General features: G+C 33.9%; 5 protein-coding genes across 7 annotated transcripts in view; 2 read left to right on the forward strand and 3 right to left on the reverse strand.

The window, feature by feature from the left end:
• msrb3 (methionine sulfoxide reductase B3) overlaps positions 1 to 3,783 on the reverse strand; it is a 19,848-nt gene extending 16,065 nt beyond the window's left edge. Inside the window, exons 1-2 of one of the 3 annotated variants that reach the window (XM_073838700.1) lie at positions 3,673 to 3,778; positions 111 to 269 (exon numbers count right to left, since the gene is read on the reverse strand). In XM_073838700.1, the coding sequence (XP_073694801.1) occupies positions 111 to 228 (118 nt within the window). In that variant the 5' untranslated portion in view covers positions 229 to 269; positions 3,673 to 3,778. Of the gene's footprint in view, positions 1 to 110; positions 270 to 3,672 lie in introns of all 3 variants that reach the window. The other 2 variants (XM_073838701.1, XM_073838702.1) reach the window with 2 other exon arrangements.
• A 2,150-nt stretch (positions 3,784 to 5,933) lies between these two features.
• On the reverse strand, positions 5,934 to 19,719 carry lemd3 (LEM domain containing 3). Its single transcript, XM_073838046.1, has 13 exons — positions 18,099 to 19,719; positions 12,751 to 12,791; positions 12,575 to 12,644; positions 12,406 to 12,482; positions 12,179 to 12,258; positions 11,043 to 11,188; positions 10,852 to 10,953; positions 10,662 to 10,764; positions 10,391 to 10,569; positions 9,368 to 9,449; positions 9,132 to 9,237; positions 7,522 to 7,600; positions 5,934 to 7,436 (listed from the first exon to the last, which is right to left on the reverse strand). The coding sequence occupies exons 1-13, from the start codon at positions 19,399 to 19,401 to the stop codon at positions 7,273 to 7,275; spliced, it is 2,532 nt and encodes an 843-aa protein (XP_073694147.1). The 5' UTR covers positions 19,402 to 19,719; the 3' UTR covers positions 5,934 to 7,272.
• A 1,356-nt stretch (positions 19,720 to 21,075) lies between these two features.
• On the forward strand, positions 21,076 to 44,658 carry LOC141333372 (wnt inhibitory factor 1). The gene is made up of 10 exons (XM_073838354.1): positions 21,076 to 21,324; positions 21,445 to 21,584; positions 24,247 to 24,355; positions 24,630 to 24,770; positions 28,705 to 28,800; positions 34,986 to 35,081; positions 35,397 to 35,492; positions 40,427 to 40,522; positions 40,763 to 40,858; positions 43,833 to 44,658. Exons 1-10 carry the CDS (start codon positions 21,186 to 21,188, stop codon positions 43,961 to 43,963), a joined length of 1,140 nt encoding a protein of 379 aa, XP_073694455.1. The 5' UTR covers positions 21,076 to 21,185; the 3' UTR covers positions 43,964 to 44,658.
• An 8,749-nt stretch (positions 44,659 to 53,407) lies between these two features.
• vhll (von Hippel-Lindau tumor suppressor like) lies at positions 53,408 to 54,882 on the forward strand. Its single transcript, XM_073838048.1, has 3 exons — positions 53,408 to 53,588; positions 53,660 to 53,794; positions 53,877 to 54,882. Exons 1-3 carry the CDS (start codon positions 53,408 to 53,410, stop codon positions 54,047 to 54,049), a joined length of 489 nt encoding a protein of 162 aa, XP_073694149.1. The 3' UTR covers positions 54,050 to 54,882.
• Positions 54,883 to 55,021: 139 nt separating this feature from the next.
• Positions 55,022 to 60,739, reverse strand: LOC141333118 (protein lifeguard 4-like). Its single transcript, XM_073838047.1, has 7 exons — positions 60,286 to 60,739; positions 58,997 to 59,105; positions 58,774 to 58,879; positions 58,648 to 58,681; positions 58,429 to 58,546; positions 57,834 to 57,879; positions 55,022 to 56,578 (listed from the first exon to the last, which is right to left on the reverse strand). The coding sequence occupies exons 1-7, from the start codon at positions 60,374 to 60,376 to the stop codon at positions 56,372 to 56,374; spliced, it is 711 nt and encodes a 236-aa protein (XP_073694148.1). The 5' UTR covers positions 60,377 to 60,739; the 3' UTR covers positions 55,022 to 56,371.
• Between the last annotated feature and the right edge of the window lie 4,626 nt (positions 60,740 to 65,365).

The raw sequence follows: 65,365 nt of genomic DNA on the forward strand, positions 1-65,365 counted from the left end.
TTGGTAATATCAGCTGTACTACCCAGAACACTTGCAAACCAATACATGACACAACAATCTAGTCTGCTTCTCATGTAATTAAACTTCTCATTAAATATATATTTAAATACCTAATGCATTGGGTGGAATCAGTGTTAGAAGTGGCCTTGCGGACTTTTGGGAGCGACTGCATTGGAGCAGGGCCATGGATGCACGAGGTGCCATGGATCGGAGGAGACGGGCAGCCATCTAAGACCTTCTCAGAGCCTTCTTGTAACTAAGATAAAGACCTATGAAAAAGGTAGCTTTAAAAATGTTAGAGCTCAAAGATTGTGGGAAGTTACAGCTGAACTACGGGAGCAATAACAGGCGAAGCCACAGAGCGCTGCTGAGTGTAAAAGTGAAGCTGTGGTTTATGAGGAATGAGGTCCATCTAGTGGTCATGCAGGTTGTTTGGGGAAAAAGGAGAGATTTGGTCATCTACTGCAACAAGGATACAAGAGAAGAATAGAAATGACTCCTTTTATTATGAGAAAGAGCTTTTTGTCTTAATCTTATATATATATATATATATATATATATATATATATATATATACAATATATATATATATATATAAGTACTATATATATACAATATACTTATTTTGTGTGACATTTTACTTGGAAATTAAAATAAACCAGCTTGGTTTGATATTTTGTTGTCCATTTATATTGGCCTGATTTTAACTAAATTTCTGCTCTGTAGATTGGTGTATTAAATATTCAGATAAAATCCAAATAAATCCTATATAGTCAAACATTTGAGATCAGCAAGATGTTTTCATGTTTTTAAAGAATTGCCTTATTCTCATAAAGACTGTATTTACTTGATTAAAAATACAGAAAAAACAGTAATATTGTGAAATATTATTACAGTTTAAAATAATGGTTCTCTATTTGAATATATTTTAAAATATAATTTATTCCAGTGATGCAAAGCTGAATTTTTATTAGCTATTACTCCAGTCTTCAGTGTCACATGATCCTTCAGAAATCATTCTAAATTACTTTTATTGTCAATGTTGGAAACAGTTTTGCGGTTTAATATTTTTTTTGGAACCTGTAATAATTTTTGCAGGATTCTTTGATGAATAAAATGTTAAAAAGAACAGCATTTATTCAAAAGAGAAATCTATTTTCTCTAGTATTTGTGGTAGTATTTGCTATCACTTTTTTTTAATCAATTTTGGTGAATAAAAGTATTAATTTCTATCCAAAAATAAAAAATAAAAATTTACTGACCGCAAACTTTTAAATGGTAGTTTATATTGATATAAAATAATCAGATTTTAAATAAATGCTGTTTTTTTAACCTTTTTATTTATTAAAGAATCCAGAAAAAGTATTACAGGTTTCAACATTGATAATAAATCAGCATATTAGAATGATTTCTGAAGGATTATGTGACACTAAAGACTGGTAAAGTAATGATGCTGAAAAATTCAGCTTTGTGTCACAGGAATAAATTCTATTTCAAAGTATATTAAAGTAGAAAACAACTATTTTAAATTGCAATAATATTTCACAATATTACATTTTTTTCTGGATTTTTAATCAAATAAATGCAGCCTTGATGAGCAGAAAAGACTTCTTCAAAAAACATTAGAAATCTTACTGATCCCATATATTATATACCCATTTTTTTACCATTTAAAAGTATGGAAATTGTCTGTGTCTTTAAAATAAATTCAGCTTGGTTTGATATTTTGTTACACATTTATTTTGGCCTCATTTTAACTAAATTTCTGCTCTGTAGATTGGTGTATTAAATATTTAGATAAAATCCAAATAAATCCTATATAGTCAAACTATACTGATCCCATATATTTAAATTTTTTTAGAATTCTTTGATGAATAAAAAGTTAAAAAGAACAGTATTTATTTAAAATAGAAATATTTTCTAACAATGTAAGTCTTTGCTATCACTTTATATCAATTTAACACATCCTTGCAGAATAATTAATTTATTTTAAAGAAAAAAAATTACTGACCCCAAACTTTGAGCGATAGTGTTTATTGTTACAAAAGATTTCTGTTTTAAATAAATGCTGTTCTTTTTAACATTTCATTCATCAAAGAATCCTGACATAGTATCACAGCTTCCAAAAAAAAAAAAAAAAATTAAGCTGCACAACTTTTATTAATAATTATTATTTATTTAGTTTTAATATTCATTTATTTTATATGAATATATAAAAAAATACTATATTTTTTTTTAGAATATTTTGATGTATTAAACATATTTTATATTTAAATATTCCACATAATGATATATTATTTTGTCTATATCTAATACCTAAATTAAGAATTATTATAATATACGAATACAACAGCATTCAAACACTTGTTGGCATTCAAGTGACTTTTTACCTACGATCAGTCTGTCTGGCAAGAGTGGTTTTAACACATGAGATACAGACACAAGCAAGGCCACATTTTAAAAATACCCAGCAATCACTTGCAGAGACGACTATAAATAGAGCTCGATTACAGCTCTGCAGAATCACACCCTCGCTCTGTGATTGTCTGCAGCTTGACGTTTACATCTCTGCCTTCCAGAAAGTTCTCTTTCAATGATTTGAACACGATTCAGTTTCTCCAATCTTACTGCTTGTGTATTTCATTCATTTATTTAACTCTGTTAAGCTGTACTGATGAATCACTATAGTTGGTACACGCATATAAGAAGAGCCAAATTAACTAAATTTGCTTAATTTCTGTAAAGCCGAACTGAAAGGTTCGAAAAAATAAGAGCATTTCAAGCCTCTACTCACCAAAAAACATCAAGTGCTTGGAGTTTCAATGCAGTTTATAAATAAAGCATGCTTGATACTTAGGGTAGAGAGACATAACTATATAAGGTCATAAAGCGATAGAGGAAAAGTGAAATGTTTTAAAAGCTGCCTGGTTTTAATGGTTGCAGAGCCATTGTGAACAACAATGAATAAGTGAAGGCTGGCAAACTGAAAGCACATCAGAATGAGCTGTGCGTTTTGTTCGGCAACACCCAAATTGCCTGAAGTAGCTAATAAGCTTGTTTTGTTAGCAACTTCATCATGATTCACAAACACAAACATTATATAATTTCATTTATAATAATTACATTAAATGTCTGAACATCCTGACAGGCTTTTAGAAGTTCATTAGTAGGCTACTTCAGAAGGGAAGTAAAGAAACATGACATAAAATATTAACGTCTTTGAATGGTCTGCACTTACAAAGAATTGGAGTTTCATGGTAATACTGTGATGTTTACACCATTGTATCAGTAGCATCACAGTAATTTTTGTAAGGGTGTGGTTTGCATAAACAAAGCGTTACGTAATAAAACCTCGCTGCTGTGACCTCACATGTGGGAGGATACATAGTATATACATAGTATACAAAGTGTAACTGATACGCTTCATATAGTTATAAAAGACTAACGTTACTGGCTATTTAACTAATATTCTGTCATATTAAAATATAAGCATAAAAACAGATGGAACAAACGCATACAATGTCACACATTTCAACTGCGTCAATTTTTAAAGTATAACGGTGTTGTGTTACACATTCAACGCGTAGTCATAGAGACCCTGTTGCCTACATTAAAGTCACTGAAAAAGTGCGTAGTTAAAAACATAAACATGTAATAAGTAGTTAAACGTACCGGACAGGAGAAATAGCGTTAAAACCGAGTGGAACAGCAGACTAGAGAGTGAAGGGGGGCCGCTGGGAGAGCAGTGCATTTGTCAAACAGCGACACGACCGTGTACTTCTTAGGTAATGACAAGTGCATTCTGGGAAATTCCTCTCGCCGCCGGGGCAGCAGAAGAGTTCCAAATATGAGCAATGCGTAATTTGCGCGCATAGATGCTCAGCGTGAAGCAGTTTGTGAGGTTTGGTAAGCTAATTACGTCATTAGACTGTGCCAAAATATAGATTATGGCTAATTTGATTAATAGCATAATGTTGATAATGTTTTCGGGTCTAAACAGACCGAGTAGGAGGAGAACCCTTAGTGGATTTTGGGTTGTGTGTTATCATCACATCCAAAATAAAGCTGCGCTTCTGTTCTGGGATCAGCCAACTAGTGGAATGCGAAAAGTTGTGGTTTTATTATAAGATAATATTATTAAAATTGTACGACTAAAGAATTTAAAACATTAAAACAATTTGATCATAGAATGGGAAGTGGTGTAATCATCCTAATGTTCATTTTTAATGAATTGAGCATAGTCATATTCTAGATTTAAAATACTTTCTGTTAATGATTCAAAGTAAATGTATATTATAATTTACCATTGAATGTTAAGCAATTTATTACATATTCAAGTCTACATTTGCAGGCTATAGGATATGTGACCCTGGACCACAAAACCGACCAGAAGGGTCCATTTTTGAAATTGAGATTTATACAGCTGAAAGCTGAACAAATAAGCTTTCCATAGATGTAGGTTTGTTAGGATAATGCAATATTTGGCCCGAGATACAACTGGAATCTGAAGGTGCAAAACAATCAAAATACTGAGAAAATTGCCTTTAAAGTTGTCCTAATGAAGTTCTTAGCAATGCATATTACCAATCAAAAATTACATTTTGATATAATTATGGTCTTTTTTTGGCATAAAAGAAAAATCGATTACTTTGACCCATACAATGTATTTTTTAACTATTGCTACAAACACAACCGTGCTACTTAAGACTGGTTTTGTGGTCCAGGGTCACATATTTAGTGGTGCTATTTATTATTACATCTACTTTAAAAGAACAAACCTTCTTCAGGCCAAGAATCCCTTTAGACTGGTTAGAAACTGGGAATAAAGCATAGACTTAACTATTAATAACTATTTAGTGTGATTATAAAGTTGAAAATGGGTGTATTTTCAATAGCTTTGAATTTTTGACTACTACATTAGTTTAATAGAAATAACTGTTGTTGTTGCAAAATAGGACTGAAATGTCCAGTTGCATTTGAAAAATGCGATACTTATTGTTTAAATCTTACATTTAGTAAGATATACTACCAGTCAAAAGTTTTTGAACAGTATGATTTTTAATGTTTTTTTAAAGAAAAGGCCTGCATTTATTTGATCCAAAATACAGTAAAAGCAGTAATATTGTGAAATATTTGTGCCATTTAAAATAACTGCTTTATATTTGAATATATTTTAAAATCTAATTCATTCCTTTGATCAAAGCTAAATTTTCAGCATGATTACCCCAGTCTTCAGTGTCACATGATCCTTCAGAAATCATTCTAATATGCTGTTCAAGAAACATTTTATATCATCAATATTTAAAAGTTCAGTGCATTTTTTTAATTCTTTTTTGATTCTTTAATAAATAGAAAGGTTTTTTTTGTTTTTTTTTTTAGTGTAACATTACTATACCATTCAAATGCTTGGAGTCAGTATAACTTTGGGGGGAGGAAATTATAGAAATTAATACATTCATTTAACAAGGATGCTTTAAATTGATCAAAAGTGATCATAAAGAGATTCATAATGTTACAAAAGATTTCCATTTCAGAAAAATGCAGTTTTTCTGAACTTTCCATTCATCAAAGAAACCTTAAAAAATCTAGTCAGCTGTTTAACAAATGTTTTTTGATCTGCAAATCAGAATATTAGAATGATTTCTGAAGGATCATGCGAGTAATGAGGCTAAAAATTCAGTGTTTAAAATCACAGAAGTAAATAACATTTTAAAACAAATTCAAATAGAAAATAGTTATTTTAAAAACACAAATTCCACCATTTTGCTGTACTCTTACTGTTCAAAAACTTTTGACTGGTAGTGTATAAATTAAGATCAATCTCAAGAGACTTTATATAAACGTAGATGCCAGTCTTTTTCGCGAAGCACAAGCTCAAATGTGCTCATGCGGGTTATGTAATGTATCTCAACAAGGAAGGAGATAAACATGAGTAATAAACAAGTACATTTTATTTACCTCATATCCACCCGAACTGCATCTAAACAAAAGCTGATAAATCTTTCTGTGATCCAAAATAGACATGACCGCAGCATGACAGACATGCTGTGTTTATCAATGTGTCCCGATACAAATTAGAATTAGATTGCCATATCAGGCTGCGACCGTTGCACAAGTGTGTACAAGAAAGTCAAAAAAAAAACAACAACTTGCATCAAATACGTCTCCTTTGGAAATTTAGTAGGGTCAGGGACAGATTAAAAACAGCAAGAGGGTGGCATTTAAAATTTGCCGGGTGATGCGTGAGGGGGAAAAAACAGAACATCCAACCGCACCAATTATAATGGGAAAAGCATAACTTTTAAAATATAAACAAAAACAACAGTAAATAATTATATACTTGAATATAATCAGGCTGTGACAATTAAGACTAGTGTTCAGAAACATGGCATTGAAGGGGAACGCAATTGTTCATTTCTCTCACAAAGCCATGTAGACCCTCCACATGACACGTCTCTGAATGCAGCAGTGTAGTTATTCTGTTGGCAAGAAACAAACAAGAGCTTATGACGATTTCAATTTCATACAGATGATTTCAACCACCACCATTCAATGAGATATTTACAGCACCCCTTTCTGAGTGTGTGCATGCTGTTTCTGGACTAAAAACTACAACAAAAAAACTAAACAAAACAAAAAAGGCAAAAAAATAATAATAAAGGGAATACATCAGCTAAAACATCATCAGGGAAATAAACATCCACAATATATGATACAATTCAAAGCTTAAATATAGGCATACTTTAACCAGCACATGCAGCTATGTATAGCCCAACAGAGCTCCTTGGAATTAAGGAGGGGAGTTAGTTACGTAAAAAAGGGCCGGAAAACTCTCGTTCGTGTTGTGTAAAGTTGGAAGCCATTTTTTCAAGATGGTTTATCAAAAAAACAAAGAAAATAAGAAACAGAATTTTGTGTCCACTTGCACCAGATATGAGGACAGAGGATTGCATTGTCCACCTTTCCTAAAAGTTCTCACCGGACCGAGCAACTCTCTCTCCACCGGTTTTCACGCCAGTGTGTGCATCTCCTTTGCTTTCCTTGATACCGAAGGACAGGAAAAAAGAAAGAAAAAAAAAAACACAGCAGCTCACAGGTTTAAAACACCATTGCTTGCATATGGCTGACAAAACTAATTGGGCGTCCCAGGTCGCCCAATTGTAAAAAGCTCCCAAACGCAGTTCTCTCTGGTAAAGAGGACGCAGGAGAAAGGAGCCTCGTATATAGCGAAAGAGAGAGCGGAGAGGATGGTGGTGGCTGTTAGCGTGTCCCTCAAGAGAACCCCAGTGAGCTGGACGTGCTGGATCGCTGGTTCAGGCGAGACATGCTGTTCATGCTGGAGCTGGAAGGCTTGAGGGGCGTGTTGCAGCCCAGGGCTTGTGGGAAACGCTGGTGGTAGCGATCCAGGCGTAGGTACTTGACCGTCACCAGCTTACCTGTAGATAGGGCAGGATGAGTTAAAACACTGAAGAATGCCTGATTAATTCTGATTAGTTGAGAATAAATGAAACATTCGTTTACCATCAAACCAGGAGCCATGAAGCGCTTTGAAGGCTTTCCCAGAATGCTCTGCTGAAAGGCACTTTACATAAACGCAGCCCTAGACAAAAACAAGATTATACGGGTATTAGGTAACACTTCTATGAATATTACTCTGTTCCAAAGCAAAATGACATCCTTAAGCAGAATCATATAGTTTGTGAACAAGACAACTCCAAAATTAGGGCTGTTCAACGATTCATCGTGATTAATCGCATCCAAAATAAAAAGTATGTGTTTATATAATACATGTGTGTTTGTATATTTATCACATATATACACACACACACATATATATATATATATATATATATATATATATATATATATATATATATATATATATATATATATATAAAAATACAAACACATGCATGTATATATTTAAGAAAAATTGTTTTTATATAGTAAAATATTTATATATATGTAGTGTTCAAACGATTAATCATGATTAATCGCAACCAAAATAAAAGTTTATATATGTGTGTGTATACTGTGTATATTTATGTATATATAGTCACAAAGTATATATTTTGAAAATAGTTACATTTTTATGTAAAGCTCTTTCTGATTCTGGTATATATTTATATTCATATATAATTGTGATTAATCATGATTAATTGCAATTAATCGTGATTAAACATTTAACACCCCTGCCCAGAATGCACTGCTAAAAATGTAATGAAATTTAAGATGAGGTGGAAAAAAAAATACCCAATATTTGTTTATCCTATTAATTTTGCTCATTTCAATATCAAGTACCTTTTACCTTAGCAACATGCTAACATCAAAATCCATTGGAATCAAATGTAAGTAAAGTCAATTTGCGCGAAACAGTCGAAATGGTGGGAAACAATCCAATATGGTGAAGGAGGTGAAAAATAATGTACTTAAAACCAGATTATTTTACCCAATACTTGTGTGTTCTATTCATTAATGGCCTATTACAATCCATAGCATCTGTTAGCTTAACAACATACTAACATGAAACTACTGGATTTAGATAATTTCATATGGGCAACAATTAATTGCATCCAAAATAAGTTTTTGTTTATACAATATATAAGTGTGTATTGTGTATATTTATTATGTATATATAAAGACACACATATACAGTATATACTTAGAAAATATTTACATGTATACATTTAATCATATAATTTATATTATATATAAATATATTTAATATATAAACATTTTTTAAATATATATACACACATGAATGTGTCTATAGTTATATATACACATAATAAATATACACAGTACACACACACACACATACACACATACCTGTATTATGTCCACAAAAACTTTCATTTTGGATGCGATTAATCACGATTACTCATTGCCCAGCACTACAATTTTTTTTTAATTATTATTATTATTAACAGTTTTAGCTAATAACAACCCTGATTAAAACTTGACTGCTCTGTGCATTTTATGCTTCTTATCACACTGTTAGCTTAGCAATACTATAACATCAAACTTCTAGCGTATACCAAGTTGAAGGCAGCAGGCAACTCATTAGCTTTCGGACAAGAGCTTATAAACCCAAACTGGATATTTTGTAATGTTTCACACTAGATCCTCACCTCTCTTGAGTTTTTGTCAACAGCTATGTGAACGATTCCATCGTTATCGCTGCACTTCTCCAAAATGGCTTCTTGAATGGCGAGGTGCCAGTTTTCCCCCACTTCCCTGTTCAAGAGGGAAATATTGAGTGGTGAGAATACTTTAAAACATGAATATCAGGCAAAATACATCATATTATGCGAGTAAACCACCAATTCATTGTGAGGTCACATGCGAAAGTCTTTGAGAAACTTACATGACAGGATCAAACATGTTGCGAATCTTCAAGCATGGCGTTAAGCTGTTTGGTGGCGAATTTCTTCGGTCCAACGGAAATGCTGAAGAACAAAACAAGCCACTTTAGGTGCGTGAACATACTCGGTGTGTCCAAAAGAACATGAACATTATGCATAAATGTGTGTTGAATGTTTATTATCAATAACATGTGCATTAACAGGAAGTTTGTTCTCCAAACAAGTCATTTAGAAGGTGGTGTCAACATGCTTATGACCATGGATGAATCTAAAAAAGTAAAAACGCAAAAGTTTGGTTTAAAAGGAAAGCCCAGTTATTAAGACTTCTATAGCTTAATATAAAGTAAATGATGTCTCTTACTAAACTTTGTTGTAGGAAACCCATGAAAGACTTGTTTAAAAAAATCCACATTGTTTTATACACATTTTGGACTATGGGTGGCGCCATTATTTCAATGTCATGAAATGGTTGCACTCAGTGAGCTACTAGTGCTACCTGTAGCTTTTTTTATCACAACACAACTCAGAAAATAAAATACTGATATGATGCCACATTGTGCGGCTTTTGTTGTAATTTTCAGCCAAAGGGCAACAAGAGAAGCGATGCAAGTCTTCACTGCTTTCCTAGCGAAAAGAAGAGAAGAATGGGAAGATGCCTGTGGACTTTCTAAAGACTTCCTAAAGATGCACGTCTTTGTTCTCTCCACTTTAGTCCTGATGCCTTTGAGGCTTTTAGTCGACCACAGCTACTGAAAGAGCTTACAAACGGCAGAGACAAGAAACGCTAGATGCCATTCTGGGAGGATGTAAACATGCTGACACTTGTTAAGACACCGTGGCCACTAAAGGAGTTTCGATATTCGAAATTCAGAGGCGTTTAGACTCCGTGTGGGGAAAAATCAATGGTACGGCATTTGGTTTAAGGCTATGCTTATATCCATCGCCACCTGAAAGCTCTATATGTCTTAATACCCTGGGTTCTCTTTAAAATGCAGATGCCTGACTCCACTCGGAGTAAGTGTTACCTTGGCCTTGCCACACTTTGGAGGGCATGCTAGACATCTTATCAGGTGACATTGAGGGCTGAAGCCACCTCCACACCATGAAGTCCGCCCCTCCAATCCTCTGCGTTTCTGTCCGGATGCGGGACTCGTTAGCTGAGAGGAATGCGACGGCTCTGTCCCACACCTTCTTCATTTTCTTTCTGAGAGAACGACACAAACATGCTCTTCAGAATACACTGGACCAGGAAAAGAGTGAATTAAACCTGTATTAAAAGCAAATTTGACACAATACCTGTCTTGAGGCTGGACAAGAGAGTCACGGACATGAGGGATGGGCAGGTACTGTTGCAAATCCTTATTCTCCTGAGAGGCTTCATTGTGGCTCCTCATTACATCTGTAAAGGCACAGGTATTTTAGACGCTTCACACACACTTGTGTAAATTCTGAGCTTAAAATACAGCCGAATGATGAGACGCCTTACCTATGATTCTCTCCACCATGTCATACATCTGTCTAGTTTCCTCCTCTTCTTTGCGCCACCTGTATTTCATGTAATAGACCAAACCCAAAACTACACCGATGCCTACAGGAAAACACAGGAAAGGTTAGTGAAAAGACTTGGATCATTCTCCATGATGAAAGAACCAGCTTGTACAGAAAGTAGAAGCCAACCTGCGAGGATGAAGAGAACTCTGTGGATCACAGTGAAGAAGGCGCGTCTGAGGCGGCAGAAGAAGGACATGCGGGGGTGGATGGACTCCAGGCGTGAGATTTCTGATATGTCCTCAATGGGTTGATCAGGGTTGGCACCAATCAACCTGCCAAGAAAACAACACAAACCCAATGAACACAGGAAAATGACACACACAGAGTGATACTAAAAGGCATGAATGTTACACCTTGATTTATCTAAATACACTACCAGTCAAAAGTTTTTGAACAGTAAGATGTTTAATGTTTTTTAAAGAAGTCACTTCTGCTCATCAAGCCTGCATTTATTTGATCCCAAGTACTGCAAAAACAGTACAATTTTGAAATAATTTTACCATTTAAAATAACTGTTTTCTATTTGAATACATTTTAAAATGTAATTTATTCCTGTGATTTTAAAGCTGATTTTTTAGCATCATTACTCCAGTCTTTGTGTCACACGATCCTTCAGAAATCATTCTAATATGCTGATTTGCTGTTCAACATTTATTATTATTATCAGTATTTAAAACAGTACATTTTTTTCAGGACTCTTTGATTAACAGAAAGATCAGCATTTATCTGAAATAAGCTTTTGTAACATTATACACTATACCATTCAAAACTTATTACAGAAATTAATATTTTTCATTTAGCAAGGATGCTTTAAAAGTGATGATAAAGACATTTATAATGTTACAAAATATTCAGATAAATGCTGTTCTTCTGAGCTTTCTATTTATCAAAGAGACCCAAAACATTTCTACTCAGCTGTTTTCAATATAATAAATGTTTTTTAAGGAGCAAATCAGAATATTAGAATGGGTTCTGAAGGATCATGTGACACTGAAGACTGGAGTAATGATGCTAAAAATTCAGCTTTGAAATCACAGGAATAAATTACATTTTAAAAATATTCAAATAGAAAACAGCTGGTCTAAATAATAAAATTATTTCAAAATTGTACTGTTTTTGCTGTACTTTGGATCAAATAAATAAAGGCTTAGTGAGCAGAAGACACTTCTTTAAAGTCTTAATGTTAAAAACTTTTGACAGGTAATGTAGATGTATAAATAGAAAGATTAGATTAATAGACAGACAAGATGACAGATACCAACCTTATACCGACAACATCTTTGGTTTTCATGACCCACTCTAAAGACGTTTCGATCAAGTTTTCATAGGCTTCATTTTGGAGCTTGAAAGAGAAAGAGGCTTTATTATACTGTGCATTTTCATATTGTTAGAACCACTATTTCCCAAAATTACAAAATAAACTATTACAAAAGGTAACAATGCAACTCGGCTCAAACTGAAAAGGGAGATATGAATAAATTAAACAAACCTTGAGGTACGTAGAGGCATCACTAAAAGAGACACTTCTGTTTAAAGGATTTTTAAGGTCTCTACAATCATGATCTCCTAAAAGGCAATCAAAAGGTAGAACTTTTAATGCTACATATATTAAAAGCAAAGCATATATAAATATATTTACGTTGTAACCGTATGCTCACCTGCAACATTGGCCAGATGCTCATGTAGAGAAAAGAGCAGGTTAAGAATGAGCTCTCGGTCTTTGACCCCCTGTTTAATCAATGGAAGAAAATATAGTGAGTGCATGTTTAATGAAAGTACAACCAGAAACAAAGAATTCTGTTGAAATATAGGACACAGGTGAGCAGACACTTACAAACTCCTTATCAAACTCTGGTCCGAAAGGGTGTTGCATGACTGAAAAAGAAAAAAGGAAAGAAAAGTTTGTTGACAACCAGCATTACTCACTCACACACTAGATGATACTGTAATGTTATGACTGGACAAGGTTTCCCAATCATGCCGAGGGAGTGACCGTGGAGGTGGGCTGCTCATCGTCTCACACTTGAGGGTGTGACTACGAGCGAGAGCCTCTCGTCAACTCACACTCGAGTCATTGTCTGAACATTGTGTTTCTGTCCTCACTCTGGCCCGGGCCCAGATTTAGCACAGCGTGCCCTGCATGTCTCAATCATAGACTGCATTCGTCTGGCTTATCAGATGTGAGCCGTCTGATGTTGCAAGCCATTTAATACATCAACCTCTAAGAGGAAGCCATATACTCTGGGAAAACAACAGCTTTTAAATTTCAAAACCAAGTTTGACACAGAATTCAGGTGATGAGATCTCATTTTTCTGCTTCTGTGGTTGAGCCATAGATGTGAGTGGCTTATACAAGGTTCGTACAAATACTGTAAAATGAAACTGAAGGACTTTCAAGGACTTTTCAAGCATTACTTTTTTGATTATCAAGGACTTCGCCAGAGATCTCACTTATCAAACAATGTCTTTAATTTTAAAATCTAAAAAAAGAGAAATAGATAAAAATATATTAATAAAAAAAGTGCAATACACTTTTACTATAATAAAACCACTTTGTATTTGTATTTGTGTATACTTGTTTTTGTTTTCATAACTGTGCTGCATTAATGATTCGATGTTTTATACTGTTTAAGAAAAAAATTACTTTGAAATCCTAATCTCAAACAAACGATTCTTGAACCTGCACCAAAGGGAAATCATTTAATTTGAATCATTCAATTCGCTAAATGATTTACAAACCCATTCCGATTAAAATAAAATGATTCACGATACACAAAGTTTAAATCTAAATAACATTTTTCGCAATACACGATCTGAATGGAGTGCTTCGAAACAGTGAATCATTTTGTGACGCAATGGTTTAACTGATTTAGAGATTCAAAAAGCTCAGTTTCACCCATCACTACGTGCTTTTACAAAATCATTACAAGCGATGTCGAAATTCAAAAATGAATGGCTTTTACTTTGATCTGGTTTTTGCTAGTGAATCGCTTTAACTGAATTATCAGAGTCAATAAGTTTGGCCTAGATTTCAGGTGATGAGAACCCATTTTTCTGGTTCTGTGGTTGAGCTATAGATGTGAGTGGCTTAAACAGGGTTCGTACAGATACTGTAAAATTAAATTTCAGGACTTTCAAGGACTTTTCCATTACTACTTTTTGATTTTCAAGTACCTCAATTAGAGATCTCACTTATCAAACAATGTCTTCTATTTTAAATAAAAGAGAAATAGATAAAAAAAAATCCTAATAAATCCTAAAAAAAAAAAAAAGCACATGAGAAGTATTACTTCTAAAGTATTACAAAGTACACTTTTACTATAATAAAACCACTGTTAATTTTCTTGAGGGATTTGTATTTGTGTATACTTTCCTTTTTTGTTGTTTTTATAACTGTACTGCAATAATGATTTGTTTTATACATTACTTAAGAAAAAAAAAAGATCGCTCCGAAATCCTGATTTGAAACAATTTGTGAACCTGCATGGAAGTCCTTATCTGAATCAAATGATTCACGATGCACACTCTGAAGTCCTGATCTGAATTTGATTTAGATCATATTGTGAATCACATAAGCAATGTCGAAATTCAAAAATTAATGGCTTTTACTTTGATCTGGTTTTTGCTAGTTAATCATTTGAAGTGAATATTCAAAGTCACTAGTACATCAATCGGACTGGCTCCAGTGTAAATGACTCACTAATTTGATTCGGTTTGTCCGTTCCCCTTCCTTTTTTGCATTTTCAGGCATGTTTACATGACACTGTCAGCATTACTACTTGCATAGCTCAACTGTTTCTGACATTACCTGAAACAAATTTAACACTTATTTCATAGATACATTGTCTTTTCACTTTTCAACTCCCTCTTCAGGAATATTGCCATTTTCGAGGGTTTTCCAGGCCTTAAATTTCAAAGTCAAATTTAAGTACTTCAAGTACCTTGTACGAACCCTGCTTAAACCTCTTTAACTGTGGTAACACCACTAAAATACATGGCCTCAAATGGTCTACAGACCTTAGTTAGGGTGGTGCCATATTTAATTTCCGACAGAATTGAAAGCAAAACTGTGAGAAAGATATATACAGCGTGACAAATTTCAGTAGAGGAAACTCCATAAACCGGTTTTAAAAGTTGCCAATTGTGAGCTCTATAATTGCAGAATTAACAACACAATATAGGATATTATCATAACTATGTTCTTCATAACACACAGTGCACACAAATTAAAGTGGCAGCACTTGTTTCTCTGACAGGTTCCTAAAACAACTAAAATTTTAGACACATCATACTTTAAACTTTGGCTATGTTTGGAACTGGGTACTTGCATTCTATTAAAAAAATTGCATACTACATGATAAACATTTCAAACAGTACTACGCTACATTTTTACCACATGACCTTGTTGGCAGTTGCCAATATATGTGAATATTTGGCATTTTTTGGCAGCCTGATCAAATGAGTCAGAAAGTTATGAATGGCTTAAAGCTGTCAAACTAGAAGATCAAGTTAAGTGCATTGCTTTGTGGGATATAGTATTGAATGTTTGGGCATACTTCATGCATACAGACTACCTCATACTGCAAAAGTATTGCACCCTGTAGAAACTGTAGTAGTACTATTAGTTTTTACAGCACGTATACACATACTGCATATATAACACTCAAAGTGAGAATCAGGCATTTAGCCGGCCAGAGAGAAGTCAGTCACTCTAGCTGGCCGCAAGCTCCCAGAGTCCCCTGAGAGACAGACAATTAGGCCGCTTTAGCTTGTCTGTGACCTAGATGTCTGCAGCACGCTCTCCAGTCAAAGCTCCCTCCCTGAGAGACCGGCCATGCCACAAATATACATAGTAATTCATCAGTCGGCTTCCTCTCAAGAGCCGTCTCTGCCTCTAGAGCACTTTACTCTGATGATACTCAAGCTATTTAAACGGAGTGGCATTGCATGCACATCCAAGAAAGAACAGACTTTCTCTCATCTGGGAAAATGCATCAAAAGATTAATGGCGGCTATCACATTATGAACATAAATGATGTCAACATGTCAAAACGTGGGGACTACCAGACTAGCCATGATTATTATCAAATAAGAGACACTCAGAGAGTTCCCACACTTTTCAAGAGTGAATTTCCATCAACTTAAGTCATTTATAACCATTTACAAGTCATATATAATAATTATTTAAAAGCACAACAATTACAACAAATATCAAATAAAATTCAAGACAATTTTGAAATATTTAAAGAAGAATTTAAATTCTCAATTAACTAATAAATCATTTAGCAATATTTTTTACTAGTCTCAAGCACATATCAGGTACATCATGGGTTGCAGACTAGTTTCAGTGTACAAAAAATGCAATTTTTGCATATCTATCAAGAAAATTCTGCACTAACTTACTTCCACTAAGAAAATGGAAGAGAGAACTTATAAAAACTGAAAGATAAGCCTCCTTAGTCACAAATATGGTGAGCATGAAGATGTTGGAAATTAATTTGACTAAAAGTTTGTGTCGGTCATCTTGTAACATTCCAACTTTGAAGGTAAAGGTGCGATCAGCTACCTGAAATCCTCCAGGGCTGGAACAGTCATTTGACACAGCATGAAGCACACATATTTCTAATTCAAATACCTCTCTCTGTCCCATAAAGCACCAGCGGCATAGTCCATTTCCTGTCTAAGAAGGTGCGAATAGTCTGGGGTGATAACTGCTGTGTGAATTAGTCAGGTTTGGCTCATGGAGTTGCATAAACAATAAGAAAAACTTTCAAGGAACTTTCTAAAGCATTAACTGTGTCATTTTATAAAACTTGCACTTTTTTGATTTTGCTTAGTACATCAATACCTGTTAATTTGACATTTGCCATAAATAACAGATAGTAAAACACGGTTTACAAACAATCTAATGAAACAGAGGTAGTACCATGGTATTCTTTGCAGTGCAAGTATAATATAAATAGAACTTAACATCATCAATCTCAAAGAATGATGATAGTATAGTCCTAAACACTTATTGTACCATGGTATTGCTATGCTTTTGTGCAAAGACTCACGTTTTTTAAGTTCCATGGAAACTGCGGTGAAGTACTACATTGATTTTCCATAGTATTTATGTGAAAATCATTCTATATATCAAAGAATCTCAGTATTAATGCACTATTGGACATAACAGAGCATGGTAATGCCACTTTTTGTAAACGTTTTATGGCATTACAATGGTTTGTGAGACTGGGGTACAATGTAAATATCACTATATATCAGCACATCAGCAATTAGTACCATAGTATTACAATCTGATACATCACTGTACCACAACGGTACAGTCATGTTTTTGGACAAAGGATGATGGTGATGTTATGTTTTTGCACATGTACCACAGTAGCACCGTGGTATTTTCTTTTTGGTGCAAGTAACGCATTAATTTGCTGTGGTATTTATGTGATATTCATTTGGTAGCATCGAAGACCATCATTTAGCAAGGTAATTTGTTTTTGGATAGAGCACCAAGGCTTTTTGAAATATATGGGACAGGTTACCAGGTAAATATCATACTATATAAATATTTTACTTATTAACATTTAATACTATTACATATAGTCAAACAAATTTATTCAGACAGCTTCAACATCTCACATTATCACAGTTTATTCGCTGTAGTTTAGAAAATGGTAATAAAATATGAACTCAAGAGTTAAACTGTGTCAGAACAAATTCATCTTAATAATGTCTTTAACTTTGATAGAAAGGTATTTAATAGATTACAACCAACCAAATATTCAGACAACTGTATGACAATATTTACAAATTTATCAATACTTTTGACGACCAATTACCAAGCAATGCTTCATTTCGTTCAGTCTGTGGTGAAAAAAATTTGCATTAGCAATTAAAGAAAAAACATGGTGAGGTCAAAGTGTCTGAATAATTTTTGGTCCTAAATTTTCATCAGTTTTACTGTTAACCCACTGTATGAAGAATTTTTGGGTATCCTCACTTACATAAATTAACTACAGTATCCTGCACCCACTAACAAAACAAATATCAAAAATTATATCTGGTGTTTGATTAATTTTCGGTTTGACTGCACATAATAATAAAACAACACTTCCTAAAATGTTGCTTAGGTATACAGATGACTAGGTTATGAGACACATGCCACCTTCAGCACTTTATACTTACTGACTGCATCCCCCTCGGAGGTGCTGGAGCCCCTCATCCGCAGGTACATGAGGCCCAGCAGGACGAAGAACAGGCAGGCGGCTGTCAGGAGGAACATGGACAGGTAGTGAGCGCTGAAGCCGCCGGTGGAGGACACCTCCTCCCGTTTAAACTGCTGCAGGAGCTCGTCCTCGGGGACCGTGGTGTGCTGCTTGGGCTTGAGGGCTGAGGCATGGCTGTAGGAGTGGTTGGAACCGGTGTGGTTCGAGTGGTTCGCTCGGTAGGTCGCTGTGTAGGAGGGAAAGCGCGGTCTGAGCCCGATACTGAACCGACTACTGCTGCTGCAGGAGGGGGATTCGCCGTCTCCGTTGTCGAGGTGGTTCTTGCTGAAAGAACCGGACGGGATGCTGCTGCTGCGGTTGTCATGCCCGTCAATTGTGTTGAGTTTCGGGTAGCTGCGGCTCACGTAGCTTCCGCTAAACTCCCTCTGTTCCTTGTCATCATCGTCCCTCCGTTCGCCGACCATATCTAGACTGTAATCGGGAGTATCATGCGCGCCGAGCGCCGTCTTCTCCGAGCTCCAGACGCTCCGGTACGGGGAAGAGGAGGCGGATGGACTGTGTCTGAAAGTCAGACGGCGTTCGCGGGGACGTTCTCGTTCACCCTCCTCTTCCTCCTCCTCGTCTGAATCAGAGTAATCCCTGGCTAACTTACTACTGTTCGACTCATAAAACGCCTTATTCCCGTTCAAAGCCCGACTGTCTCTTTCCGTTTCGTTCAAATCGTTGAATTTACCTCGGTCTGTCCACCACGGAGATCCAGAAATGCTTTTCCTGTCCACGGATAATCCGAGGGAGGCGGCGGCGGTGGCGGGTGTTCCCGCAGGCCTGATGGTGGGTGTCTGCTGCGCGGATCCTCGGTCTCTCCTACTGCCGCCGTGATTCGGGCCTCCTTTCTTCTGCGGCACCTCCGCGTCCGACTCGTCCGAGCTGAAGCCCAGCACGAACTTTCCGGCTCTGCGCTTTTCGCTCCGGCTGGCGCTCAGACGCGTGACGTCACTGCCCGGTGGCCTGGCGCTGAATCCCGGAGCTCGCGCCGCGTCGTTGCTGTTACTAGCGCCGCTGCTGCCGTTGCTGTTGATACTCCCGCTGCTGCTGCGTCCCTTTCCGCTCCGGGAGCCCCGCGGCTGTGGCTGCTCCTCCCGCAGCTTTTTCAGCTTCTTCAAGTACACGGGCCGCGTGCTCTCCGTCACCGGGCCCGGGGTGAAGCCGAGCCGTTTTAATTCAGTCACAAGCTCCTCATCCGTTAACTGTGCAGACGCCATCTTTGCACGAAAAAACGCACACAGCTAGACACGGCGGAAGTGACGTACAAGTAAGCGGACAGACGGCCAACTTGAAAGGGAAGAAATGGGAAACTTTCTTTTAATTATTAAATGAACAACATTATACATCATTATGAATGAAAATCGTGACAAAAGGCGGAAAACTGGTCAGAAGGAGTACACAAGAAGAAAAAATAAAGTATAGAATTATTAAAAAATATATATATATTTTGTAACGTCTCATTTTTATGGACTGCCACATTTCACACAGTAGGACCATAAAGTTTGTGTTTCTAAAAACACATTTACATAATTATATAAGACGCCTGAATAATCTTATTTCAGAAATTGTTCTGGGGTAAAAACATTTTGTATCGATGTTACATATAGCAACGTGAGTTTAATAATAATATTAATAATAATGATAATAATAATAATAATAATAATAATTATTATTATTATTATTATTATTATTATTATTATAATTATTATTATTATTATTATTAATTTATTCATTTATTTAATGAATTTATTTAATAGTTATTTTAATATAACAATAAATAATTGTATTATTTATTAAAAAAAATTAACAAACATTATTATTGTTGTTGTTGTTGTTGTTGTTGTTTTGAATGATTGAAACCAAAATGTAAATAAAAATCAGAAAACAAATTGATTAACAATAAAGAAAATCAAGTCAGTCAAGGTTTTCTTAGTAGTTTTAGAAATTATAATGACCTGGTTAATTATTGTAGTTAATAAATGTAAGTTCATATGATTTTAAAATCTGAATAGTGTAATATACACCAGTCAAAAGACTTTTTAATCTTTTTTTCAGAAGAAGTCTCTTCTGCTCACGAAGCCTGCATTTATTTGATCCAAAGTACAGTAAAAACAGTACAATTGTATATTTATATTAAAAAGCTTCTCTTAGTTTAAGCATAGTTTCAATGGATTCTTCTCTCAACATCTTCATGTGTATTATATTTTTACTATTTAAAATAACTTCTTTCTATTTGAATATATTTTAAAATGTAATTTATTCCTGTGATTTCAAAGCTGATTTTTTTTGCATCATTTCTCCAGTCACATGATCCTTCAGAAATCATTCTAACATTCAGATTTTCTGCTCAAAAAACATTTGCCATTATTATTATGTTGAGTAGATTTTTTTCAGGCTGCTTTAATAAATAGAAATCTTTCTCATCACGTTTTATCAATTTAAAGCATCCCAATTTAAATCAATCAGGATATTAGAATGGTTTCTGAAGGATGACACTGAAGACTGGAGTAATGATGCAATAAAATTTAGCTTTGATCACAGGAATAAATTGCATTTTAAAATATATTCAAATAGAAAGCAGATATTTTAAATAGTAAAAATATTTCATAGTATTACTGCTTTTGCTGTATTTTGAATCCAATAAATGCAAGCTTGGTGAGCAGAAGAGACTTCTTAAAAGAAAATCATTCTGTTCAAAAACTTTTGACTGGTAGTGTATATAAAAATACAAATGAAGACGTTGAAAGAAGAATCCATTGAAACTATGCTTAAACCAAGATAAGCTTTTTTAATGATGAAAGAAAACGCTTTGTATTAAACCACGCCACCTCGTGGTATAATCTGTGAACAGCAGCTCCTGCTGCGTACAAGTAGCTCGCGGAGCAGTCCGCGCGAATCATTCTGTCAATTGAAGACTCACTCGAGACACATTTAGTGCAAGGGATTGGAGCAAGAAAGGAAAACCAGCAAGCCGGCCAATTCACTTTAAATAAACCAAGAGATGGCTTTCAGGACGCCTGCTGTTCAACTGCACCTTAAAACGTGCTTTCTTCTGCTTTTAGGGGGTCTAATGGAAGCTGCCCAGGAGCAAGGAAGCATGTACATGTGGATTGATGCCAATCAAGCAAGAATATTAATTGGTAATAGTGTGTAGCGTGCTTTCTGTACCGGCACGTTATTGTTATTAGAGCCCAAGCCAGTGCATAATAACTTAACTCAGCAATGAGAGACGTGTGAATGCTTAATGTTTTATCCAACAGGTTTTGAGGAGGATATTTTAATAGTCTCCGAGGGCAAAATGGCACCATTCACACACGACTTCAGAAAAGCACAGCAGCGAATGCCAGCAATACCTGTCAATATCCACCACGTGAACTTCACCTGGCAAGCCACTGATCAGGTACTGTAAAACTTTTGTATTTTTCATTTTAAGGGACAAATTGTACGTTTTTCAAATATCTAAAAATATCTAAAAGTCCTTAAAACAAACTTATTTTAAGCAGAATGCTTAAATTAAGTTTTTTTAATCGTTTAAGTACAAGTGGAGTTTTCAGGTTTATTGTTTTTATGATTAACAGGTTCGTGTACATAAGTTATTTTACAATTATGCGATAGATAACTCTGAGATACGTGTGGAATATGCTGTTAATAGTATATATTTCTTATTGTTAAATTTCTTAGTATCATGTTTACCTGTAAAATAGGCTATTTAAACACCATTTAAACATTTAAATTAGTGTAACAATTAAAAAATATGTTTAGAATAATAACGGATTTAATATTTACAATAAATATATATTGTATAAATAATTTTAAAAAAATGCAGTTTTGATTCTCAATCGAATTGAACATGTTTTAAAGTAGGTTTTTAAATAATAAAATATTTTTGAAATGTAATATTGTAAACCAAATCTGACAAAATTGGCCTAATTTGAAAGGAAAAAGGTCATTTCAATTCTTGTGGTATTTTGCATGTTGGTGTTGTAAAGCGGCACGCGGATCAAAGCGCGGCACCGCCGCGTGAGCGCGCCTCCACATGCATGTGCCAAACATCTGGGTCGTCATCAGTACACTGCCAGTACGCGTGCCAGAGAGCCCGCGCTTTATTGAACAACGAAACGTCCATTTGGAATCACTTTGCGTCGCGTTGCTATTGCTTGTTGATCTTCTTTGTAATTCGTTATGGTTTTGGCAGAAACAGTGGCAAATGGATTTTAGCCTACAGAGCTTTTCTCTTTTCTCTTTTTTTCTTCTTTAGGCTACAGAAGGTCCCAGATAGCCAGTATCTGGTATTCATTACAAATTACATGACTAAAATCAAAAAGGAAATCTTTTATATCTCAGAGAGGAAATCTTTTAAAACTTCTAGGTTCTCAGGGATCCTCCTAAAAACATTAAGGCAGAAAAATATATCCACGTATATTTTAATTTATGATTCTGGACTACAAAACCAGTCATAAGGGTCATTTTTTTCAACTAAGATTTATAAATTGTCTGAAAGCTGAATAAATAAGTTTTATATAGAGAGAGAGAGAGAGAGAGAGAAACACCTTTAAAGTTGTCCAAATTAAGTTCTTAGCAATGCATAGGCTATATTACTAATAAAAAATTAAGTTTTGATGAATTTACGGTAAGAAATTTACATAATATCTTCACGGAACATGATCTTTACTTAATATCCTAATGATTTTTGGCATAAAAGAAAAGGTCGGTAATTTTGAGCTATACCCATGCTACTTATGACTGGTTTTGTGGTCACATTTATGCTGTATGAACACTTTTTGAGCATTAAATAGCATAATAATAAAAGTTACATAATAATAATAATAGTAAAAACAATTAGTCCAACATAAAAACAGCTTTTATATTGTAATTGTACATTTATTTGTATTAAGCTGACAACTTTTCTAGCTGCTAAAGTCATTTTTTGATTGAATTCAGATTTATTTATGACACTTTTTACAGTAAATATTTTTCCAAAGCAGTTTTACAAACCCCCGTTAGCAACAGAAAGAAGAAAAGTACCATTTTTGAATGTAAATACGTTGCAACTTGTAAAAATCAATGTGAACATATTTTGTAATATCTTGAATCTTAAACTCATATAACACTTATGCAACCACACTCTTAAAATATAAAGGTTTTTATTGGCATCGATGGTTCCATGAAGAAGCTTAAACAAATATGGAACCTTTCAAATGCATGCAAAAATGGTTCTTCTATGGCATCACTGCAAATACACACCTTTGGAACTTTTATTTTTAAGAGTGCATGCAATTTTCCATTTTTAAAAATCACAGAAAACTAGATCTGTGATGCTCTTACATGCACCACGGCTTCATTCACAACTTTTGCGTGGATTGTACAGGAATCTCTTTTCACAGATGATCTATCTTTGCACACCGGGATCATAATCCGTGAATGGCATGTTGACTTGACGAAAGAGCAGCAGAAGGGAGAAATTAAAATAGCAAGGGGAGGGATACGGAGGAAAAAGAGAAGGGCCCACTCTGTCCTGGCCCCTGTTAGCTTCAAAGACGGCCGCTGAGGCTTTAGAACAAAGGTCTCCGGCATAAAAGGCTGGCGGCGAGAGTTATCTGTGTTGGTTATTACCATTCAGCTGTAGGATTAGCTAAGCTCTCCACACAGCTTGTGTACTTTTGCCTTCATCAAACGCTGCCCAGCTTTTACACTCTCCAAAATCTAGAGACCAGAAAAAAAAAAAAAAAGGGGGGGGGGGGGGGCGTCTCCTTCGCTTTCATCTCCTTTTGGGACAGTTTGTGTTTGGACTCGCCATCACGGCTGTCCTCACAAGTGTGTAATTCTCAAAAGGTTGAGGTCATTAGTTAGAGAGTCGGAGGAAATTGATTGCCTTGCAAACTTAAGGATACCCGGAAACCCTCTTTTTTACTCTTTACGGATGTATATGTGCTCCTGTCACGAACCACATGCAACCTTTTTGTGCTATTGCCCCGAACGCCCCTCTTTATGCAAATTTATACACTACTTCTTTGAAGTTTAAAACAAAGTTAACCTCTGTTTGTCTTTTTTCTTTTATTCAGGCAGAGTACTTTTATGAGTTTCAGACTCTGCGTTCATTGGATAAAGACATTATGGATGACCCTACTGTCAACGTTCCTCTCTTAGGATCAGTGCCACACAAAGCCTCTGGTGCGCTTTTATTCTGTTCTTTTATTTATTTGCTTTTCTATTGTTGTGGTTTTAGTTTTCCCTCTTAAAGGGAAAGTTTACCCAAAAATGGAAATTCTGTCATTTACTCAACTTCCACTTTTTCCAAACCTGTATGGTCTTCTTTTTTTTCTGTTGAATACAAAAGAAGATATTTTGAAGAATGAAGAATTTTGTGTTCAAAGCAAACAAAAAAATCATTTTTGGGTGAACTATCCCTTTTAACAGACATTTTGATGGGCTTTTGTGTACTCAGTGGTCCAGGTAGGCTTCCCATGCCGAGGTGACCAGGATGGGGTGGCAGCATTTGAGGTGACCATCCTGGTGATGGATGATGGAGGAAACATCATCCTGAGGACACCACACAACGCTATCTTCTTTAAAACATGCCAGAGAGGTGAGTTTTTTTTTTTTTTTTTTTTATACAGGTGGCAGTCTAAGGTGATGCTGATGCACATAATGATTAAAAGAGAATGGTTATGGATATTTAAAATACTGGATCAGGCATCCCAGGTGTAAAACAAGTGCATTTATTATGCTATAGTGCTAACATTTATTCTGAAGTACTTGAGAGTACTCAAATGTGCTACAATTGAGGTCAAACGTTTACATACTCCTTGCAGAATCTGCAAAATCAGCATTTTTGTGTATTTGGACCCTTTTAAACAATTACTGTATGATTTTGAAATCCATTTTTTCACACTTAGGACAACTGAGGGACTCAACTATTACAGAAGGTTCAAACACTCACTAATGCTTCAGAAGGAAACCAAATGCATTAAGAATTTGAAGATCAGGGTAAAATGTAACTTATTTTGTCTTCTGGGGAACATGTAAGCATCTTCTGTAGCTTCGGAAGGGCAGTACTAAATGAAAAAAAAAAGGTATTTAGGCAAAATAAGAAAAATGTAAACATCTTCATTCTGTTCAAAAGTTTTCACCCCTCAACGGAATAAACAGAATGAAGATGTGTACATTTTTTTTTATTTTGCCTAAATATCATATTTTTTTATTTAGTACTGCCCTTCAGAAGCTACAGAAGATACTAAGATGTTCCCCAGAAGACAAAATAAGTTAAATTTACCCTAATCTTTAAATTCCAAAAGTTTTCACCCCCTAATGCATAATTTTTCCTTCTGAAGCATCAGTGAGCACCTGAACCTTTTGTAATAGTTGCATATGAGTCCCTCAGTTGTCCTCAGTGTGAAAAGATGGATTTCAAAATCATACAGTCATTGTTGGAAAGAGTTCAAATACACAAAAATGCTAAAAGCCAAAGAATTTGTGGAACCTAAAAGATTTTTCCTGAAGAACAGCGGGCAGTTTAAACGTTCAGGACAAACAAGGGACTCATGAAAAACTATCACTAAACAAAAAACAGCTTTGGATCATTCAGGTAACAAACACAGGATTAAGAATCAAGTGTATGTAAACTTTTGAACAGGCTAATTTTTCTAAATACTATTATTTTATCTTGTGGACTATATGTTAACAACTTTTATGTGAAATATCCCATTCAACTCGTATTTTGGTAAAATAATTAACATTTTGCAAATTCTGCAAGGTGTATGTAAACCTCCTCAACTGTATTTTGAGAAACCATGAATATAAACTAAAGACGTTTGACATACTATCTCTGTATTTTAAAAAAAGATTATTTAGATTCCACTTGTAGTACACTTGAACCCATCTTTCATTCACTAGTGGGTTCAATTGTACTACAAATGCTAACTAAATACATTTTTAAGTACAGAGATAGTATGTAACTCAGAAGAGTTTTCAAGTACATTCAACTCATCTCCTATAATTAAAATATACAGTAAATGGACATAAATGGGATGTTTGACATATAATATGAGTATAGAGCTGTAAGATAAATTTAGTTCATCTTACATTATTAAGATTTAATGCACTGCTTTTCATGTTTTGGGTTAGTAAGTTTTTTTTTTTAAAGAAAATGTATATTTTATGCAGCAGGGATGCATAACATAGATCAAAAGTCATGTATGTGACCCTGGACCACAAAACCAGTCACAAAACCAGAAATTGAGATACTGAATAAATGAGCTTTCCATTGATGTATAGTTTGTAAGGATAGGGCAATATTTGAGGAAAAACATCAAAATATTTAGAAAATCACCTTCAAAGTTGTCAAAATGAAGTTCTTAGCAATGCATATTACTAATCAAAAACGTTTTGTGGTAGATAGATATCTTTATGGTAGGACATTTACAAAATATCTTCATGAAACATGATCTTTACTTAATATCCTAATGATTTTTGGCATAATTTTGACCCATACTATGTATTTTTGGTTTTGCTACAAATATACCAGTACTACTTATGACTGGTTTTGTGGTCCAAGGCTTTATATTCTGCAAAGAATGCTAATAAAAATGCATTTTCCACAAAAATATTAAGCAGCACAACCATTTTTAACATTGATAATAAGAAGGAATGTTTCTTCAGCATGTTCGAATGATTTCTGAAGGATCATGTGAACCTTTTTCCACTATAAAGAACCTTCTCTGCATTTGAAAGGTTCCATGGATGTTTAAGGTTCTTAATGGAACCATCAATGCCAATAAAGAACCTTAATTTTTAAGAGGACAAATGAGTATGTTTTGTCTGCTCTCGCTCTAGTTTAAGAGTAGTTGGTAAGAGAGAGAGATCATGGTATGGGTGACTCTCAACCTCACCCACAAAGCCATCGCTGGCTCATGAGGTCATGTGAATCCTGCCAGCTGCAGCCCTTTAGAATGAGCGTGTTATGTTTTTCTCTGATCCCCCCCTCCCTTCTCTCACACACACTAACCTCACGGTGTTGCATTCCCCTACACACCCTTCTCCACCCCTCTCCATTCGGCGTGTAGAATTCACAGATCAAATGGTCCATCTGTCTGAAGCCACCCCGCAGGGAGGAAGCAAAGTGTTTCCTAGTGACAGCTGAGGGTGCCTTAATGACTAGTACTCACAACTTGTTTTTTTAAAAGTCTGGCGGCTTGAATTTCACCCACAGGACAAAATGACGTTGACGTAGTTGATATAGCTTAACACTTGCCAGTTTATCTTCTTTCTGAGGAGCATTTTTAAGAACTCTGAACAACAGTTTCATGCTACATAAATAAAAACTGCGTTGAGACTTTTCAACAGTACTTTCTGAGCATTTGTGAAGCTTTATATGAAGAACAGACACAAATTTATGACAAAATAAAAGAATATGGAATAGAGCAGCTTGGACATTCTACTAAACTTCTCATTTTGTTTTTCCCAGAGAAAAAAAGTCATATAGGTTTCTAAAGACACAAGGGTGAGTAAATGATGACAGAATGTCAAGTACACTAAACTACATGGTCTTTAAAGAAACATATCTGCAACAGTATCAGAATTAACATTCTGACATTATTTAAAGTTCTTTATTGGCATCGATGGTTCCACGAAGAACCTTGAACATCCATGGAACCTTTCAAATGCAGAAAAGGTTCTTTATAGTTGAAAAAGGTTCTTTAGATTATTAAAATGTTCTTGAAAAAATTATTCTTGTAAGAACTGTTCGCTAAAAAGGTTCTTTTGGAAACCAAAAATGGTTCTTCTATGGCATTACCGCAAAACACCCCTTTGGAACCTTTATTTGTAAGAGTGTAAGAAAGAAAAATCATAAAAATGATCTCTTTAATATCTCAATTGTTTCATCTAGAGCAAAAAAAAGACTTTTAGCCAAGTCTTTAGATTTTTCTCTTGAGAAAAAAACATCAAAAGAAGATGTTTAACAGGATGTCTAAGCTGCTGTTTTTTCATATAATAAGAATGAATGGGAACTAAGTTCAATAAATGTGGTCCATATGACTTTCCAACACTACTTTCCAAGCATTTGTGAAGCTGTATATGAAGAACAGACACAAATTTATGACAAAATAAAAGAATATGGAATAGAGCAGCTTGGACATTCTACCAAACTTCTCATTTTGTTGTTTCCCAGAGAAAAGAAAGTCATATAGGTTTCAAAAGACACAAGGGTGAGTAAATGATGACAGAATGTCAAGTTCACTAAACTACATGGTCTTTAAAGAAACATATCTGCAACAGTATACGCTGCCACATTGCATTTGACAAAATTGTTGACATTGTGGTTTCACCTCAAAGCTATTTTTTATGCTGGTGTCAGTTCTTTTGAAGGAAGTAGTGTTACTGAATTCACTGCTCTGTCAACTTTTCTCTGAATCTGATGTCCTTGAAGTGGCGTAGGAAGGGAGTAAGTTATGAAGCATTTGGTTAAGATTAAAAAAGCTGAAAGGAAATGTTCTCACCATTTATGTCTCCTCTTTCTGAAGCAAAGTGCCCTGGTGGCTGCCGCAATGGAGGCTACTGCAACGAAAGGCAGGTCTGCGAATGTCAGGATGGGTTTTACGGCATTCACTGTGAGAAAGGTAACCATATAGACAAATAAATACAAAGTTACTGATTTAAACATCCAAAACTGAAAATGACCCCATGATTTACTCACCCTCAAGCCATCCTAGTTGTATATGACTTTCTTCGTTCAGACGAATACAGTCAGAGTTAATTAAAAAAATGTTCTGGATCTTCCAAGCTTTATAACGGCAGTGAATGGGTGTTGAGATTTTGAAGTCCAATAAAGTGCACCCATCCATCATAAAAAGTGCTTCACACAGGTCCAGGAGGTTAATAAAGGCCTTCTGAAGTGAATCGATGCATTTATGTAAGAAAAATATCTATTTTTAACACTTTATAAACCGCAATCTCTAGGTTTTGTTTTCCAAAAGAATATACTTCTCTCTTTTTTTTTTTTTGTCTGATTTGCGGTGGAGACTCACATCTATTGGTAAAATTTTGATAAAAACTCAAATATTTAAATGAATATGAACAATTATATTTTAATTATAATGTTTAAATATATAAAATTTAACATTTTAATGGGATAGTTCACCCAAAAATGAAAATTACCCCATGATTTACTCACCCCCAAGTCATCCTAGGTGTTTTTTTTCTTTCAGATGAATACAATCGGAGTTATATTAAAAAATGTTCTGGCTCCTCTAATCTTTATAATGGCAGTGAATGGCTGTTGAGATTTTGAAGTCCAAAAAAGTGCATCCATCCATCATAAAAAGTGTTCTACATGGCTCCGGGAGGTTAATGAAGGCCTTCTGAAGTGAACGGATGCATTTATGTAAAAAAAAAAAAAATCTATATTCAACACATTTTAAACCGTAATCTTTAGTTTTTGTTTTTCAAAGGAGGCTTGTCTTTCTGAGAAAAGAGTTTAGCTGAATATACTTTTCTTATTTTTTATGAACCTGTCTGGCTTGTGTAGAGGAAACTTTATGACAATGTTCTACATTCTTACATCTATTGGTAAACTTTTGATAAAAACTCAAATATTTAAATGAATATGAACATTATATTTAAATTATAACGTTTAAATATATATAAAAATATAACATTTCATTGGGATAGTTCACCCAAAAAGGGTGATTTACTCACCCTCAAGCCAATTTATTCTTTCAGATGAATACCATCGGAGTTATATTAAAAAATGTTCTGGCTCCTCTAATCTTTATAATGGCAGTGAATGGCTGTTGAGATTTTGAAGTCCAAAAAAGTGCATCCATCCATCATAAAAAGTGTTCCACATGGCTCCGGGAGGTTAATGAAGGCCTGAAGTGAAGTGAACGGATGCATTTATGTAAAAAAAAAAATCTATATTTAACACATTTTAAACCGTAATCTTTAGTTTTTGTTTTTCAAAGGAGGCTTGTCTTTCTGAGAAAAGAGTTTTGCTGAATATACTTTTCTTATTTTTTATGAACCTGTCTGGCTTGTGTAGAAGAAACTTTATGACAATGTTCTACATTCTTACATCTATTGGTAAACTTTTGATAAAAACTCAAATATTTAAATGAATATGAACATTATATTTAAATTATAACGTTTAAATATATAAAAAATATAACATTTCATTGGGATAGTTCACCCAAAAAGGGTGATTTACTCACCCTCAAGCCAATTTATTCTTTCAGATGAATACAATCAGAGTTATATTAAAAAATGTTCCGGCTTTTCCAAGCTTTATAATGGCAGTAAATGGCTGTTAAGATTTTGAAGTCCAATAAAGTACATCTATCCATCATAAAAATGCCACTTTCTCGTGAATGTGTTTACGACAGTTAGTGGAAGCTAGAGTTTACAGCTTATAAAGTTTTAAATATGCATATTTTTCTTACACAAACACATCGATTCGCTTCAGAAGGTCTTTGTTAACCACCTGGAGCCATGTGGAGTACTTTTTATGATGGATGGATGCACTTTATTGGACTTAAATCTCAACACCCATTCACCACCATTATAAAGCTTAAAAGAGCCAGAACATTTTTGGGATGTGAGAATGTAAAACATTGTCATAAAGTCTCCACTACAAAAGCCAGATAGAGAAGATAAATAAAAGAAGTGCATTCTGCGAAACTCTTTTCTCAGAAAGACAAGCCTCCTTTGGAAACAAACGAGTGCATATAGTTTATTATGATGATGATTATACTCAACCTCAGGGCATCACTTCCCAAAATGCCTTGTGCAAATTACAAAGCGTGGTTAAGCCCGCTATGTTCTAGTTTAGATGAAAGAATGGAGCGCGCAAGTATTCTAGAAGGTTCCTTGTCTGAAAAAATATGAATTACCCAGCAGGTTGGGAGGCACAAACATGTGTTTTTCATCTATTTACAACTTTAAAGAGCGGTTTACCAAAAAAGGCTTCCATTAGACGCTGAAAATGTTTTCAATATCCTCATTGTAGCTGTGTTTGTACCTAAACCGCTTCCACAAAACACCTTTCATCCAATACGGCTCTTGGCTGATTTGTTTTCGCCTGCGTCGCTGCCAAAACCACAAAGATTTGTGCTTTGCGTATCAAGAAAACTTGCAGCCCAAATTATCCTTCCATTCTTCGACAACAATAGCTGTGCGAAGCTGAATATGTGTAGTTTTAAGTTAAAAAACTGGAAAGTATATATGTTAACCAGTTTTAGGTAGCATGGGTATATTTGTAGCAATAGCCAAAAATACATTGTATGGGTCAAAATGATTGATTTTTAATTTGTGCCAAAAATCATTAGGATATTAAGTAAAGATCATGTTCCATGAAGATATTTTGTAAATGTACTACCGTGAATAAATCAAAACTTAATTTTTGATTAGTAATATGCATTGCTAAGAACTGCATTAAGACTTTAAATGTGATTTTCTCAATATTTTACTTTTTTTCCACCTTTAGATTTCAGATTTTCAAATAGATGTATCTCGGCTGTATCTCTAACAAACCATACATCAATGGAAAGCTTATTTCTTTAGCTTTAAGATGATGTATCTGGTCCAGGGTCACATATTATTGTGTATTAGATATAATACTTCAGTCATTCTTGAGAGGTGGGACAAAACAGGGTGCAAAATTTAAAAAAATAAAACTTTGTACTCAGACAAAAAAAACTACATTTATGTATCTTATATGTACTAAGCTACTGAGCTATGCTTTGATACAACCTCCCAACTTTTCTCTTTTTTTAAAAAAAATGTGTTTTTTAACTTGGAATGTGTAATATAATTTCAACTTTATCTTTAACAGCTTTCTAGATGTTTTTAACATTTCAAAACACATTCTCATGTTAGTAGACAGATTACACTTTCACATGTGACCAACAATTCCACAACAAATATAAAATATCATAATGAAATATCATCAAACTATTCATCTGACGGAGGTGACAGAACTGACGGAGTTGACACATCTGACGGTGTTGACCAAAACCTGAATTTGTAGTCATTTTAACTATCAAAAACCTTGAATCAATTAATTACTGTATTAAAACAACCACAACAAACAGTGAGTATGTTATTGTTTATAAAGCTTCTATTCAAGAGTCACATTTAAGTATTTTGATATATTATTGGAACACAAAATCTTACGGTGGTGACATCTGACGGTGTTGACAAATTTGCCATTTCTTTCACAAAACAAATGGAGTTCATGTAGTAGACATTTAGTTTTTTTTCTGTTGATGCTAGAGGCTAATGGAACCTGCTTCAGGAGTAGGGTTGTAACGGTATGAGATTTTCACGGTATGATAATCGTCTCAGAAAATATCACGGTTTCACGGTTTCGTGGTATACGGTATTAAACTATCATTATTATTATTATTATTATTATTATAATCATCATCAGCTACAATGACCCTTAAATGAATAAAAAGAGATGTTTTTTGGTTGAACATGGTTTATTGTAACAAACTTTTTTTAATGAAAATAAAAAGTAAACTCATGGAAGTATGAGTCTACCTTTTTGGGGGGGGGAAATGAAAATGAAGTTGCGCATCACCCATTTGAACAAAATACGGAATAAGTTATTTCTCTTTATATTAGACACGAATAAACCAAACTGATCCTTCCTCTTTAACAGCATATATGGGAGAGCAATATGTGCAGGGTCATGTTTGTTAATATTTTCCTGAGATTATCATAGCAGCATGCATTTCTTAGCTTTTTTTCAGGTCAGGTTATGATGAAAAAATGTAAGCATGTTGAGATTTTCAGGGCTCAATTTTGACCGCTGAGGTGAGAGAATGTATCCGCTTGTACTAAACATCCTCTCCGAAGGTACACTTGTGGCAGGAACACAACGATACTTTCTGGCCACATTTGCCAGATTTCATCAGCATGCATTATATATATATTTCAGTCATTATTTCTTCAGGCTTAACCAAACGTTTTTTTGACAGGTTGTACTAAAAACCTATGCATTTCAGTTAGTGTATTTGATGATTATTATTTTAAATGAAATTATAAAATGATCATTAAGTGTTCTCTGAGAGTGGCTCTGGATATGTTTCATGTGTTTACGTCTTCACTTTGTAGCGTTCCAGGCAAGTCACCCCAAACTGCCTGAGCGCATTTATAATAATTACATTATTCCTAAAGGCAATTTTTTTTTACTGTGTAACGTTACCACTTGCATAAACACCGCACCCGTAGGTGCTGACATAGTGGTTTCGCGGGCTATGTCACGTCAGAACTCCGAACTGGGATTATATCGATCTAGTACGAGTTCACGAGTGGGAAGTCACGGGTTTGACGGCCGTTCCGGTGCACTTTCACGGGTAGAAGGTTGGAAAAACACGAGTTACGGTTTGCCTGAAACGCGGCAATAGTGAGTGAGACAGACGCTTTAAAAACCATGAGCCTCATGTACTTGAGTGTGTACTAGATCTACAAGGCGAAACGGCGCTGCTCATTCATAGAGACGCACAGAATATAGAATTACAATATATAGCAGTCTTTTTGCGCTGTTTATTCACAGACACACACATCGCGATTTAATTTACTGCACAGCTATATTTTGATTTATTCATCCATCTATCTATCAAATCGCACATGTTACGTGACATCTGTATTATACTCTAATTGGGATTCCCTTTGCATCACAGAAATAATACGGCCACAAGGAACTTAGCTTTATCTTCACGGAGGGATGGTGTTCGCGAAAATGGGAGAATATGTTATTTCCTCCTTTAGCGGCCACTCATCGTCCACATTTCTTACAAACTGGATATCCATCTTCAAGGACAACCCCGCAATCATTTTTCGGATACTCAAAATATTCCCATACTGCAGATTTACATTTTTTTCTTTTCGGCGGGAGATAGAGATTAGAATTTGCAGCCTATGTCTCTGACATTTTCGCCGCTGTAAAGGTATGGGTGGAGTCTAAGCAGTCAAGTGGAAAGAAGTTGCATATACACGGCAGCACGGGTGAGATCTGGTTTCATTATTATAATTTTTTTTCAAAACCGGGGATAAGCAAATGTGCACGATATGATAATCGTACATGTCAATATCGCAATAAACCGCCATACCGGTATACCGTTACAACCCTATTCAGGAGAATAAAATGGTTTAAAGATTTCAAATAATTTTCTCAGAAATAGGATGTTTCGTGTTGACATATCATAGTTGTGACACACGAAATATTAACATTAGAATTAAAATATTCTAAAACTATAAAACTTAGCAGAGCCTGTGTGACATTGATGTACTCTGCAGAAGAGGACTGTGGCAAGGGGGTCCTTTTAGAGTGATAGCCCCTGATATTCCCTGATTTTATTACATTTTAAGTAATGTCTGACGGTGTTGACAAAAAGTTAGGACACACCTTCGAAACCTTATTAAACACACACGTCTGACTGAAAAACAACCTTGCTTTAATATGAGATATTATTAAGTGTTGCCTTTGATAAAACAAGGTCTTTTTCATCATTAATTTTTTTTTAATCCATTTTATAGCATATGAATGAATAAACCCTTCTCTGTGGACACACAGTTTTAGATGTAGTGAGAAGAAAATAAGTGTCATAGATTTCACATAATAATGAGCAAATGATATTGAAGGGGATAATTGTGTTAAATACATTCTATTATTAATCCCCATAGCATTTACAATTGAAAATATGTTTTATTTTTAAAACTAATATCAGTTATAATTGGTGGACATGTTTTGTCCCATGTCTCAAGAATGACTGACTTATGTTTTATTGTTTCTCTTTTTTAGCCCTTTGTTCCCCAAGATGTCTGAATGGTGGCCTTTGTATGAGCCCAGGTGTGTGTATATGTCCTCCGGGCTATTTTGGACCCAGTTGTGAGAGAGGTTAGTTTCCTACCTGTGTTAAACGTGCTGTTATTGTGCATAAATTAATACAGGATAAATAAAACAGGACAGGAAACTTGAGCTTGACTAAAACATGCTGTAAAAATACATATAATACACAAAAATACACATGAGGGCTTTGAAAACCTGACTGTTTACCCAGGAAATAGTCTTTTCCTAAATGATTTCGACCAAAAGGTCAAAGCCATGAAATATTTTGTAAATAAATAAAAGCACAAATTGCTTGTGTGTCATTTCTCTTTGTAGTTTGTGACGTGTTCACTGACTTTGTGTTGTTTTTTTCTACATTAACAGCTAACTGCAGCACCACCTGTTTGAATGGAGGGACGTGTTTCCATCCTGGCAAATGCGTCTGTGCCGTCGGCTTTGAAGGGAGCCGCTGTGAGCTCAGTGAGTTTAGCTTTATGCATCTTCGTTCATTCTGTGAAAGAAACAAACTATAGTCAGACCACAATAACGGAATAATTTAAACGTGATTTAAACTGCAATGAAAACATAAAAAAAATAATAAAATGGGTTTTTAGGGAAAGAAAAGTTGTTGAATAAGAAATACAACTACTAAAAGGGGCAATGTTTTGCTTGATTGATCTAAAAACAGTGGTAGTCTTTATGTAATAATATTCAAAAGTATCAATCGAAAGCTTGCAGTCAGTACTAATTTATTTTATTTTATTTATTTTAATAATAAAAAGGAAGTTGAGAAGAACTTATTTTTGAAATGAAAATCTATTGTTATATTATAAATGTCTTTACTGTCACTTTTGATCACTTTAATGCATTCTTGCTGAATAAAACCATTTATTTCTTTAAAATAAAACATATAATAAAACAAAAATATATATTTTTAAAACTGTATTTATTTTTTTATTTTATTTAACTTTTATTTAATTTTACATTTTATAATTGTATTTTATTTTAATAATAAAAAGTTAATTTCTTTAAAATAAAATAAATAAATATATTTTTTATTTTTCATATTTTTTAATATATTAATTTATTTAAAACATATTTTTTATTTACTTTTATTTTATTTGATAATTTTTTAATTTATTTATTTATTTATTTTTTAAATATTTTATTTTATTATTTTACTTTGTTTAATTTTTTTGTTTTAATAATAAAATGAAGTTGAAAAGAAAATTATATTATAAATGTCTTTCCTGTCACTTTAATGCATTCTTGCGGAATAAAACCATTAATTTTATTAAAATAAAATAGATAAAATAAAATTATATAATAATATATATTACTTTTAAATTTTATTTTATTTTAATTTATTTTATTATTTTATTAAAGAAATGAATGTTTTTTCAGCAAGATCTTATTTTTGAAATGAAAATCGATTGTTATATTATAAATGTCTTTACTGTCACTTTTGATCACTTTAAAGCATTCTTGCTGAATAAAACCATTTATTTCTTTAAAATAAAAATATATATTTTTAAAACTGTATTTTAATTTTTTATTTTATTTAATTTTACATTTTATTATTGTATTTTATTTTAATAATAAAAAGTTAATTTCTTTAAAATAAAATAAAATAAATAAATATATTTTTTAATTTTTAATTTTTCATATTTTTTTATATATTAATTTCTTAAAAATATATATATTTTTTAATATAATAATATATATTACTTTTACATTTTGTTTTAATTTATTTTATTATTTTATTTTATTAAAGAAATGAATGTTTTTTCAGCAAGATCTTGGTAGCAAGATTTTTTAAATGAAAATCTATTGTTATATTATAAATGTCTTCACGGTCACTTTTGATCACTTTAATGCATTCTTGCTGAATAAAACCATTTATTTCATTCAAATAAAATAAATATATTTTTAAATTTACTTCTGTAATTTTTTTTTATTTTACTTTATTTAATTAATTATTTTTTTATTTTATTAAATAAATGAATATTCATTTATTTTATTCACCAAGAATGCATTAAAATGATTAAAAGTGACAGTAAATACATTTATAATATAACAGCAGATTTTTCTATAAACGCTGTTCTTTTTAACTTCATATTAAGCAACTGTTTTAAACATTAAAGATAATAAGAAATGCACTTCTAAGCACCAAATCAGCATATTAGAATGATTTCCAAAGAATCATGTGACACTAGAGACTAGAGTAATGATCCTGAAACAAACTGCATAATAAAACAGAAAACAACAGATTTAATTTCCCTCATAACTCAAAAACTACAATTAAAAAACCTATTAGAAATTCCTAAACCTATGACTCAAAAATGCCAACTTCCCTCAACAGCTCTATTAACTTCTAACGTAGAGTATTAACTGGCTGTTACACCATTATCATGATCTTTCAAAGGGAAAGCCGCGTTGTTGTTCTTTGGCAGTAATAGGCTCACTTCCACAAATTGCCCTCAGAGCAGTTCTCCAAGTAAACTTCCTAAGTGAAGTGTGTTCTCACATTAGCGTTAAATGGGCCGGCACCTACATGGGCAAACACAGGATGTATTGCAGTTGTGTTGTCACCCTAATCACTAATAACAACCTCATGAGCTCACATGCACTCAAGCGGTGTGGCGTTTTTACTTCCTTTTTTAAAGGACTGAGATTAAAGTTTGCTTTGAGGGTGATAACACTTACACATACATACTTTCTTTACTTCAAAGGTCTGTCGTCTATTTCGTTGATGTTTAAACAACTCCTCTTTGACCCCGAATTTCATCTTTTCTTGTTCAAAGGCAGGAAGTGTTGTAGTGTTCAGAGGCGTTTGGTCTGAAAGGGAGGGAAGAGAAAATATTTGAGTAATATATCTGTAACATTTTAATAGCATTACGCCAGTTGTTGCCGTCTGATCCGCTGCAGTATCGTGTTCTCTGTCAAAACGGGCTGTGACATAAACGCCCGAGGTCATGTTATGTAAAGACGTCCCCTTCTTTGTCTGGTTTCATGGGTATGGATTTCGCTGATTTGTCAGGGAACAAAGGATCCCAGAGTGTTTGGAAAGGGTCTGTCCATCTGTATTCCCACTGCTTTTGTTTTTTCAAAAGCATTGAATTTCCCTTTTTATGTCTCGTTTAGTTTATTATACTTTCCTGTACATCATCTACCAGTGCGTTAAGGAAAAAATGTGTTAATGTTAATAATTTTTGTTTTACTGTTTATTAGGTTTACTATATGTGACCCTGGACCACAAAACCAGTCATAAGGTTAAATTTTACAAAACTGTGATGTATACATACTATGAAAGATCAATAAATAAGCTTTCTATTGATGTATGGTTTGTTAGGATATGACAATATTTGGTCGAGATACATCTATTTGAAAATCTGGGATCTGAGGGTGCAAAAAAATCAAAATACTGAGAAAATCACCTTTAAAGTTCTCCAAATTAAGTTCTTAACAATGCACATTACTAATCAAAAATTACATTTTGATAAATTTACAGTAGGAATTTTACAAAAAATCTTCATGGAACATGATCTTTACTTAATTTCCTAATGATTTTTGGCATAAAAGAAAAATCGATAATTTTGACCCATACAATGTATTTTTGGCTATTGCTACAAATATACCCCAGCGACTTAAGACTGGTTTTGTGGTCCAGGGTCACATATTGTTCAGTAAATCGTCTACCCATGTGCAAAAACAATAATGTTAATGTAAATATTTTTGTCTCATATTCAGTAAAAATATCTAAACTTCATTAAAGCAAGATCAATTATTGTAGTTTGATGAGAAAAAAATGCTAAAACCCCAAAGTCAAAAATAATAAAATAAGCTTGATGCTACATATAACCCCAATGGCACATAAGTACATTAAATAAATAAATATATAACTTGTCTATGTTCTATAAATGAATTTATATAAATATGACATGCAATATATAATGTTTAATATTTTATTATATCTTATATATCTTATATTCAGCAAAAGCAAGATCTGTTATTGTAGCTTGACAGGTAAAATTGCATTAAAAATGGCATAAAAAGTGCCCTAAAACCCTAATAAATGACAAAAAATAATTGTTGTGTGCTTAAAAATATATATTCAAATGTAATATTTGACATAAATAAATACAATTTTATTAGATTTCAAAAATAATGAAATAAAGTTGATACTGTGTAAAACCCCATTAGCCAATAAGTATATTAAATAAAAATAAATAAATAAATACATAAATGTATAACTTTTGTTCACTGCAAAATGTACATTTAGTCTTATATTCAGTAAAAATATCTAAACATCCCTAAAAATCAGTAACTGTAACTTGACAAGCAAAACTGCATTAAAAAATTGCATTAAAAAAATAATAAAATAAATAAGCCTGATTTTGATTTTATTATATTTTTTAAATAATGGAATAAAATGAAGTATAATATTATATAAATAAATGCAATATAATATTAATTCATCATGTTACCAAACTTACTGTAGCTTGACCAGCAAAATTACATTAAAAATTGCATAGAAAATAATAAAATAAAACAGGCTTGATTCTAAAAACCCCAATTTTTTTTTTTTGGTGTACTTAAAAATATTCATTTAAAATTGAATATTTTACATAAATAAAGATAATTTTATTACATTTAAAACATAATTAAACAAAACAAAGTTGATACTGCATAAAAACCCTAATGGCAAAAATAAATAAATAAATACCTTTTGTGTGCACAGCAAAATTTACATTGTATATTTTCTATAAATAAATTTATATAAATAGAACATGTAATATAATATCAGTATATAATTGTGTTATATTCAGTAAAAATATCAAAACATACCAAAAGCAAGATCAATTAGCTTGACAAGCAAAATTAACAAACTTGCATAAAAAATAATTAAATAAGCTTGATTCTGAAAACCCCAATATTTTTTTTTTTGTGTGTGCGTGTGCCTAAAACTATAAATTCAAATGTAATATTTGACATAAATAAATATAACATGCAATACAATATTAATACATAATGTTTAATATTTGCGTCTTATATTCAGTAAAATATCTAAACATCCCTAAAAATCAGTGACTGTAGCTTGGATAAAAAAAATGGATTAAAATTTGCATTAAAAATAATAAAATAAAAGAATACTGAATTGATACTGAAAACCCCAATAAATTGATTTTAAAAAAGTGTCTGCTTAAAAAGTATTCTAATTTTATAAAATCCAGATGGGGTAGGTAAGTAAGCAGACAGACAGACAGACAGACAGACAAACAGATCTTGGCATAATAATATAAGTTACTTATAGTATAAGTAAACGTACTAATTTAGAAACGCAGTTAGCGAGGGAAAAAATGTCTCATACAGTCAATTATGTGACTAATGCATTTTTCATTTGTCGTCTACAGGTAAATGTCGACAGCCGTGCAGAAATGGAGGCAAATGCACGGGGAGAAACAAATGCAAATGCAGTAAAGGCTACCACGGCGATCTGTGCTCCAAAGGTAAGATCATCTGAGCCTGGCAGAAGAACTGTGGACAAGTTTGATCAAAAGCACATGTTCCACCTTAGCATCGCTCCATGCGCACAATAAACAGACTGAAAAACGAAGCTTCGGTGCTTGATTGCACCTTCAAATTTCCAGTCGGGCTGCAGGCTTGCTGAGCAGCACAGGATGTGTTTCTAAGACTAAACACTGCGTCTCTGTGTATGGCTGAATGTGTATGTGTATATGTGTGTGCAGCTGTCTGCGAGCCCAGCTGTGGAGCACACGGGACCTGTGTGGAGCCCAACAGGTGCCAGTGCAGGGACGGCTGGCATGGACGTCACTGCAATAAGAGTAAGACAACATCCTTTTTCCCAAGGCCAAGATACTAATTGCCACCTGGAAACGGATTAGAGCAAGAAATCCGCTCTAATGCCAGGGTATTACCATGGATATTCAGACACATTATCATAATAATGCCATCGTTTTTTTTGGACAAATGATATTCATGGTAGTAGCTGGGAGTGTTATGCGATTGAAAACAAATTGAAGTAATAGAAAACAGCGTTGTTAGCTTAAAATAAATAAAACTAAAGATTACATGGAAACAGGGTATTAACAGGGTATTATCATGGATATTTAGACATATTAGGATAGATATAGGAAAAAATAAATAAATACAATAAAATAAAGATTACTTGGAAACAGGGAACTACCAGGGCATTACTATGGATATTTAGACATATTACTATAATAATACCATAGTTTTTTGGACAAATGATATTCACAACACCTTGGAGTGCTATGCGAATGAAAACTAATTAAAGTAATAGAAAACAGCTTTGTTAGGCAAAAAAAAAAAAAAAAAAAAGTAGAAAAAAAAATTAGAAACTGCTTTGGTGGCATAAAAAAATATATCAAACTAAAAATATAAATAAAATAAAAAAATAAAAAATAGAAAACAGCTTTGTTAGCTTTAAAAAAAAAAGGTAAAATATAAGAAAAAATAAATAAATACAATAAAATAAAGATTACTTGGAAACAGGGAATTACCAGGGCATTACTATGGATATTTAGACATATTACTATAATAATACTATAGTTTTTTTTTGGACAAATGATATTCACAACACCTTGGAGTGCTATGTGAATGAAAACTAATTAAAGTAATAGAAAACAGCTTTGTTAGGCAAAAAAAAAAAAAAAAAAAAAGTAGAAAAAAAAATTAGAAACTGCTTTGGTGGCATAAAAAATATATCAAACTAAAAATATAAATAAAATAAAAAATAAAAAACAGCTTTGTTAGCTTTAAAAAAAAGGTAAAATATAAGAAAAAATAAATAAATACAATAAAATAAAGATTACTTGGAAACAGGGAATTACCAGGGCATTACTATGGATATTTAGACATATTACTATAATAATACCATAGTTTTTTTTGGACAAATGATATTCACAACACCTTGAAGTGCGATGCGAATGAAAACTAATTAAAGTAATAGAAAACAGCTTTGTTAGGAAAAAAAAAAAAAAAAAATAAGTAGAAAAAAAATTAGAAACTGCTTTGGTGGCATAAAAATATATCAAACTAAAAATATAAATAAAATAAAAAAATAAAAAATAGAAAACAGCTTTGTTAACTTTAAAAAAAAAAAGGTAAAATATAAGAAAAAATAAATAAATACAATAAAATAAAGATTACTTGGAAACAGGGAATTAGCAGGGCATTACTATGGATATTTAGACATATTACTATAATAATACCATAGTTTTTTTTGGACAAATGATATTCACAACACCTTGGAGTGCTATGCGAATGAAAACTAATTAAAGTAATAGAAAACAGCTTTGTTAGGCAAAAAATAATAATAATAATAAGTAGAAAAAAAATTAGAAACTGCTTTGGTGGCATAAAAAATATATCAAACTAAAAATATAAATAAAATAAAAAAATAAAAAATAGAAAACAGCTTTGTTAGCTTTAAAAAAAAAAGGTAAAATATAAGAAAAAATAAATAAATACAATAAAATAAAGATTACTTGGAAACAGGGAATTACCAGGGCATTACTATGGATATTTAGACATATTACTATAATAATATCATAGTTTTTTTGGACAAATGATATTCACGGTAGTACCTTGGAGTGCGAATGAAAACAAATTAAAGTATTAGGCAACAGCTTTGTTAGCTTAAAAAAATAAATATAAATAAAATCAATAAAAAAAAAACAGATTTGTTAGCTTAAAAAATAAATAAAATATAAATAAAATAAATAGAAAGCAGCTTTGTTAGTTTAAAAAAATAAATGAAATAAAATAAAGTATAATATAAATAAAATAAAAAATAGAAAATTTAACTAAAGGTTACTTGGAAACAGGGCATTAACAGGGTATTACCATGGATATTTAGACATATTACCACAATAATACCATAGTTTTTTGGACAAATGATATTCATGGTACTACCTTGGAGTGGAAACAAATTAAAGTAATAGAAAACAGCTTTATTTAATGAAAAAAAAAAATGAAGTAAAATATAAATAAAATAAAATAAATAGAAAACAGCTTGTTAGCTTCAAAAAATAAAATGAATTAAAATTAAATTAAATTGAAAAGAAGAAATTAGAATGATTTCTGGGAAAACGAAAAAATTAAATAAAAAAATTACTTGAAAACACTGGGAAAATAATAGAATGATTTCTGGGACTACAAACTAAACTAAATTAAACTAAAGTAAATAAAATAAAATAAAATACTGGCAAAAATACTTGTTTGTAGTAGATTTGTATTTTTAATCATTATTTCAATGTTTTATTATTTAATATGGATCATGGTATCGCCACACTGACTTTCTAAAATGGTTAAGCCAAATAAACAATTTTTATTAATTTTTCTTTAAAACGATGAAAATTCTGGGCCAAAAACAAAAATTCTGGATGCGGTTTACAGAAAGAAAAAAAAATGCTTTTAAATAATTATTTATTATTTTATTAATTAATATCATAAGACTTTTTAATTAAAGTCGGTTATTTTGTTGATACTGAATATAAAAAATACAAGGCAATAAATCATAGAGCGTCACACCATGCAGCACGCCATATATTTTCAGCAATTTTTCTCTTTCGGCCAAAATACGAAAATGCAGTTTCTGAACAATAATTTTCAGCAGCCGAAATTTTAGTGAATCCCTACTATTTTTCTATACTTTCCTTAGAAAGTAAGGGGAATGAAGTTGTGTTAAAACCTCCAGCAAATATGGCTTGGCTCTCAGTCACAAAAGCTGCATTTGCACTATGCAACACATTTTTAACTGCTCTCTTCCTCCAGGATTTCGTGGAGGAGTCTCCAACAGCCAGCGGGTCTCTGGTACCAAGCACAAGTCACAGCCTGTGGCGGCAAAGGACACGAAGGAAGTGCCTGAATCCAGTCAGCCCTCTGAAACCAACTATGTGGTTTAAACCTCCAAATTTAAGGCCAACGGCCCCTCCGTTACAACATCGCCTTCTCCGGAACAAAGCTTTTATCCTCCTCTTCCGATCCTCATCGGGACACTCCCAAGCTGGACTGCTGCTTTCTCAGAGTGAGACTTGTTTTTGTAGTACAGTCACAGTGTCTTATTTTACCACACTAGCGCCTTTGATATAATATCTCCCACAGTCACCCTTCAACGAGCTTCTGTCCTGCGTCAACCGAGAGGGGAGTGAGTCACATGCTTGTGGTGAGCGGCTGTGATGTTTGCGCGGTTTAGCTTCAGATGTGGCGCTGAATCACTGGGAGAAGTGTACGTTACGATCCCAGAAACTTCCGGGTGCGGATCCGGCTTTTCTTGGGATTGCTGTGTTTGGCTTGTTGCTTGTGGTTCGTCTGATTTAGTAAACAGATTGTTGTCATTATTGTCACTAACATTCTTTTTCATGCAAAACACACTTATGTAGTTGCTTCTTGTATATGTATCCTATTCATGCTATGTAAAATTGAAATATATAGATATATATTTAGATATGGGTAGACAGTCTTTAAGCGTATGCTTAAAGTTTTCATACGTATGTATAACAAAGCACATAAGCTGCTTGGGATGTCATAAAGCCAAAAATGTCTTCATTTTTCATGTGACTTCAGTACACAATTAAAACGTTTTCATGACACCTGTGAAGATGAAGTGTTCATTTTTGCTTTTTTACAATCCTGTTTGACTTTAAAGCTCCAAAAAGAGAACAAAAGGACCATAAAAGCTTAAAAAAAGGTCCATTTGACTCTGAAAATCTTTTCTAACTCTCCTTGGTGTGTTCATAAGAACAAATTCATTCATTTGCCTGTTTTGAGTTGGATAATCCAGTTTACAAAACGGAGACATTCGCAAACTAAATGGATTTGGTTCTTCTGTTCAACTCACTCGATGGCTGTTGAGTTAACATCTCACTGAAGGTGATTATCGGTGCGTAACATCTTAAAGTTTAGCCTGTTCCTCACCCAAAACCATCTAATGGCTGTAGAAGAGATGAAATATTGCACATACGTCATATGGCGAACTTTTATGATAACTTAATGGCGCTTTTAAGTTGTTTTTGAAGCTTGAAAGCAGAATGGCATGAGGTAAATAATGGCAAGTTTCATTTTTTTCCTTAAAACCTTCAAAATATGAAAGTAAAGAGTCCAGACAGAGTCGCTATTTATTGGAAAGAGCTAAATAAAGCTCACAGAGTAAATTCTATATATTAAGGTTCAAAAGTTCGGGTTTGGTAACATTTTTAATGTTAAAATTTGTCTCTTTTGCTCACTGATTCTGCATTTATTTGATCAGAAACAATAAAAACACTAATATTGTGAAGTGTAATTACAATTACTAAACAGTTTAAAACTATTTTAAAATTTCATTTTTTCCCTGTGTTGGCAAAGCTAAATTACTCCAGTCTTTAGTTTCAGAAATCATTCTAATATGCTGATTTGGTGCTCAAGTGCTTATACAGTTGAGGTGAAAAGTTTACATACACCTTGCAGAATCTGCAAAATGTTAATTATTTGACCAAAATATGAGGGATCATATAAAATGCATGTTATTATTTTATTTAGTACTGACCTGAATAAAATATTTCACATAAAAGACATTTGCATATAGTCCAGTTGAATTTATATAAAAAAAAATGACCCTGTTCAAAAGTTCACTTCCCTTTGATTATAAATACTGTGCTTTTTGGTTTAATGATAGTTGTTTATGAGTCCCTTGTTTGTCCTGAACAGTTAAACTGCCTGCTGTTCTTCCGAAAAATTCTTCAGGTCCCATAAATGTTGTGGTTTTTCAGCATTTCTGTGTATTTGAACACTTTCCAACAATGACTGTATGATTTTGAGACCCATCTTTTCTAAAAAACATGTAAATATCTTCTGTAGCTTCTGAAGGGCAGTACTAAATAAAATAAAAAAAATGTTGGTATTTCGACAAACTAAGAAAAATATACACATCTTCATTCTGTTCAAAAGTTTACACCCCTGGCTCCTAATGCATTGTTTTTCCTTCTGAAGCATCAGTGAGCGTTTGAACCTTTTGTAATAGTTACATATGAGTCTCTCAGTTGTCCTCAGTGTGAAAAGATGGATCTCAAAATCATACAGTCATTGTTGGAAAGGGTTCAAATACACAAAAATGCTAAAAAACCAAAGAATTTTTAGGACCTGAAGAATTTTTCTGAAGAAGAGGAGGCAGTTTAACTGTTTAGGACAAACAAGGGATTCATAAACAACTATCACTAAAAAAAAAAAAAAAAAAAAAAAAACAGCTGTGGATCATTCAGGTAACAACACAGTATTAAGAATCAAGTGTATGTAAACTTTTGAACAGGGTCATTTTTATAAATTAAACTATTATTTTCTCTTGTGGACTATATGTAAATGAACATCCATGTGTCTTGGTACTCTTATGAAAGCACATCAAAGACTGACACTACATTTTTATAGTAGTAAACTCTCTTTAACGCCTTAAAAAAAATCTTACTGACCTCACACTTTTTGAACAGAAGTGTATTTATACACTTAATCTTTCTTTCAATTAGCTACCAGTTACGGCATCATTTGTTCCACAGGTTTACTGAGCCCATAAGAGAGGATTGTAAAAATAAAGTGGGCCACGTTTTACAGGCCAGTCTTGCGGCTTCTGTACAATTGCGGGGCGACTACACTGTGGTGGGTCTCGCTCCCTGTGCGCTCGCAGATGAGTAAGCTGCTTGTTGCTCTCCTGAGCAAAATGAGTGATGCTCTCTGAAAAAATGTCAGGCATTCACATATTTGAGTTGATAGAATGGGTGCAGATGTTTACCATCTCCACTACACATCATGAGATGAATTGTCAAGATGTCGATTTTGTAAAAGTCATGTAATGCAACTGGAATGTTGATTTTCTTCCTCATCCTTTAAGCTTTAATCTCTCAAAAAGCAATCTTTGGTTTTCAAGGTCGAAAAGGTTCATAGAATTGGAGGATTCCAAGGCTTGTCTATAAATTCAAGAAGAATGATGGCAATGTGCATGCAATCATATACACATATGCAGTCTGGGAGGATCATTTACACATCAGGCCAATTAACCTCTACAGGGGGCGCCGATCGATCAGCCGTGCTTCCTGCAGTGGCCCAAAAGGAAGCTGCTGTGGTGGCCAGAGAGGACAGGTGAAAATAAACAGCTGGCCAGCTGATTATTTGTACTGTTCCACATCACATAGCAGCTCGGCCCACCATGATTGCCCATGGGAGCCACGTGAATTTGCCCTGTCAGGTCACCTTTCATGGAGGACATACAACAATAACAAAAACACTATGTGGAATGCCAAAAATGTAGCAGGCAAATGAAATGGCGGTAACCATGGAAACGGAGTCATTTCGTGCCCGTGAATTTTTCCAGACATCTGGCAACTTGCGTTAAGCAGGTGCAGTCTGGGTACGAACAGGTATGTTCCATTTATATCTGCCTCTGGGCGATGGAGCGGGTACATCAGAAAGATTCGGTCTGTTGAGAATCAATTGAAATGTTCTCTCCATTACAGCTCACATAATGTCCCTTCTGAGAATCATAACATTGGAAGATTCAACTTCTGATCACGTAGGAAGGAACGAAGGGCGAGAAAGAATATATGTGAGCCAGAAATATGCTAGACATACTTATAAGAATACAAAATCAATATTTAGGCTTAACTGACAGGCATAACGTTGGAAATTTCTGTCATTAATTACGTTGTACTCACATTATGTTGTTCCAAATCTGCAAGACCTTCGTTCATCTTCAGAACACAAATTAAGACATTTTTGATGAAATCCGAGAGCTTTTTGACCCTGCATAGACAGCAACGTAACTACCATGTTCAAGGCCCTGAAGAGTAGTAAGGACATTGCTAAAGGGGTCACAGATGCAAAACTAACTTTTACATATTGTTTGAATGTAAGGTGTGTTGGCAGTTTGTGTACACAACCAACCTAAAATGATTAAAAATCCACCCAGTGGTATTTTTTATATATTTAAAAGTAACATCCCCTTTTTAAAATCAGGTCATTCTCAGCTTCTTGTCGGTGTGACAACACACATTTGATTGACATGAGCGCCTTACCTTAGACCCGCCTTCGCCGAGCTGAAACAGTCCGAATACGATCACCATTGTGTCGACTCAGGTGCAGGGGAAGACTGTAATTGAGCGATTGAGGTGTTCTGTTGTTGGATGTAATAATGGACATAGCAGTCGTAATTTACTCCCGACATCTGAGCCGCTGAAGAGGCAGAGGATAACATTACTTTCGTTTTTAAAAAGAAAAAAAAGCGCCGATCCCGATCGACATATGCATCTATGTTCGTGTGAATCATTCCTGATGCAGCTTCACCCACAGCAGAAGTGAGTATAAGGGTTTTTTGTGCATCTTTGCAAATAACCTTTCTTAATAATGTGCTTGTTGGTAAGTTTCGGTGATAAACGTGGCTAAACGCGGCTATAGTAAACATTATGGCTCGTAATCCCACAGCAGAGAGGGGCGGGGCAAGCAGAGCTGATTTGCATTCAAAGGGACCATGCAATAAAATTAGTTGATTTTTTGCAGAGCTGATTTTGACAAGGTAAAAGGGTGTTTTTTTTACACTACTATTGAGAATTTTTAACCAAAGTATATTATACTGCCCTCCAAAGGCAAAGCGCAGTAACTACACATTTGGTCAAAATTGAGTTAAGGCTTAAAATGGGCTTTGTGACAACTGTTTTGTCCTGTGGCAAAGTCTCCTGGTTCAATTTTGTCCCGTTTCAGAGAAACGACAGTGTCAAAATTGCAGTAACTACAAAATCCAAACGAATACCATATATGGTGTAAAAACTTTAAAGGCATTTTTCTCAGTTTCAGTGTTGGCGTAGTTACTGCACTTTGCCTTTGTAGGGCAGTATAGACTTTTCATTAAGACCCTAAAGAATCATATGAACTTGTGGAAAATGGGCATCCGATGACCCCTTTAATTTACCTGGTCAAAATCAGCCCTTTTTAGAGCGAGCTATTCTGTTGCATGTTTCTTTAAATGCTAAAGAGCTCTGCTCGCCCCGCCCCTCTCTGCCGTGGGATGATGAGCTGTAATGTTTACTTTGGCCACATTTAGCCGCATTTAGCTGCAAAACTTGCTAACTACCACATTATTAAGAAAGGCCATTTGCAAATTTGCATAAAAACCCTTATACTCACTTCTGCTGTGGGTGCAGCTGCATCACGAATGATTTGAACAAACAGAGACGCATATGTAGATCAGGATCGGCGCTTTCCTTTCAAAAACGAAAGTAATGTTAATCCTCTGCATCTTCAGCGGCTCGGATGCCAGGATTAAATGACGACTACTATGTTTATTATTACATTCAACAACAGAACACCTCAATCACTTAATCTGAGACATTCTTGTCTTCCCCTGCACCTGAGTCACACAATGGCGATCGGAGTCGGACTGTTTCAGCTCGGTGAGGGCGGGTCTAAGGTAAGGCGCTCATGTCAATCAACTATCGTGGGAGTGGCCTCTGTCGGTGTGCCGTCACACTGACAAGAAGCTGAGAATGACCTGATTTTAAAAAGTGGATGTTACTTTTAAAGATTAAAAAAAAATACCACTGGATGGATTTTAATCATTGTACAGTGGTTGTGTACACAAACTGCCAACACACATTAATGTTCAAAGTGAGTTTTTCATCCGATGACCCCTTTAAAATAGTCCATGTGACATCAGTAGTTCAACTGTAATGTTTTGAAGATTGTTTATGTTCTCAATGCCAGAAGGATGTGATGAGAAGCAGAACAAGTCAGTATTATAGGGTAGTATGAGTCTGTTTGTGCCAGTCAGGAAAATTCCCCTGTGGTGTGGAGGAGAAAGACAGAACCAACAAAAGCAACGAGCGCATTATGCCCACTGTGGCGAAAGGTTCTCGTCATTGTCCCGGCCAAAAAGAAGCAATGAAAGCAGGACATCAAAGGGCGAGCGGGAGAATGGGCTGTCTGAGCCAAGAGCTTTAGATCTGCTCTGCCCCCCATACATAATCACCCCGCCGGAAAATACAGTAGGCTTTACAGGTAGAGGTCGAGAACACTGCGGCGCGGTTACTGGGGATGGGCGCTGACTTTCAATGCAAGTGTCATTGTTACAGATGTCCTATTGCAAAGATTTCGAAGCCTAACAATGTCCTGTCAAGCACATGTGTGGTTTTTCCAGATGAGGTGTCATTTAAGGGATAGGAATGGCTTTATTATGGATTCAAACATTTCAGCTTTACATTGAATTTTAGCCAAAAAACAGGGCTTTAAAACAATCAATTCCATTAGCTTTCAAGGTTTTCCAAGTCATTATACTTACTAATTTTGCTTTATGTAATTTGTATGCAAATTTACACACTGCAAATTTTTGCCTTGTACATAAATCAGAGATTATTGTGAGTGCATTTTACAATAAGTTAAGTAAATCATCTATTTATATGTGACCCTGGACCACAAAACCAGTCATAAGTAGCACAGGTATATTTGTAGCAATAGCCAACAATACATTGTATGGGTCAAAATTATAATTTTTCTTTAATGTTTTGTGGTCCAGGATCATGTCTTTCTTTTTTAATCTTTCTACTGTAATTATTGGTGGAATGTTTTTAAATGTCTCTTACGTTCATTAAAGTTATATTTATTTGATCAAAAATACTGAAAACGTCAGTATTATTATTATATTATTGCTGAGTTTTCTAGAGTCAAGTTTTCCATTTTAATATACAAAATTTTCATCAGCCATTATTACTCTAGTCTTCAGTGGCACATGATCCTTCAGAAATCATTCTAATATGCTGATTTATTATCAAAGAGTGGACTAATATGTTTCGGAACCTGTGATACTTTTCAGAATTCTTTGATGAATAAAAAGTTTAAAAGAACAGCATTTATCCGAAATATAAATCTTTTCTAAACTTTATTATCACTTCTTATCATTTTAACACATCCTTGCTAAATAAAAGCAATAATTTCTTCCAAAGAGAAAGAAAGAAAGAAAGAAAAAAATTACTGACCCCAAACTTTGAACGCCAGTGTAGGTTGTTATAAAAGATTTATATTTTGAATAAATGCTGTTCTTTTTAACATTTTATTGATCAAAGAATCCTAAAAAAAATTAAACAGCACAACTGTTTCCATTGATGATAAATCAGCATATTAGAATGATTTCTGAAAGACTATGTGATGCTGAAGACATGGTGTAATGATGCTGAAAATTCAGGTTTGCATCACATTAATTAATTTTATTTGAAAGCATATTAAAATAGAAAAACACTATTTTAAATTGCAATAATATTTCACAATTTTACATTTTTTTTTCTGTATTTGTTTTAATCAAATATACACAGCCTCGATGAGCAGAAAATACTTAAACCATTAAAAATCCTACTAACCCCATATGTACATGCATGACTTTCCAGGTCTGGAATTCAATATTTTCCCTGATACATCCAGATTTTCCTTGAAAATCCTGATATATATAGAAACCATTAATTCTGAGACGGACCCTTTGTTTCTTTTCAACTGCATGTCCAAATTCTTTTTTTAAAGCATTGATAAATCTGTTCTTTAATATTGTATAAATGGGTTTATCCATAAACATGTGTGTGGTAGGACTTTTATTGTTAACAATAAAACAGCAAACAGTGCAAACAGGCAAAAAAGGCTAAACAAAAACACCTCTGAAACCTTCAGAAAGAAAGCCAAACCACCCACTCCATCAAACTAAACCTGCCAAGAAACATCAGACAGAAACCTGCTGTGCCACCTTCTTATAATATGGTGAAATGCTATAAATAAAGGCTAGGAAAATTATACAGGAATACAAAAAAGGTAGGAAAATGCATTAACAAGCATCTTCCAGACATGTGCCATAATGAGACTCTTAACTAAACTAATAAATCACTTTGGTAAGACCGAAAAGTGATCATGTTTACATGGATGGTGTGCTTTAAAACTCTCAGCCTATATGATTGTGTGTATAGTCTGAGCTGTAAAGTGAATCAGTGTCTCTAGAGAATAGGATCTCAAGACAGCCCTGCCCTGCTTCTCCAAAGACAAAAACACTGACATCAAAGCCTCGCTGTCATCACGCAAGAATTTCTGAGTGCCCCCATCCTTCAAGAACCAGCCACTCTGGAATTTTAAGTGGATTTCTCCATCCCATCTCTCCCTGGGTCTTTCTGAACAGAACAAGTGAGGAGGATTCAGTATAGTGTATGGATGGCAAATCATGTGACTTTTAAAACAGAAACAAAATGGTTTGTTGATCTAAATTTATAGTTCACTTCAAGAACAAAAATGTACAGATAATGTACTCACCCCCTTGTCATCCAAGATGTTCATGTCTTTCTTTAGTCATAAAGACATTTTTTTTTTGAGGAAAATATTTCAGGATTTCTCTCCATATAATGGACTTCTATGGTGCCCTGAGTTTAAACTTCCAAAATGCAGTTTAAATGCAGCTTCAAATGGCTCTAAATGATCCCAGCTGAGAAAAAAAGGTCTTATCTAGCGAAACAATCAGGTATTAAAAAATAATAATAATAAAAAAAATTACAATTTACATACTTTTTAAGACCCTCCTTCTTTGGCTGGGATCGTTTAAAACACAACTCAGGGGCACCATAGAAGTCCACTATATGGAGAGAAATCCTGAAATGTTTCCTCAAAAAACTATTTTATTCTGGAAGTGAACTTCTCCTTTAAAAATATATATTTCAATGGTTTCATAAATGAAAATCTTATTAGTAAAATAATAATATTAGAGAGAAAGAGAAATGGATGGGTCTCGTTCCAAAAATAAGTGATCAATAGCCATGCATCAACAAACTGGTGAATGATAATAATAAATATTTCACATTTGTACAAAACAGCTCGTTTTACTGTTTGATATAACTATTGTGTCTTACCATAATATTTTAATGTATTATATAAATTTCTAACACACTTGGTTTGTAGCGCAAACATTTGGGCTGTATATGGTGCACGCGAGTTTGAACTTCCAAAATGCAGTTTAAATGCAGCATCAAAGAAATGATCCCAGCTGAAGAAAAGGGTCTTATCTAGCGAAATAATCGGTTATTTTCTAAAAGAATTGACAATTTATATACTTTTTAAACTCAAAATCTCGTCTTTTCTAGCTCTGTGTCAACTCGTTATTTCTCTCAGCGGCTAATGAACGGAAGTCTCGCCCATAGACTTAACTTTTTAATCGAATGCTTTGTTAATTATTACACATTGCAGTACATTTTCGTTATTTAAACTGCGGTCTGAACAGTTTAAAAGCAATTTCCAGTTGGTGTATGGGAAGAGTGTGCAATACTGCCACCTATCTATCATACAGCGACACGGCATTCATTTTGAGTCCCTCCATCGTTATGGCTGAACAGGAAGCGCCCGCTCCTCTGAAATCTCTCAACTCGTTTGATCCAACATTTATCTCTTTTATTAATAGATCCAGTCGGGATGCCGAAGCATGGTGGCTAAACTTCGAAGGGAAACCAACGTCCTACGGCAAAATAAAACCGATGACATCGCTTAAGATGAACACTTATCTGAGTAAGTACCGCAGAAGTTAGCAAACTTAACCGGTTTCCCTTGCCGTGTTTACTAAAGCAAGTATTTTCCAGCTCACCCGTGGATCTTCAGATCATCTGATGGAGCTAAACTGCTGGCTAACCTTAATGAAGTTTACTTTCCGACTCCTGCGCAGTATGAAGAGTACGGATACCCACGGTACCAGCGTGTCTACGTGACTGCACCAGGTTCGAGACAGTTCTTCATCTTAAGATGCTTCATATGCATTTGATATATTTTAAACGCATATTTATGTTTTGTTTTTGTCAGTGTACTCATTACAAGAATACTGTATACGGTTAATCAGGAGCATGGTGAGAAAAGAAGACATCCGCAAGCTGGAAATCCCCCAGGGTTTGAGAAAGGACCTCAGCCGTGAACCCGATCTACTGAGAGACATTCAGATTTTATCTGCCAAGAGATCAACAAATGGCTCAAACTGACACTTTTACCTCAGACAGCAAGGACAAACACATTCATTTAGGATGTTATGTTCAAAGTGAAAGTATGCAGAAGCTCATACTTTCACTTTGAACGTGGAAAAACTTTGTTATATGCGATACTGAACCACAGATCCAGTCTTAAAGGAACACTCCACTTTTTTTTGGAAATAGGCTCATTCTCCAACTCCCCACGAGTTAATAAGTTGAGTTTTACCGTTTTGAAATCTATTCAGCCGTTCTCCTGTTCTGGCGATATCACTTTTAGCTTAGCTTAGCATAGGTAATTGAATCCTATTAGACCAATAGCATCGCGTTCAAAAATGACCAACGAGTTTCGATATTTGTCCCATTTAAAACTTGACTCTTCTGCAGTTATATCGTGTACTAATACCGGCGGAAAATGTAAAGCTGCGATTTTCTAGGCCGATAAGATTAGGAACTACACTCCCATTCCGGCGTAATAGTCAAGGAAGTTTGCTGCCGAAGCAGGCGCAGTAATATCAAACTTCCTAATCGTGTAGTTCCTAATCTTATTGGCCTAGAAAATCGCAGCTTTACATTTTCCGCCAGTATTAGTACACGATATAACTACAGAAGTGTCAAGTTTTAAATAGGAAAAATATCGAAACTCGTTGGTCATTTTTGAATGCGATGCTATTGGTCTAATAGGATTCAATGATCCTATTAGGGGGGAGGGGGATTGAGCCTATTTCCAAAAAAAGTGGAGTGTCAAAATCGTTTTTTGATTAGTAATATGCATTGCTAAAACTTAATTTGGACACCTTTAAAGGCAATTTTCTCATTATTTACTATTAATTTTTTTTTTCCACCCTTAGATTCACAAATTTCAAATAGTTGCATCTCGAACAAATATTCAATTGTAACATGCATTTAAACCTCAATTTAAAAAACAAAAGACCATTATGACTGGTTTTGTAGTCTAGGGTCACTGTTGTACATGAAAACAACAAATACGGGTTAAAAGTGTTTTATTTAACTTTAACACCAAAGAACATTAACTTATATGACATCTCAGTTTTTATATGACCATTTTGAATAAAATAAATCAATGACAGCAATATATTTATAGTTTATGATAAGATTTAATATTTGTATTATGAATGAATATTGCACTTTGGAAACAGGCATAGAAATCCCTGAATGTTATGTTCACAATTATTTTGTACATTTTAGTTTATTAAAATGAGCAGACTGACATTTGAAAAATGTTTTGATGCATTTGAAACTGACTGCATGCTACTTTAAAATTGTTATATTGTGACAACAAAAACTGCTGCAAATAAAATTATGTTTTACTTAGAATGTAGTTTCAGGTATAAGTTACTTTAAGTTAAACAAGACATCTCAAGCTTCATGTGCAGTTTGTTCCCAAACCATAACTGATTCACTACAACACCTAAATGAATGTGAAAAATCACTATGAATTACAGGTCACACTACAGCCATCTAAAACAGAGAGGAATCGAATTCAACACGGAAGATCAAGTGAAGTTATACAATCATGTTATGAACATTCACATTTGGCCATTAAATTACAAACACCACCTTGCAAGCTGAAAAATATGCAGCTGGTTTGGAAACAAGGGGAAATTCCAATACAATAGGAGTGTCGTGAGGAACATCATCTCAACTAATGACAAAAATTAAACACAATCCAAGGAGTCTGCTGTTAATGCCCAATTAGAAGAATAGTAGAAGAACAGCACACATCCTCCATTAATTCTGAACACTGCAAAGTAATGCAATGCAAAGAAATTAAAGTCTTATATTTAGTGCATTTTTGAAGATTTTATTCAAATAAATATTTTATATTATGTGGTCCACAATGTTTTGCAGAGATCTGCAATGCTGAATGTGGATACTAATTGACCCTTCTCATGAAGATTGATTGACAGGCAAATCTGACCAATTAGAATCTGCCATTTTAGTCTGACAAATACACCAGGCAGGAGAGTAGATTAACATCAGAGGACTTGAGGTTGAAAAATGTTGTTTTTCCATTCAAACAAGACACTTTCTTATGCTCATTCATGTTTATTTCATGCTATGGCTAGAAAAAAGGAAGAGATGGTGTGGTGTCGGTGTGATGTCAGTTTCCTTTTTGCTCTGCAATGTATTACTCTCTGTCTGAGAACATGATGAGGGTCATTATAGGTCTTGCAAAGGGTCAATTAATATCAATTTTATTTGATTAGTTTCAACATTATTGTACATTAAGTTAAATTAAAGCGTATTATTTTCTGTACCATTCTCAGCACTGAACCCGAAATTCACCTCTGAAAGTGAAGTGCATCACAACATTCAGTGTTTCTTCATGGAGTCGAGGATGCGCAGGATATAGATGAACAGGTTGACTACGTCCAGGTACAGATTGATGGATGCCAAGACGTGCTCCTCCGGTGACAGCTTGTGCATCAGCAAGTGGGTATCGAAAATAATGAACCCGCAGAACAGCAGAGCTCCGGCCCCAGCGAAGACCAACTCCATTGTGTCATTGTAGAAGAAAAGCTGAAGGACAGAGAGTTGCGCAGTTGATGAGATGTGGCTTGCAAATCAAAGTGACTCTTAAAAGAATTGTTTGGGTTCAATACAAATTTGGCTCAATCAATTTGATAAAGTTGAATACTATTAAATAATATAAACTAAATGATATATACACTGCCAGTCAAAAGTTTTTGAACAGTATGTTTCTCTGCTCATCAAGCCTGCATTTATTGGTTCCAAACTATAATATTGTGAAATATTTGTACTTTTTAAAATAATTGCTTTCTATTTGAATATATTTTAAAATGTAATTTATTCCTGTGATCTAAGCTATATTTTCAGCATCGTTACTCCAGTCTTCAATATTACATTTTTTTTTTCAATATTTAAAATTTGTTTTAAATATTTATCAATATTTAAAAGTTAAGTATATATTTTTTTGAATAGAAAGATACAAACATCCGCATTTCGTCACATTACAATTGTAAGGTTCTATCTGACATTTTTGTCAAAATTGAGTTTCACATATTCTTATTCTGTGACAACATTTTTATATTATTTTATATTTCTTTTGGAAGCTATGTACATTTTAGGGCCTTTTTTTTTTAGAAAAAAAAAATGGTTCTATCTACAGAAGTCTATGAAAGCAAAACTTTGAAGCTCAATATCTCGAAAATGCTCAGAATGCAGATAGAACCTTATAATTCTATTATCTGTAATAAAAAGCTTTTGTAACACTATATCATTCAAAGGCTTGGAGTCAATATTTTTTTTATTTTCTGGGAAAGAAATGATATAAATTAATACTTTTATTTAGCAAGATCGCTTTAAATTGATCAAAAGTGATGATAAAGCATTTATAATGTTACAAAAGATTTCTAGTTTCTAGTAAGAAACCAGAAAAACAATCTACTCAGCTGTTTTCAATATAATAAAAATAATAAAGGTTTTTTGAGCAGCAAATCAGAATATTACAATGATTTCTGAAGGATCATGTGACTGGAGTAACGATGCTAAAAAATTCAGCTTTGAAATCGCAGGAATAAATTACATTTTAAAATATATTCAAATAGAAAATGGTTATTTTAAATAGTAAACATATTTCACAATTTTACTATTTTTCCTGTACTTTGAATCAAATAAATGCAGGCTTGGTGAGCAGAAAAAAAAAAAAAAAAAACATTAAAAATCTTACTGTTCAAAAACTTTTGACTGGTGGTGTAATATTTTAAGTTGTATTAAATCCAGAATATTGTGTTGAATTTAGCCTTAGACTCACCCTCAAAAAGCTTGCAATGATCAAGATCCACAGGCCAGCAAACAGACTAAAGAAAAAGATGACCAATTATTAAATTGCATTATTAAAAAGAAAAAAGAAAAACAGAACTGTTGCAGCAGGTTGTCTATTAAACAGTATACAGTAGTCAACATTCGAAGTGGATCAAAAAAGTTCATTAAAAGTTGTCCTAAGATAAGAACAGGTATTCTTTTTGGTTTTAGGACAAATTTGATGAAAGGTTTTGATCCACTTCGAATGTTGACTACTGTAGACAACAATATGAATGAAGAAATCTTCAATCCTCCGCACAAAGGCATTCGTTTTTCCTCCCAGCGACTTCCCATGCTGCCGAGTGGGCCATGCATCACATCACATAACAAAGTTATGACTCAAGGAGCCCCATTCTTTTTGTTACATTTCATTTTAATGACTGAAAAGGAGGAATGTTTCTCCGGAGACATTTTCTGCCACAACGCAAGAACATCATTCCGTACGGATTCAGGAGTAAATGGATTAAAACAATAATTCTTGCACTCAGTTACGATGATGAATGTGACAGACCCGGGCCTTGAGCGGCCGAGAAAGAGAGAATTACCTGGCTCCGAGCTTGCTGAAGTCTCTTTTAGACTGGAAAGTATAGGCAGTGAGACCCAGGAACACAGCAGACGTGAGCACAAAGGCCTGGAGCACTATGGTGTACTCATAAAATGACACTGAAAGCAGAAAAATACGGTATTAGGCCATCCATCAAGGATGTATCCATTAATATTGGATACAATGGACTTCTATAAATTAAGAAAATGAATAAACTTACCCGCAGTGGCTACAGACAGAGACTCCAGCAGAGTCTGCATAAACATTTATAAGCATTATATTACAATATTTCATAATAATATTTAATACCCCGTTTCAATAAAAAATGAAAAGGTAGTATACTCACAAACCCAAACAGCAAATAAAGATTGACAGGGTGTTGGTGACGATACACAGCCAAGGCGAGGAGCAGGATAAGCGACCCGATAGCAGATACCAACACCAGAGCGGGGCTGAAAAATTAATACAGTGCATAACATTAACATATTGACATAGATTAAAGTGCAGTTTGTACCATTTAATAGCCACAATGATGTGGTTAACCTACAGGGGAGGATGTGTGCGCTTACCTTTCATGCACAAAGTTTTTAATGGGGTTACAGAGCATGAAAAGGGCAGAGACAGCAGTGGTGACGACAATCTGCAATGACAGGATGGTGTAGACCTTGCGGAGGAAATCTAAAGAGAAATAACCATACATGTACATATTCAATTTCATGTACACTACCATTTAAAAGTTTTTGAACAGTAAGATCTTTTTTTTAAAGAAGTTATTATGCTCTTATGCTCACCAAGCCTGCATTTATTTGATCCAAAGTGCAGCAAAACCAGTAATATTGTCAAATATTTGTAATTAATATTTAAAAACTGCTTTCTATTTGAATATATTTTCAAATGTAATTTATTCCTTTGATTTTTCAGCATCGTTACTCTAATCGGTGTCACATGATCCTTCAGAAATCATTCTAATATGCTGATTTGCTGTTCAAGAAACATTTATTATCATCATCATCAATACTTAAAACTGATGAGTACATTTTTTCAGAATTATTTGATGAATAGAAAGATACAAACTCCAAAGATCAGCATTTATCTGAAATAAAAAGCTTTCGTAACATCAATACGCTAGTCAGTATATTTTTTAGGAAAGAAATGAAAGAAATTAATACCTTTATTTAGCAAGGATGCTTTAAATTCATCAAAAGTGATGATAGAGACATTTATAATGTTACAAAATATTTCTATTTCAGATAAAAGCCGCTTTGCTGAACTTTCTATTCATCAAAGAAACCTGAAATAAATCTACTCAGCCGTTTTGAACATCATAAAAATAAATGTTTTTTTTTTAAGCAGCAAACCAGAATATTACAATGATTTCTGGAGGATCACGTGACTGGAGTAATGATGCTAAAATTCAGCTTTGAAATCACAGGAATAAATTGCATTTTAAAATATATTCATATAGAAAGCAGTTATTTTAACTGGTAAAATATTTCACATTTGTAATGTTTTTGCAGGCTTGGTGAGCAAACGCAGATGTTTGGTTTGTGCTTTGGATTCACAAGGATTATTTGAGTTCTCAAACAGGATGTCTAGCTTTCACAATAAACCTCGAAAAGCAGGTTTGACAACAGCATAAGAAACATGTAAGGTTTCTAAGAAATTTGAAGGAGCCTCGTGACAGCTGATTTAACATTTTTACCTGGCCCTCATGATTAAACACAGTGAAATAAATGATTAAAATAAGATAAGAATTCCGCCCTGTCAATCATTTCCAGGCCATGTTATTACATGGACTGTATTACTGACTACGCAGACACCAAAGCCTTTTCTATAAATTACATGTAATCTGACTCACCCATCCGGATGTGGACGCTTGCCGTCGCGACGTTTGTGCCATAATTAAAATCATCCTCAATGGAGGATCGCGGATACTTCTCCTGATTCATGTTTGATCGAATTAAACGCGTATCACTTACACATAAATACAAGAGATCATACGACGCTGTCTTCCGTCTTTCTGTGGTATCTCAAGTCGCAAGCTACTTCACAAATGTGCTTACTGCCACCTAGGGTATCAAAGTAGTATGCTAGTGTGCTTTTCACATTTAAGATGTTTTTAATGCGGTCTAGTGTGGATATTTATGCCTCGTTTCCACTGAGTGGTACGGTACAGTACGGTACAGTACGGTACGGGTCGGGTCGGAAAACCATGAATTGGCTAGCGTTTCCACTGCCGACAGTACCCTTACTTGATAGGCGTGGTGTATGCCGGAAAGTAGTGATAACGTCACTTGATAGACGTGGTGTATGACGGAAAGTAGCTTGACGTCATTGTCGCGCAAAGAAGAAAGCTAAGACCGCAAACATCAATGGAGGACATTCGCGAGTTATGTTTCGCGGTGGCATTGTTTTGCAAGGTGTTGTGTGTGTTTTAAAAATGGCGCCTCTTGTGTTGCGTTGTCGTTCTGTAGCACGCGCAAGTGACGATTCTCTGTCAACCAATCAACGCTCTGCAGTGAGTCTAGCTCCACCCTTTAGTACCGTTCCACTGTGCTAGGTACCACAACGGAAGGGTACCCAAAAAGTGGTACGGTACAGTTCGGCATTTTGGTACCATTCACAACTTTTGATAGTGGAAACGCAAATAAATGCGTACCGTTCCGTTCCGTACCGTACCGTACCGCTCAGTGGAAACGAGGCATTAGTGAGATATCCTTAAGTACACTCAGTAACATTGTAAACGAAACGAAAAAATTATAAACAACTGACTGCCAAATGCCCGTGTAATACTAAATTATTAAAGATAATAATATAAAAACAAATACCTAGGCTGTAGCTGAATAATTGATTTTGGTAATCATAATTTTTTATATTTTTTAATCTTCCCTAAAAGTAGCATAAAGCATCGTTTGATGCTCGTTTGAATCGGTTCTATTCAGTGAATCATTTAGCTTGACAGTAACTCGGTTCGAAATGATTCGCGATTCAATCGTTTAGGTAGTTCGTACACGCACTTAATTACTTGAAGCGGTAAAACTCTAACGCGTTACGAATACAAAGTATAAAAATACTAGATAAAGTGAAAATATTTATCTATTCATTAAAAATTAGTCCGAAATGTGTCTTACCGTTTGCCAGTGATGGAGAAGATTATGATTAAGAGCAGCACCTGCGGCTTGTGTACGACTCGGGTAAGGGGTTTTCTAACAAAATTATCGAAAAACACGACAAAAGTAGGCTAGTCAATATCAAAAATGAACCATAATGCTATTATAGATGAATACAATCAAGAGTAGGCCAATATTATCGTAATGTTTGAATACAGTGTTTGTTTGTTTTTACAAACGCCTGTTCTTTAAATAACAGTAAATATCATGGTAACACTTTACAATAACGTTTATTAGTTAGCTAACATTAGTTAACTACATTAATTAAGACGAACTAAGAATGAACGATAATTCTACAACATTTATTAATCTAAGTTTTTGTTAATAATGTGTCAGCATTTACAAATGCTTTATTAAAATCACAAGTTGTGTTTGTTAACATTAGTTAATGCACCGTGAACTAACAATGAACGCCTTTTTAGTAAACTAACATTAACACATATTAAGAAATAGTGTAATAAATGTATTGTTCACGGTTCATTCATGTTAGTTAATAGATTAACTAATGTTGACACCTTATTGTAAAGTGTTACCAATATCATATACACCAATTTGCTAACTAATTAGCAATTTTGACAACTATATTGCTCATTCTATAATTGGGGTACAGTTCACATCAACAAAAGGTGCAAAAACAATTTGCTTTCTCAATAAAATGTGAAAGCAAAGTTGTTATTAAACACCCTTTTGGTATTACAAGTGAAAGGATATTTTCCTTGGTAAAATGTAAACTATGTTACGCTAGACATTTATGTATAGTGATTGTTTTAAAAGAATTTAAACAATCATATTTTTGCATCTGCAATCAAGAAAGGATTTTTTTTAATCATTATTCTGCCTTAAAGATAATTTTGGTGATTTTAATAGATGTTATGCAAAACTTTAATATTTGTGGATTTTAAATATACTCTGAAAAGTTACATTACAGCATTCTAGTTATTTAAACTGTGAATAAAATATAGTATATAGGATAGTTGACAATTTCACCATTTTGATTGTTGATTTTGACCATTTCAGTCATATTATCTTCTTATTCAGGATAAATTCAAATATGAATATAAAATCATAAAAATATTGCAACCGATAATGTACTGAACATATCACATTATTGTGAATAAAATATTGAAAAAAGGAGAGGATTACATCTAATGATGCTGGTCACATGGTATTGTAAGAAACCATTTTTAGTTGTTTGGTTATTTTATTTTTCTAAAGAGTAGATTTTAGAAATAAATTTAATATAGATAATGTTACTTGAAACTCGGGACGCTTTCATGTAAAAAAAAAAAACATGAAACATTTTTTAGGGGACATCAATTTCAAGAAAAAAGAAACAATGGATGAACAATTTTTCTTTTTAGATAATTGTTCACATAATGGATTAAATATGTCTTTCTTTTTGAAAAAAAAAAAAGTAATCAATCAAAAATCATTCTAATATGGTGATTTTTTTTTTTTTTTATCAATGTTGGAAATAGTTGTGCTGCTTAATATTTTTTTGGAACCTGTGATACTTTTTTCAGCATTCTTTGATGAATAAAAACTTAAAAAGAACATCATTTATTAAAAATATAAATTTCTAACAATATACATCTTTACTATCACTCTTTATCAATTTAACACATCCTTACTGAATAAAAGTATGAATTTCTTGCAAAGAAAGAAAGAAAGAAAGAAAAAAATGACTGACCTTAAACGTTGAACGGTAGTGTAAATTGTTAGAAACGATTTCTGTTTTAAATAAATGCTGTTCATTTTAAAGTTTTATTCATCCTAAACAGTTTTGCAAGTTCCAAAAAAATAAAATTAAATAAAATTAAATTAAACAGCACAACTGTTTCTGACATTGATAATAAATCAGCATATTAGAATGAAGACTGGAGTAATGTTACTGAAAAATCAGCTTCACATCACATGCATAAATTCTATTTCAAAGTATATTGAAATAGAAAACCACTATTTAAATTGCATTAATATTAATGTTTTTTCAATATTTTTAATTAAATAAACAGCCTTGATGAGCAAAAGAGACTTAAAAAAATCTTTAAAAATGATTAAACATCTTACTGATTCCAAACATTTGAATGGCAGTATATATATATATATATATATATATATATATATATATATAAATAGGGCATCCCACAATAGTATTATTTAAATGTAGAACTTGTCACAACTGACCCAGTCTTCCTGATTTGTACAATTCCTGACATTTGACTGTGAAAATGACAACATTTGGAACACTAATTTCGCATCAAAATGCACTTTCTAGATATTAATAATCATTCCCTGACACTCAATTTTGGTTAGACCAGAGTTGCACCCCTAAGTATGCACTATTATATACACTCCGTCTTATCACAGGTCATTCGGGAGAATGAGATTAGCACACATCCAAATACAAACGCAATTCTTCTTTGCATTATTCATTCCAAACGCCTTAATTTAAATTTCCCAACAGGTACGTTGAAGAATCCACACAGTCTTCTGTCATCTCTTTTCCATTCTCAGAGGGGCTTCCTGCACCTGCTTCCTTCCTTTGTGGTGCTAATCAGCTAACGCAAGTAAGTAAAAGACCCCGCGGAGAGCTCCACCTCATATTTAACCGACACATGCTCGATTTTTAATATCCCACTTATTTTATAACCCCAGCAGTGGTCGCAATGTAATTTCCATCAGGTTTAATTACAACCTCATCTCCAAAGAGAATACCATTGTCTTTCTTTTATTTTTTGTGGGCCCGGTTCGGCCATGTAATGACATGCCGTTGGCATTCGAATAGCGCCAGAGCAGCTCCAAATGTTGCTCACAGTCTCTCCTGGGCATGCTTAACAAAATGCACCACTGCCCAGTGCTTTCCCCCAGGAGCTCGAGATGGAAGCCAGCTCTTTATGGTGTCCACACCGCATTTCATTAAAGTCTATGTGGAGCTAGCCTCAGGGACATTGCCACATAATTCATTTGGAAGTACACTGTCTCCTGCATCCCCTGTATCCATTCCCAGGTGTTTCTGAGTAACCTTATGGCTTATCGCATTTCAGGGGATGCTTTCCATCACATAATTTCTTTCATGTGCCACATAGCACTGCCTTATTTTCTTTTTCCAATTCTTGTTTTCCCTTTTATGCCATATCAGATATTACAGGCTGCAATCTTAAAGGAAGAGTTTTCCCAAAACGAAGATTAGCTGAAAATGTAGTCACCCCCAGGCTTTTCAAGATGTAGATGAGTTTGTTTATTTATCAAAACAGATTTGGAGAAATGTAGCATTGCATCACTCACCAATGGATCCTCTGCGTGTAGTGAATGGGTGCCGTCAGAATGAGAGTCCAAACAGCTGGTTAAAACATTACAATAATCCACAAGTAAGCCGCATGACTCCTTAATGTCTTGTGACATTAAATGCTGTGTTTGTTATAAACAAAAGATGTTTTTAACTTCAAACCACTGCTTCCAGTTAAAATACGAGTCTATTTCTCAAGTGAAAAATTGGTCTTGTCTGAATCAGGAGAGAAATAAGCAAAAACAGTTCTAAACCAACATGACTGTCAATTTTGATGTTAGATGACAACAGGGGATGGACTTTTTCCACTGGAGGAAGCATTTTAAAGGATTATGGACTTGTATTTTGGCCAAAAGTGAAGGTTTAAAGTTAAAATGCCTTAAATATAGATTTATTTCTGGCAAACACACAGATTTTCACTTCGCAATTTATTCATTGATGGATCAGAGTCATTTGGTTTACTTGTTGCGAAGCTTTTATTA

The sequence above is a fragment of the Garra rufa genome, chromosome 4 (assembly GCF_049309525.1).
Source record: "Garra rufa chromosome 4, GarRuf1.0, whole genome shotgun sequence".
NCBI classification, from domain to species: domain Eukaryota; kingdom Metazoa; phylum Chordata; class Actinopteri; order Cypriniformes; family Cyprinidae; genus Garra; species Garra rufa.

Excerpts from the sequence above, each read along its gene's own strand:
- LOC141333372 (XM_073838354.1), top strand. The coding sequence starts at position 21,186 with ATGGCTTTCAGGACGCCTGCTGTTCAACTGCACCTTAAAACGTGCTTT. Across the intron at positions 28,801-34,985 it reads CGGCATTCACTGTGAGAAAG|CCCTTTGTTCCCCAAGATGT; the intron begins GTAACCATATAG and ends TCTCTTTTTTAG. Across the intron at positions 40,523-40,762 it reads CGGCGATCTGTGCTCCAAAG|CTGTCTGCGAGCCCAGCTGT; the intron begins GTAAGATCATCT and ends ATGTGTGTGCAG.
- LOC141333118 (XM_073838047.1), bottom strand. The coding sequence starts at position 60,376 with ATGAATCAGGAGAAGTATCCGCGATCCTCCATTGAGGATGATTTTAAT. Across the intron at positions 58,547-58,647 it reads TCTGTCTGTAGCCACTGCGG|TGTCATTTTATGAGTACACC; the intron begins GTAAGTTTATTC and ends TTCTGCTTTCAG. Across the intron at positions 56,579-57,833 it reads TCATTGCAAGCTTTTTGAGG|CTTTTCTTCTACAATGACAC; the intron begins GTGAGTCTAAGG and ends TCTGTCCTTCAG.
- lemd3 (XM_073838046.1), bottom strand. The coding sequence starts at position 19,401 with ATGGCGTCTGCACAGTTAACGGATGAGGAGCTTGTGACTGAATTAAAA. Across the intron at positions 11,189-12,178 it reads AAAGATGTTGTCGGTATAAG|GTTGATTGGTGCCAACCCTG; the intron begins GTTGGTATCTGT and ends TTTTCTTGGCAG. Across the intron at positions 9,238-9,367 it reads AACATGTTTGATCCTGTCAT|GGAAGTGGGGGAAAACTGGC; the intron begins GTAAGTTTCTCA and ends CCTCTTGAACAG.
- vhll (XM_073838048.1), top strand. The coding sequence starts at position 53,408 with ATGGCTGAACAGGAAGCGCCCGCTCCTCTGAAATCTCTCAACTCGTTT. Across the intron at positions 53,589-53,659 it reads TAAGATGAACACTTATCTGA|CTCACCCGTGGATCTTCAGA; the intron begins GTAAGTACCGCA and ends AGTATTTTCCAG. Across the intron at positions 53,795-53,876 it reads TGTCTACGTGACTGCACCAG|TGTACTCATTACAAGAATAC; the intron begins GTTCGAGACAGT and ends TGTTTTTGTCAG.